The sequence below is a fragment of the Coccinella septempunctata genome, chromosome X (genome assembly GCF_907165205.1).
Source record: "Coccinella septempunctata chromosome X, icCocSept1.1, whole genome shotgun sequence".
NCBI lineage: Eukaryota > Metazoa > Arthropoda > Insecta > Coleoptera > Coccinellidae > Coccinella > Coccinella septempunctata.
In genome coordinates, this window is record NC_058198.1 from 23,262,944 (window position 1) to 23,335,032 (window position 72,089).

At 35.8% G+C, this 72,089-nt stretch overlaps 4 protein-coding genes and 2 long non-coding RNA genes across 7 annotated transcripts; 4 read left to right on the top strand and 2 right to left on the bottom strand.

The window, feature by feature from the left end:
• Window positions 1–2,126: 2,126 nt before the first annotated feature.
• LOC123322411 lies at window positions 2,127–3,981 on the top strand. Its single transcript, XM_044910358.1, has one exon. The coding sequence runs from the start codon at window positions 3,271–3,273 to the stop codon at window positions 3,979–3,981; it is 711 nt and encodes a 236-aa protein (XP_044766293.1). The 5' UTR covers window positions 2,127–3,270.
• Window positions 3,982–4,281: 300 nt separating this feature from the next.
• LOC123321636 (putative nuclease HARBI1) lies at window positions 4,282–6,389 on the bottom strand. 2 transcript variants are annotated; one of them, XM_044909351.1, is made up of 3 exons: window positions 5,748–6,389; window positions 5,261–5,669; window positions 4,282–4,822 (listed from the first exon to the last, which is right to left on the bottom strand). In XM_044909351.1, exons 2-3 carry the CDS (start codon window positions 5,438–5,440, stop codon window positions 4,487–4,489), a joined length of 516 nt encoding a protein of 171 aa, XP_044765286.1. In that variant the 5' UTR covers window positions 5,441–5,669; window positions 5,748–6,389; the 3' UTR covers window positions 4,282–4,486. The 2 variants fall into 2 exon arrangements, with proteins under 2 accessions (XP_044765286.1, XP_044765285.1); XM_044909350.1 differs by having other exon boundaries at window positions 5,261–5,772.
• A 26,754-nt stretch (window positions 6,390–33,143) lies between these two features.
• Window positions 33,144–34,287, bottom strand: LOC123322060. Its single transcript, XR_006539038.1, has 2 exons — window positions 34,107–34,287; window positions 33,144–33,471 (listed from the first exon to the last, which is right to left on the bottom strand). It is a non-coding gene; the product is annotated as an uncharacterized LOC123322060 (long non-coding RNA).
• Window positions 34,288–34,728: 441 nt separating this feature from the next.
• Window positions 34,729–36,016, top strand: LOC123322412 (protein lin-28 homolog). Its single transcript, XM_044910359.1, has 3 exons — window positions 34,729–34,741; window positions 35,319–35,517; window positions 35,696–36,016. Exons 1-3 carry the CDS (start codon window positions 34,729–34,731, stop codon window positions 35,919–35,921), a joined length of 438 nt encoding a protein of 145 aa, XP_044766294.1. The 3' UTR covers window positions 35,922–36,016.
• A 5,506-nt stretch (window positions 36,017–41,522) lies between these two features.
• On the top strand, window positions 41,523–44,074 carry LOC123321662. Its single transcript, XM_044909389.1, has 2 exons — window positions 41,523–43,205; window positions 43,707–44,074. Exons 1-2 carry the CDS (start codon window positions 43,176–43,178, stop codon window positions 44,046–44,048), a joined length of 372 nt encoding a protein of 123 aa, XP_044765324.1. The 5' UTR covers window positions 41,523–43,175; the 3' UTR covers window positions 44,049–44,074.
• Window positions 44,075–45,117: 1,043 nt separating this feature from the next.
• LOC123321663 lies at window positions 45,118–46,607 on the top strand. Its single transcript, XR_006538904.1, has 4 exons — window positions 45,118–45,262; window positions 45,452–45,596; window positions 45,786–46,264; window positions 46,454–46,607. It is a non-coding gene; the product is annotated as an uncharacterized LOC123321663 (long non-coding RNA).
• Window positions 46,608–72,089: the final 25,482 nt, after the last annotated feature.

Consider the following 72,089-nt stretch of genomic DNA (forward strand, 5'->3'; position numbering starts at 1 on the left):
AGAACTGACAAGGATAAAATTAGACAGACATTTTATGCCATCGAGAATGCACTCAAAAGAAGTTTTGGTGGTGCTCCTCTATAATTGCAAGGGGTGGAAAAAGCCACCCCTAAACCTTTATTCGCAAGAAGGTTTTTTTCATACTCAGATTTTACAATGAAAAAATTAACTTTTGTGTAGCTTGTTCGATTTTTGACAAACGAGTTCTCATGAAATTTCTTGCTGAAGTTCGCGGTTTCTGAGAAAAAAATAATTTATGAGGGGTGAATAATGTCTACAAAAAACAGTTCTTTTATTAATCTTAATTAAATCATTGGGACCGATTTCGGAATACATGATTCCATCTTCAGCCATAAACTACAAAATTTAGATAAAATCTCGGCACGTCAGAAACCTCACTAAAATATACAGGGTGAATCTTGTTGAAATGTACATACTTCACACATTGGCAGAGGACACTTAGCTGGTTCCAAAAATACCCCATATGCTAGGTCTTCAGCCATTCGTTTGGATTATACAGGGCGATTTCCAGTTTCGAGTCATATATTGAAAATGCTCTAGTGGACGAACGAATGATTACATACCCATCAAATTTGGTACATGGAAGGACTACACTTCCATCCCCATACAGCAGATGTAACAGTTTATCAGTTTCCAGAACCGGACTCTAGTTTTTTCATATCATCGGAAATCATATAGAAACCCACACAGCATGGAATATTGCAGTGAAAAATTTCAAAATATTTTCAAGAAAGATTTCATTGAAATATTTATGAAAGGTTTCGAGAATATTTACGCAGTTTTCGCAAGATTGGCAGAATATTTCCATGATATGTAATAAATGTTTCATGAAATATGACTTCATAAGATTCATTAACATTTCATGAAATATTCTACGAAATTTTTATGACAGATTTCGCAATATTTCAGGAAAATAAATATCCATAGGAATCAGAATATTTGTGAGAAATATTTCTTAAATTTTTCAAAAAATATTTGCAGGAATATAAACTGAATATTTCCAATTCGTCTACATAATACATTGAAAAAAACCTTAAAGTAATATTTCAGTGGAAGATTTTCGATGAAAAGCTGAAAGTGTAAAAATTATATCAATTTTCATTCCCGAAATCTTACTGAATGCTCTTTGAAAGATTGGCTGGCCAATAATTTGTATAAAGATCGCTAATATGTATGAAATATTTTGTCTTCCAAAGTACCTATAATGCAACTGAACATTTCATTAACGTTTCAAGTAATATATATATATATATATATTTATTTACAATAAATATTTCAGAAACGCTCCAGAATATTTCTTTGCAATATTTCTGAAAGATGAAGTGGAAACCCAAATGAATTGTTAATATTTCATGAAATATTTCAGGAAATGATATTTTGATTTCACTGAAACGTTTTCATATAAGAATTCATATATTTAAATAAATATATAAGAAATACTGCAGGAATATTTCAAGACATCTCCGGATTTTTGTGCGGAATATTTTGGGTTATATGTTATATCCGTGAAATATTCTACTGACTTTTTATTTAATGCTTTGTCGTTAGCATCCCTCTTGTCTGAAGTTACTGTCTTTTTAATGTGTGAATATGCTATTATTCTTTTCGTACTGGGTAGTCATTATAGTACGTCGAAAGAGCAAATAACAACAACAAAATATCTATCTGTATGAATATATTTGTTGTTATAGTCTATACCTTGTTTCTTCAACAATTTATAATTTCGACTGTAGATTTTCTATTGAAACTATATTGCATAGAGTAGCGTTAATTTATATTTCATTTTATCCCTTGAATTACTTCGGAGACACTCAATTACATTAACCTACTACCCCTTTATGTTTATTAAATTCATCTTTAAATTTTCATCGTATCCTAATTAACTTTTAAATAACGCGCTCTTCTCTCGACTAGACTAGTGTGCGTCGACGCGGCATTCCCAGTCCCCCCCGATAGAATCAGCAGCGATGCCAGGTTGGAGAAATTTTCCTAAGATTTATTTTCCGATGTCCGGAAATCTGTTCTATTTCATATATTACACTATCTGCAATTACTCTAAGCCACGTTTCCACATTCTACAGTTCAGGTTCAAACCGAGTTCAAAGTTGAATCCATTGTAATTTTGGACAGTTCAGTTCTATTTTGTCATTGTCAGGCAGTCAGTTGAATTGGGTTCAACGTTGGATTCAGCTTTTATCTGTAACTGTATAACCGGCATTCGATCATTATAAGTACCTAATAAATAATTTGTGAAGTAGATGAATTATTTTTAATCATATTGTCTTAGGAACTGACTTAAAATAAATAATTTTATTCCTTGGATACAAATGAACTTAACAAGTATACTTTCAGAAGTCGATATTCTCTATATCTTTATCCGTTCTTCTCAAGGCTTGATAAAAATGAAAATCAAGAATCTAGGTAATTCAACATAGTAAAGATTTACTCTACTCTGGATACCGTATACTGGGTAATAAAATTTCTGGACCCGGCAACGCTGATCACTAGCCACTCTAGCCACCTGCTTAGTGCAGAAACGAGAAACGGCAGTACGTGGGATTTGGGTTTCATTAGAAGAAGCCACAAGTCGTATTCGGGTTCGGATTTCGGACAGTTCAAGAATTGTTCTAGAACTGCGCAGAACTGTTGCGCAGTAGTTTCGAATCCTAGAACTGTCCGAGGATGGTTCTCATTTCATGAAAATCCGAACGCAAAAAAAACGTCATATCTCAGCTGTATTCGGGTTCGACTTTCGGACAGTCCGAGAATGGTTCTAGAACTGCGCAAAGGATTCGAAATTCGAACCCGAATAAAACCTATGGCGCGTAAAATATGAAAAAGATTTGAATCTCAAGTTCATCTATTATCTGTGGTTATTTTGTTCAAAATCCTCAAAGGTCTTTTGCCATCCATTGTTCGAAATATTTTGTGAAAACTCTCCATTCTTTTGTCCGAATTGTATTGTCGAAATTCTTTTGTTACCCTTTTGTTGAAATTATCTCGTTTAAGTTGTTTTGTTATATTCTTTTGTTGTGAATATCTTGCTTAAATTCTTTTGTATATATATTCGTTTTTTGAAATTATTTTATCGTTACCTTTTTAAAATTCAAATAAAAAATTTTTTTAAATTCTTTTTGTTCGAAGTCTTTTCTTGGAATCATTTCATGAATATGTCCGGCGAAGGTAAGTGCATATTAAAAAATTATATATTAATTAAATAACTAAATTTCTTATTATTCAGATTTCAGTATGAATCATTTCCTACTCCTCGATAGATCTGATGAAAAATATTTCAATAGAGAAAGGACCCTCAAACTACTTGAGCTCTATAAAATTTACAAAAAAAAAGTTGGTACCTATGAAGTGAAGTCGATGAAGAAGTTGTGGGAGTTGGTTGGCCAGGAAATGAGTAATCATTTCAAAATTACAATATCCGGCAGCAAGTGCGAAAACAGATTTAAAGTCCTGGAGAGGTGCTATAAGAAGGTTGTCGATAATAATAATGCAACAGGCAGGGGGAGAAGTAGGCCGTTTGAATTTGAGAATGAAATGGATGATATATTCCACAAAAAAAGGAATATGAGGCCAATCGTCCTACTTTCCAGTGAATCAATATTCACCGAACCACCTCCACAGTCTGGTGAACTTGATTCAGTCCCCTGCCTCTCAATTGAAGAAGACAGGGAAGTGGTTATCGATCAGCCTTCTACTTCCCAACCAACTGTCCCACAATCGGCTGAAACTTCAAGAAATAAGCGTGTTCCCAGCTGCTCCTACCAGAAAAGGAACGATATTCTGGTAGAGCTAAAAAACGATCTCAAGTCATTTTATAGCAGAAGAGAACAAAGGGAAGAGGAGAAATTGGAAATAGCTAGAAAAAAAATTGAACAAAAAGTGTTAAAAAATCAGCTACTCAGTGAGTATATAGAACTATTAAAAAAAAAAAGGATTAGTCGGTAATTTGTGTTTGTATATATGTATATATTTTTTATGTAAATTGTTTGTGTTCTTTATTTATTTTATTCATTTATTATTTTTGTCTGTGTTTATTAGTTGAATCTGATTTTGCCTTTTAGTTGAGTATTTGTTATTTATTTATATAAACAACAACATCTGTTATAAATATAATAAATTTTTTAAATAAATGTAGGTGAAAATGAAAATGCAGTTTTGTGTTCATATATATTTATATACGAATTTTCAACAGAAATTATGCAATAAAGGAAAATTTCAAGACAAACGTATTCAATATTACCATATCTGAACGATGTTTAAATATCCATCATAGCAGCGACATAATTCCTATAATTTAAGCCAACTTCATTCCTCTCATCATTTTCATTATCATCATCGGTTTCATTGCCAAGATGTTCTGCATTGCGGTACTGGTTGATGCAAAGGTTGAAGTTCTGATCATCCATGCACATATTATGCAAAACGCAGCATGCTCTAGCAAAATGGCAAATCAATGGCGATCAATGTTTCTGCTCTTCAGATGGTACAGTTGACGAAATCTTTGTGTGAGAAGCCCTATCGTGTGTTCAATGAAAACTCTACAGTGACTAAGTTTTTTGTTATATTTTTTTTTAACATTTGTCAAATTTCCATTATCTTTGTAAGGAGTCAATAAATTTCTCAGACAAGGGTAGGCACTATCACCTAAAAGAACATAATCCCTACATTTTTCTGATAAATTTTGACCGAGAGGGCTAGTCCTGAAAACTCTAGCATCGTGAACACTTCCTGGATACCCTATAAAAACATCTCTTATTTTCTTCGTATTGTCACAAACAGCTTGCACCTGAAAGAATGAATATACATACATTATTGATATATATGAAGTATATTATTTTGATTATATTTTGGCACATATTTGTAATTAATGTCAGATTGTACAGGTTCAATGTTGAAAACACTCAGACCTCGATGTACAGTTCAGGTAAAACGAGATTCCAACATCTAACCTGTTCTACCTGACAATTAATTATTAGAGAAATTTTAGGTTTAGAAAAATGTATTCTGTCAGTCCTGCCGATTTAGGCGGAGCCTCTCCTTGCTTAATCTAAGCTATAAACCTTCACTTTCAGCTACTGAAAATCTGCCAGTGTTTGTTTTCAAAGTATGAAAATGTCAAAATTTTTGGTAGGCACTAATGTTTGCAGCAATTGAATCTCTAATTGTTATTTCGTATCATTCCATTTTTCTTGATCATAGTGGAAAAGGCAAATAGAGTAATTACCTGAATAGAATAATATTTCTTCCTGTTCAAATATGATACAGCATCATCGAGGGGTGCATATATCCTTATATGTGTGCCATCTATGCAGCCAATGGCATTAGGAAAACCCATATCTGCAAATTCCTCTGAAATGCTTCTGAATTCTGTTGCTGACGGCCAAACAATTACATTGCCAGACATATCAGAAAGAAATGATGTCACATCTACTACGATCCTATGGAGCGTACTCACAGATAAATTGAATCTGTCAGCCACATCTCTAAATGAAGTAGATTCATTACTGGCAAACCATAAAAAGGCTAGAATACATTTCTCACTACCAATTCTTCGGAAGCCTGTTTCTTTTTTGGAGTAATATTTTGAAGCTTCGAACTGTTCTTTCAGTTTATGAACAATATCTCTGGAAACCCTAAAATAAAAATTTATCATACGTTACATGACCGTTAAAGGATAAATTATCGATACAAATATTAGACCGTATGCATACCATTATAACATATTATTAATGGGACGTATCATTCATTTCGAGTAGTGTCAACGATCATTGCGAGCAAATATGGATTAAGGTGAAGATGAACAATACCTCCTTCGCAATCGGCTGCGTCTATCGCCCCCCTAAGGGTAGTTTACCTTCTTTTATTGAAGCTCTTGACGATTCCTTATCCTCAATCGTTCCCACTGTTGATGAGCTAATTTTGCTCGGAGATGTGAACACCGACTTGCTTACGAACGGGACTTTGGTTAATTCCATGGATGCTTATGGTTTCACGCAATTGATAGATGAACCTACAAGAATATCTAGAGACTCTATGACATTGTTGGATCCAATTTTCGTTACCAGCCCAGGATGCGTTTCGAATTCTGGTGTCGTTAATGCGGATGTTGTGTCTGATCACAAAATGGTTTTCTGTGAGCTGAGCTTTGAATCGTCAGTGAGGAGGCCAAGAATGCACTATTACAGAGACTTCAAATTTTTCGATATAAACTTATTTCAGAGCGACTTGCTGAGGGAACCTTTTTACAATATTTTTACTATGGATGATATCGATGAGAAGGTGAAGTTTTTCTCCAGTCTGGTTCTGGGGGTGTTCAAGAAGCATGCTCCTTTATAGGACCGCTGCTTTTTGTTATTTATACGAGTGATATCCTTACTTCCATTAAATATTGTAGATATCAAGCCTTTGCTGATGATACTCAGATTTATTGTGACTTGAATGCGAACAACTTTGTTCAAGTTCAGGAAAATATTAACAGTGACCTTGAAACTGTGAGTAATTTGGCTGGGAGACACAATCTGAAGTTGAATGGGGGTAAGTGTAAAGTAATGTTGTTCCGGAATAGGAGATTGAGGGTGAGCCTGTCCCAGATGTTTCAGGTGCGAATTAATGATTTAGTCTTGCCCATTGTTGAGACCGTCAGTAACCTGGGGATAACATTCGATTCTGAACTCAAGTTCACTTTTCACGTAAACAACCTGCTCAAGACATCATTATGCATCTTGAAAGAAATGTATTCTCACAGACATTGTTTTAACCGTTCTATTCGTAAAATTCTCAGTGAATCCTTAGTTCTGTCCAGATTCTATTATGGAGATGTTGTCTATGGAAATTATTTGACGAAGTTCGAGCAGCACCGCATTCAGAAGGTACAGAATTTTTGTTGTCGTTTCGTGTTTTCACTGAGGAAATATGATCCTGTCTCTCATGAAATCAGAGAACTGGGTTGGCTTCCAATGTTTGTTCGAAGAAAATATAATTTTTGTGTTTTCTTATATAAAATAGTCAAATATAAAATTCCCGTCGAACTCTATAATAAACTTGTTCCTAGATCGGCTGTTCATTCAGTTGTGGTGAGGGGCAGAAGTCATCTTAGCATTCCTCGACACTCCAGTGCTGTGTTTCAGAAATCTTTCAGTTATCAGGCCGCCAAAGTGTACAATTCACTTCTCATTGATTACTTGCATGTTTCTGAGTTTCGGTTGAAACGTGTTCTGAAGGCCAGACTTCTCGACTTATTGTGTTAGTGTTAGAATAACGTTTTATTGTCCTGATGCTTTTTTCCTCTCATGGTGTGATTATTTGTGGTTTTTCTCTGTAACCTATTGGGTATTCTGTACACTCAGAAATGTATAATCATGATTCTTGAATGTAGATTGTAGAGCGCTGTAATATTTGTATGTTTGTATGACACAGGTTAAGTGTAAGAATAGCCTTAGGCTAAACTTCGCCTGTGTTATATTGAAAATGTGAATAAAAGGCGTTTATTATTATTATTATTATTATTACTACTATCAAATAAATGTATAAACTCCATAATTCGCGAATTTAATGATAACAGCATGATAAAAATAATTACAACACCCTTTTCGAATAAAATTTGGTTACCTTCAGATTTCAGATTACCGACCACCTGTTCAAAAATTAAGGTTAGGTTAGGTTGCTATCAACAAATTTCGACATGCGTCGAAAATATCCCAGATCAGTTCTCAGGTACTGAATTTGGATAGTTCTAGGATCGTCCAGGATGATTCTGACGAAACCCGAACACGAAGAAGTTAGTCCTAGAACAGTTCAAAAAAAACCCGAACAAGAACATTCTAATGCGCAAACTCCTGACAGTTCTAGAACGGTTCTAGTGCGAACCCGAATACAGCTACAGATGACTCTGTTCGGCGCAAGCCGAACAAGGAAGCATTCATTGGTGCCATTTTGATTTTGTCGTTTGCGCGTTGTCTCGATCGTTTTGTGTGTTTGTGTGAAACTAATGTGTGTATTGATATGGAACGATATAAATTCCAGTTTGATTACCACTTGATTCTTGGTAAGTAACTTATTTCCTCTTTAACGTTTTCAATCTACTTGCTTACTTACTACTTATTAAATCTATCCATTTGTGCCATAATGTCACCGAAATATTTGTATATGTTCATTTTTTATTATTTTTCATCACAATTCAACTGTTTCACCCTAGGTCTTACCTTACCACAACCAGGTTGAACGAGAGGTTGAATCTATTCAATGGAATTTTCGAATTAATCTTTATTCTTTTTATAATATCTATTTTAACATGTGATTGGGAGCTAATGAATTCCATGTTTTACGGATTTCTACTCGTATTTTTAATTTTTGTTTACCTATTTATGCAAATTATATCATTTGATTGAAGTTGGTATCATACTTCATACTTTGAATGTTTTGCAGTAGCTTTTGTTGTAAGGACAAAATATGAAGAAGCGACAGATGCCGAAATAATTCAGTGTTAACCATACGGATATGGTTGGATGACTTCAGATGGTGGACGGAATAAAAAGTGAGTTTTATAATTTTTCCATATCCTGGGATTTTTTGCTTTTCTTCAGTTCACCCTCAGAATAGGATGAATTTTGTGGTTCTTTTCACGACTACTTGCTGTGCGAGTTGCGTTCATATAGAATCTGCACTAAAATTGTTCTCGTGATGTGAATTTTTTTAGGGCTTTTATTGTTTTGTAAATAATGACTTCACTTTATAGAGTGTGAGAGTCTAACTTCAAACAAATTCTGTGAAAAAGGGCAGTTTTTCTGTTGTAAATATACTAGCACGCGTTGAATTAGTATTTTTAAATGGCGATTTCTTAAGTAAAGGAATATGATACTGTAATTTGATACATTATCGAAATTTTTTTGATTTTTTCCGAGGGGGTAACCACTTCCGAAATCGATGTACTTTTGAAGACCGAAATCATCATCCGAAATCCCGAAATCATCATTCGAAATCCCGAAATCATCGTCGAAATCATCTTGATTTCCGAAATCAATGTACATTTTTCACATAGTGGTTATCCTCTCGATTTTTTAAGTCCATTTCTGAATGTACCAAATATCAAAGTCTTATTTCTTGTCGTTGAAAAGATATTCAACAAACATCGACTAATTCGAAAACGAGGGAATCTGATTCAACTCGGAGAAATAACTCGGTTATTTCAAAAATTGAATGTCACGAGGTTCTTGATAATCATTTTCTGTCAAATAAAAAGTTTAATAAAACTGATTAATGAGAGTAGCAGCGAAGATTAACGAGGATATTCATTAGTTTGTCGTTCTGTGGGTCACAACGTTTGTTGAAAGATCGAACAAAAGAATATGAAATAAAAACTTAAATATTTGGGTGCGTATGTGTAACTTAAGAGTAGTCATAAAAAAATCACAATTGTGCGCAACTTAAACCTTCGATCGTTCTGTCCAGGCATATTTACGAAAAAAAAAACTGCCTTCGGCATACTGAATTTGTTCAAAGTTAGAGACTTGCACTATATAATCTTCTGTTACCATCTATTTGTTCTAATAGCAAAAATCACACCGATCAGGAATTTGACAAGTTGAAGAAAATATATTTCAGTAAAGTGTATCTTTTCAGTACTATAAATATTCCATACCACCAATGTAGTATCATCTTGTACTGACAGGTGCTTTATAAATAATTTTTACATCAGTTGGCGTCAATTTCGAAATTCTATGATGTTATTCAGTTCAAAACCCTCTAGTGAGGAGCATCATTCGAAGCCAAATGCCATGCAACAATCTTTAAGACCCCGTATTTACTGCTGCTGAATTAATTTTCTGAAAAGTACATATTAATTATTTTTCCTCCAATTTTGCGATAATTACCCCAATTCTTCATAGAAGAACTTTCATGACCCTAAATTGACAAAATATGAAACTTTCTGTTTCTGAAAAATCATAAAAATATATTTATTCCAGGAATGCCAGTACCCAACGACAATTTCCGTTTCAATTATCTGCAGATCCTGATGACGAAGATAAAGGTTTCATTGATACATATTTTAATGAAGTTAATGGAAAATGAATAAATTCTTTTAACTGATTTTGTTCTATTCAATACAAATATAACCTTGTTATACTATTTCAGGAAAACCTTATATATATATATATATATATATATACCTTATATATATATAATGTTCCTCAAAAAAATATCTTGCGAGATCTTTGAACAATATTTAACAAGGGACTTCATAAAATACAAATCCTCAAAAATTTGATATTACTTTGAAGATATGTGTTCAAAGTATTGCTCAGCTACCCTGGCGAAATGTTGTTCAGAGAATTTGCAAGATATTTTTTTGCATATTATTGCAGAAATGTAGATAACGCTTAATATAATTCAAAACATTCCCTAAATTTTTATGGAAATATTTCCTATTATTGCATATAAATCTTACAAAAATATTTCTAGAAAGATTCCAGCAACATCACACAAACATCGCAAAAATATATTTCGTAACATTTCAGAACCCCTCGTTGGAAGATTTCGAAAACCTCTTCTGAAGATTTCAGGAAACATTTTCTTCAATTAGAAGAAATCTTGCGTAAATATTCCATGTAATATTACTATAATCTTTAGAAGAGATTTCACATAATGTTGTAGAAAATATTTAAAAAATCTATATGAAATATTTCAATGTGAGAAAAAGTCGGACATAACCTTATTTAATGGATATTTTAACGAAAGATTTATTAAATATTCAAAACCTTGCGTACAAATATTTCATAAATATTTGACAAATATACCATGCTATGTGGGAAATCACCCTGTAGATGGAAAAGCTTATAAACCTGTTATGGCAATTCAAACTACTCTAAATACATTTTAAATATGATTCATAAAATCTCGTCGCACAACTACAGATTTAGAGAAAAAAAAATATTGAAATTGCGTACTCGGAGATAATTTTTTTGGACGGATTGATTTTCATGTAAAAACCATGTCGAGATGTATCAAAAAGTGGAAACAGAAGAATATTATCAGTTAAGATCCCCTCGATGTGCAAGTATTGCAATATTCAGGGACGGACTTTCATTTCAGATTGTGTTTTTCAATAGTGGATAGGTCAAAAAAATCACAATGTATATTGACTTCTAAAATAAATTATTACACAATTCTGAATATCGTCCACACATTTTTCATTCACAGGCGGCGCTCACTTTCATTTAGATCAAATAAATAAAAAAAAATGAAATAAAATTCATTTGAATAACTACTTCGTTCAAATCATTTTAGTTATTCGGCACGGAAAGCCTATTCCGAAATTATTGATATCGACAGTTAATATTTGTCAGTGCATCGGAATCTATTGAGTCAATTTCTATTGATAGAAGGAGGACTGTTTGATAACACTATTACAAAATGGAAAAATCAAATGTGAAAGATTTATGAAAGATGCTCGAAATGTCCTCCTTCCATCTCAATACATTTTCGAGCTCTGACATAAATATGATTGGTTGATTTCCTCATCACTACGGGATTACTCCTAATCTTGATACAAGCTGCTTCAATTATTTCTTTGAGTTGGTACTTGGAATCAATTTCAACGTTGCAAAAGAATTCCCGCTGTAACCCCATAAGAAATAATCTAGGGGCGAAAGGTCAGGCGATCTTGCTGGCCATGGAATAGTACTCCGTCGACATATAGCACGACCATTATAGCGGTTTTGCAAGAATTCAGGAAACTGCAGATTATAATGAGGCGGAGCCCTGGCTCTGTCGTGTTGGAAATAAATCTCGTTGGTTGTCATTTCCTAATAATTCAGGTAAACGATGATTTAAAAAATCTAAATAGATTTTGAAATCAACGTACTATCGAAACAATGTGGTCCAAGAAATTCATTATCCTTAAGACCAATATTCAATGAAATAAATTGGAAATGAAACTAGTGAAAATTTGGGAAATGAATGAAATGAAAAATTAATGCCTAGAAAATGAAATAATTGAATTCGAAAGCTTGGCGAAGAATGAAGAGTTTCACTTAAGATCCCTCCCAAAAAAACGAGTCGTTTTACCCTTAAAATTCTACATTTATAACCTTATAATATTCAACTTCTTATACATTCAGGTATAATTTTCGCATAAAACTTTGGCCGCTTAAAAAAAATTTACTATTGAAAAACCCATTCTGAAATGGGAGTCCGTCCCTGAATATTGCAATACTTGCACATCGAGTGGATCTAAACTGATAATATTCTCCTGTTTCCACTTTTCGATAAATCTTGGTATGGGTTTTCTATGAAAATCAAGCCGTCCAAAAAATTAATCTCCGAGTACGCAATTTAAATATTTTTTTTCTCGAAATCGGTAGGTGTGCCACGAGATTTTATGAATCTCATTTAACATGTATTTAGTGTAGTTTGAATTGCCATAACAAGTTCATAAGCTTTTCCATCTACAGGGTGATTTTCTATATGATTTCCGATAATATGAAAAAAATAGAGTCCAGTTCTGGAAACTGATAAACTGTTACATCTGAAGTATGGGGATTAGTGTAGTCCTCCCACAGAGCAAATTTGATTGGTTTGTGATCATTCGTTCGTACACTTCAAAATATGACCCAAAACAATAAAGCGCCCTGTATAAGTCAAACGAATGGTTGAAGACACAGCATGTGGGGTATTTTTGGAACCGGCTAAGTGTCCTATACCTTTGTGTGAAGTATGTACAGTTCAACAGGATTCAACCTGTATACTTATACGCAGAATACGCAAAGGGTAAAAAATTCTAGAAAGCCCATCTTGGAGATTACGTCCAGTTTTTCTCCCCGGTCGTTATCGAAGGAGGGTACGCACATTTTTGATTTTTTCTTATACACCCTCAATATCGCACAAAGGGATTAACTAATCCTGCGCAGTTGCAGAAATTGTTGGTTATTTGAACTAACTGTGACTCATTGGTGGAAACCCAAATAAAAATGAAGCGTTTGAAATGCAATAAATTACAGAGGAACACGACCTGAGGGTAAAAATGCTAGTGAAAACGCCAAGCAGAAGAAAATTCAGCAAGAAATGATATGTGCATTTTCGAGGTTTGATATTTTTTGCAAAAAAAAAGCTTCAATCCAATGAATCAACATGAACTAATAGATTAATATGAACTTCTTTTCTTTTCAACTATTTTTTTTTTTGGGATGATATACTGGGATCAAATATGTAGAAAGAAGGGATATATATTTTTTTTAATGCATAATATTTCATGCACGGCTGTAACGTAACAGTTTTCACTTAAAATCTCCATCCTAGGAATGTTTTTTCTGTATGATATTCTTTTGTTCTCTTTGACATGTAGCGGTTTTTAGTCTTTGAGGAAGAGAAGACCCTTCGAAACGTCTGCTCAGTTTGCAATTTCTTAAAAATAAATACGTCCAACTTCCTGTTATTCTTTTATTGATGATATAATGGATCCTACAACAGTTTACAATATATTTTTTTTAATAATATATGTACTACATGCTTCATTTATAATATGACCACTACAAGCACAATGGATTTAAATAACTGTTTATAAGCATTTGCCTTTCCATATAACTAGTCATAGTACACTCATTTCTTATATTTGGAACTAAAATTGTTAATTATATCAATTCCTCAACATCATCACAATTATCTATAGGTACACAAATTATGCAATATAGTACAAGATACAATAATGCCTTGATATGAACCAATTATATATTCACTTTTGTAATGACCGTCTGTTATTTAGATTTTTTATAATTTTAGGAGGAAAAGTTTTCGTTTCTGGACAAGAGTTTTATTTTTTGACAATCCATCTTTTTTTTAACATACACACTCGATTCTAACATGAATCATAGCAACAAATAACTTATTTACAATAAAATTGAAAGTTCGTAGTAACAACTTTCATTCCGAGAGAGAATACAGAGAAACGCCAAAAATAACCGAAATATGGGCAATCAAAACAAACAAGAAACTGCAACAATATCATAAAGGCAGGTAGAAAATAATTTCATAGAATAAATAAAGTTTAATCCCTTCTGGATGGTTTAAACCTACCCTCCCGAAGGTTTCAACCCTCATTTTTGGTTTACACTACCATCAACCTCACGGGCCTTAATGGAAAAATTCAAGGTTGAAAATAATTCTAGCTTTTAAGACACAGGCGTATCATTTCTTGATTGAATATTTTTTTCTGAAAAACCGTGAAGTTAAGCTACAAATTGCAGGAGACTTCATTTGTTAATGAAGGATCAAGCTATTCATAATAAATTTTTTTATTGTAAAATATGAATATATAACAAAGTTTCTTGCGAAACGAGGTCTAGGCTTCTTCTTTCCCTCTCAATCAAATAGGAACTCCAGCAAAAATTTGGAATATGCTTGATTTTACTCTAGTCAGTTTTCTGATTTTCGAGAAAATCTTACACCTGAGACCTAAGAAAGGAAGAAATCCAATTGGCTTTCTGCATAGACCCACGCTTTTATTATCGTTTTTGTCTCTAATCGTATAATGTCAATATTTTAGCAGATCATGTGAAATTCCCATAAAAAGTAGGTACCCACTCACCTGGATAGTAAAGTTATGGAAAAAAATAGAGGGAGTAATGGAGTTGAAAAATGAAGCGAGGTACTCATATTAATTTGAGATATAATGAACTTTTTCTTTCCATATTTGTTTTTTTGGAGATGTAAGAAATTCTTTTCACTTTCGGCCGTACCTAAATAGCAATGAAGGTTGTTATGAGTTCGAGGAACTGTTTCGATATTTGCGTGACCCCAGAGTCGCCCCTATTTATCGAAATTTACTCGTTGAAATTCGAATAAGCAGACAGTAGAGATGGAAGCAGCTTTTTCACTTTCCTCTAAATTAGTTGTTAACTCACTGAATGTTGTCAAGTTTTCTATACCAAGATTCATGTACGATCCAAGAGTAGGTATATTCAAATCGGAGAGAATAGCGAGATATTTTGTTCCTAAAAGAATAGTGAATTAAGGTGATAAATGTGTGAAATATATTGGAATTCTATCATCTTTACTGTCTCTTCTCGAACAAGTAAGTCCTTAAATTTCTTTTTCTTGAGTTTGAATAACACTTTCGAAGAGGAATGAAATTCTGGCTCCCAAAATCAAAAATTATTTATTTATAGGTAATATTCAGGTATATCGTAGATACTGTTAACTGGCACTAGATAACATTGAATTATATAAAATAACAACAATGTGTATGGTGAAAATTTAAGACCTGTCCTATACATCCCATGTCTGAATGGACCAGTAAAGATTTATTATTATTATTATATGTGATAGAAAAAGGGGTTCCTGTATAATTTTTAACGTAAATGTTCTAGCCTTGAAATATTAATAAATGATCTCCACATTATTTTATGTATGATTTCAAATTCGAGAGCTCGAACAACAAATTAGGGCAGTCAAAGAATCTTCTATTCAGAACGATGAGAAGTACACAAAGGCAAAGTTAGATAATGTTGATTTGAACGAGCAGATTATATGTTTGAAACAGCAGATAGAGGATATGGAATTGAAAAATGAAGAAAGATCACAGGTAAGTAGACAAATTATAGCCTTGAAATTCAACGTGTTTATACTGAGTGATTCAATGGTAAATGCGGGCGAAAGCTGAGGGTAGGTAGAGGACGCTAAGGTGAATCAGAATAGCCTATATTCAAAGAGGTTGTCTCTCTTTGTAATCAAGATACAGAGTGTTTTATTGATTTTGTCAATTTCTTCAATCACTCGTTACTTTGTAAGCTACCCATATATTTCGATGATATTTGGTAAGTTAATTCTCTGCAACAACTAGTTCGTACCGACACCTTTTTAAAAGTGATAAAAAACACATGAACTAGAATATCCCTGGCTCGCTGTCTCCTCAGGGAAACATCTTTTTCCGAAGAAAGTGGGTAGAGCTACTGCCTTTGCGGGACGTGAATATTTTTAGTTAGAGAAATTTCTATATAATGCCATCTAGCACATTTTACGTTTCGTGAGAAAGGGAACAACACCCTTATGTATCTCTGAAACTATTCGATATCCATATTTTGCCTAGTCTGAAAAAAAAGTCATCACTGCTTCATTGCCCATTTCGCGATAAACAAAATTGTCCATAATTTCTCCCAAAAATCATTAACTGTACCAAATTCTAGAATAATTAATGCAATTTCACATAAAATCAAAACTTCTATTACTATCTGATTTCATATTTGTGTTCCAGTTGAAGAAGATAATAATGCTAAAGCCAAGAGAATTGATGAAAAAATAACGGTCAGAGACAATTTCTGACCAATCTCCGAAATTAAGAGTGTTGTGAAAACATGAATTTTATTTTATTTGTTGAATTTCTACCGCAAATCCTGAATGAATTTATATAGGAATTATTTACAATCGACAAAAATAACACAGGTCTTGAAAACATACGTTCGGAGCGATAAGCAGAGGTTCTCGATTGCATATATTGTTTCATATGATAGAATTTTCATTCATTAAAGGGAACGTAGAAAAATCACTGTCTCATTGAATACTTTATAATTACGCTGAAATTTGTGAAAGTTGCTTTGGGAATAAAAATAGAAAGACATTGGTGCTCTTCATTTTGGTCTACCAAACAACTCTTTGGTTGAATTGCAAGAAGTAACCCATAAAATACCACTGAACAACCCAACATTGGTGCATCGGCCGGGAAACCAGTGTGTTGACCGAAAATAGGATATTCACCACCAACCCCATCGACTCATCGCAACAGGAGGGTACAACAAATTAATGGTAAACTACAGGCATTGAAAAACATCACTATCAAGGGACATTACCACCACATAAGGGAAGGCAACAACTATCCCTAAGAAAGGGCATCTTCTTCAAGGGGCGAATCACACTTCATTAGTCAAATTGGGCATCACTTTAGGCGACAACAGGGATACATTCGCAGACGAGTTTGCAGAGGGAATTACAGGTGACATTCTTCCATTCCTGCTCATGGGTCATGATTTAATGAAATTATTCAAAATCAGATTTTCGTAAGACTTCTCATAACTCATATACTTACTCAATTCACTATTTGATTATATTGGACAGTTAAAATATTATCATTTATAAAGGTATTTGATTATATACATAACATAACCTTAGACAAGGTATAATCACACAAATTCTCCTTTAATTCCACTGATTGGATTTTGATAGCACTATTTTCCTTAGGATAGTAATTTGTTTTGAATTCAAATTGTATAATTTTAATTTCGAAATTATCTTTTTCTCTTTTGAATTGAAATTGAATTTGAAATTATGGATATTGAAAAACTTGAAAGGAAACGCAGAAGTGTAAAAGGCACAATAACTAGGATAGAGAACTTTATAAAGGAAAATTTTGATTTGGATATTGATGTCAGTGAATATTTCACTCGAGAAGCTCTGCTTATACAAGCTTACGAAAAATATAGTGACATTCAGGAAGAAATAGAGGTAATTGATCCCGAAGACAAGGATAGAAATGAAACAGAAAGTAAATACGTTTCTCTTTTGGCAAGAATAAGAAAAATCACTGGTCAAATAAAAAAACGGGAAAGTGCAATTTTTCAAACCGCACTTCAAACTTCTGTGCATGAATCTTCTAGCTCAAAGGTCAATTTGCCAAACATTACCATTCCTTCATTCACCGGGAAATATTCTGAGTGGAGTTCATTCAAAAACCTTTTTGATGCTATCGTCCACGATAACGATAATCTTAGTGACGTTCAAAAATTCACTTACCTTAAATCTAGTTTAAAAAATGAACCGTTAACTTTGGTTCAAGATTTATTGTTAACTAATGAAAATTATGAAGTAGCACTTATTCTTTGCAAGCGGTATGACGACCAATTAATTACAATAAATATGCACTTGAGTGGTTTACTTGAAATGAACTCAATCACGAAGGGGGATTCTAGAAATTTAAGACAATTCATTACTAAGGTCAGGCAAAGTTTCAATTCACTACAAGCTCTAAAATTGCCAGTTCACAATTGGGATGTTGTTTTGGTTTTTCTTTTGAGTAAAAAATTGGTTTTTCAAACACAGAAGGCTTACGAGTTAGAAAGAAATTGTTCAGAATTACCCACTTTTCAAGGTTTCATGGACTTTGTGGAAAAAAGATGTCGTGCTCTGGAAAATATATCATCTTTGGATACGAGGGTTAACCAAAAAGTAGTTAACTTCTCGTCAAAGGATCATACTCAAAATTCACGTAAAGTTAGTGAAAAATCTCGTCAAAACTGTTTATTTTGTAAAATTGAAGGTCACTCAATCTATACTTGCGATAAATTCAAGAATATACCCATAGAGAAAAGAAGGGACTTCGTTCGGCTGAATCGAATGTGTTATAATTGTTTGGGTTCGAAACATACTGTCACAAATTGTGTATCGAGTGGTTGTCGTAAATGTCATAAGAGGCATAACACCCTTCTTTGTCAAGGTAATAGTTTTGCTCAAAAATCAACTGGGTTTTTGGATAAAACTGATAATGGTAGCCCTAGTACTAGTGATGCTCACCTTCAACCGTCCATTTCGGATAATTCAATGACTCCAGCTACTGTTGGTTCTAGCCATGTTGGTAATTTAACACCCGATCTTCAAAACGTTATATTATCTACTGCTATCATTAATATTTTTGATAAAAATGGAAAAAGGGTAGCGGCCCGAGCATTACTGGATTCCGGAAGTCAAATGTCGTTTTTGACTGACGATTTGGCCCAAAAAATAGGTCATAAGAGTTTTTATAAGGTTCACAATATCACTGGTATTTCTGGAACAGTAACGAAAGCTTCCAGAATGATTAAAATTCATATGGAATCGATGCATTTTCCTAAAAGGTTCCATTTGACCTGTACTATTTTGGAGAATATTACCACAAAACTGCCTCAGTTACCGATAGACAAAAGTATTTTCAATATTCCCGATCACATCAATCTCGCCGACAGTAGTTTTCATATTCCTGAAAAAATCGATTTGCTCATTGGAGCCGATTTGTACTTCGAACTTTTGATTCCTGAAATCATAAGATTAGGAAAGGGACACCCTGTATTACAGAATTCATATCTGGGTTGGTTAGTAGCAGGTCAAACGCCCTTAACTACAAATTATAGTTCGCATTTTGCATTTCTCAATGTGTGTAATACATTTTTGGACACTGAAGAAATTAGTTTGAATGACTTTATACCCAGGTTTTGGCAATTAGAGGAAATATCGAACGAACGTTCTTTATCAAGCGAAGACAGACTTTGTGAGGAGATTTTTCAAAATTCAGTTGTTAGAGTGGATAGTGGATCCTTTCAGGTTGATATTCCATTTTTGTCTCAGGAACATATACAGAAATTGGGTGATACATTTCAGTCAGCACGAAGTAGATTTTTCTCTTTGGAAAAGAAGTTTCAGCAGGATCCAGAGTATAGGAATAATTACATAACATTCATTAATGAATATATCCGTTTGGGACATGCTAAATATGTCGAATTTGATTCTGACAATCCTGAGACCTACAAGGGTAAAATTTTCTTGCCCCACCACGGTGTTGTTAAGGAAAACAGCACTTCTACGCCTCTGAGAGTGGTATTTGATGCTTCTATGAAGACAACATCCGGATTTTCATTGAACGACATAATGCTTAAAGGGTTTTCTACACAACCAGAATTGTTCGATATTCTGGTCCGATTTAGAATATTCAAGTATGTATTGACTACAGATGTTCAAAGAATGTTTAGGATGATCTGGATTTCTCCGAAACATAGAACATTTCAGAACATTTTATGGCGGGAGAGGCCCACAGATTCGCTAAAATGCCTTGAATTGGAAACTGTAACTTATGGTACCAGAAGCGCTCCCTTCTTGGCAACTCGTTGTCTTAAAAAAATAGCTCTAGATGAAAAGGTGAAATATCCATTAGCATCTTATTCGCTTTTAAATCAATGCTATATGGATGATATTTTGGCTGGTTCTGAAAATTTATCAGATTTACAAAATTTGAAGTCACAATTAATTGAACTTCTAAACTCATACGGATTCCAGTTGCATAAATGGCATTCTAATCATGCAGAATTTGACGAGACTACAGGCGATTCGTTGGTGCCAATTTCCGATGATAACTTTTCTAATAAAGTATTGGGTATTTCTTGGAAAACTTGTTCAGATGTTTTTCAAATTTCAACCCCGTCGAATTATTCCTCAGACTCTAAAACAAAAAGACAAGTGTTATCATCCATATCTCAAGTTTATGACCCTTTAGGATTAGTTGGACCCTGCGTAGTTATCGCAAAAATGATCATGCAGGAGATTTGGCTGGAAAAGCTTAGTTGGGACACAGAACTAAGTCCACCACTATTGGGAAAATGGAAAAGGTTCGCGAACAATTTGACCGATCTTTCAAAGATACCTATTTCACGATGTGTTTTTGAGAATAAGGAGATTTCGTCGGTACAACTTCATGGGTTTTCAGATGCATCCACCAAGGCATATGGTGCATGCGTATACGTACGAGCTCTATATAATGATGGCAATGTTTCCAGCAATTTGTTGTGCTCGAAATCTCGGGTAGCTCCACTGAAAACAATATCTTTGCCTAGACTTGAACTATGTGCTGCGGTTTTGCTGTCAAAACTCATTCATAAAATGAAAAAGGTTATCCAATGTCCAATTCAGAAGATATTCTTGTGGACTGACTCTAAAATTGTCTTATGCTGGCTACAATCATCACCAATGCGTTGGCAGACTTTTGTCGCAAATAGGGTGGCTGAGGTCCAAGAATTAACTGGTGATTGCATTTGGTCGCACGTTAACTCAGCTAACAATCCAGCAGATCTGTTATCACGAGGTGTATTCCCACAAGACTTGGTTAATTGTTCTAATTGGTGGACAGGTCCTACAATGTTGAAAGGTGAATTTTCAATAAATAGAAATTTTGACCCGATCTCAGAGTATGAAACTGCAGAAAATATCCCTGAACTTAAATAGGTTTCATTAACGACAACTGTCAGCATAGGTGCTGGACGTTTAGAGCAATTTCCGTTCAAGAGATTCTCTAAATATTACAGATTGGTAAGTTGCATATCATTCTGTCTGAGATTTTCTAAAAATTGCCGTGATAGATGTAACAAACAGTTGGGCCCTCTTTCGGTTTCAGAAATCAATAATGCGGAGATGATACTGATTAAAATAATTCAGAGAGAACATTTTGAAAATGAATTTGACAGTATTAAAAATCAGACAATGCCTAAGGGAAGCCTACTCTCGAATTTAAATCCTTATATTGATAATGATGGTTTAATAAGACTTAATACTAGACTTGCAAATGCGCCTATAAAGTTTGACCGTAGATTCCCAATCCTTTTACCTGCTAAGAATCATGTTGTCAGATTGTTGATTATTTCAGAGCATCTCAAATTGTTACATGCCGGCCCACAGACCGTTTTATCGAATTTACGACTCAAATATTGGATAATTCATGGAATTCGAGAAATAAAATCTGCACTTAAAGGGTGCGTCACATGTTTCAGATTTAAGGCTCAAACTCGTGAACAACTAATGGGAAATATTCCTTCAGATCGAGTTACCATTGCTAAACCCTTTCAGAGAGTTGGAATAGATTTCGCTGGTCCTTTATTAGTAAGAGAATCGCGGTTAAGACGGTCAGTTGTTTCGAAAGCATATATTGCACTCTTTATATGCATGGTGACAAAAGCCGTGCATATCGAGTTAGTTTCTAACCTAAGTACATCGGCATTTATACATACACTCAAACGATTTATCGCACGTCGGGGTTACCCTGAAACAATATGGAGCGATAACGGAAGCAATTTCCGGGGCGCCGCAATTGAATTGAAGGAAATCAGGAAATTCCTCAAGAGTGAAAATTTTTCCGAAATTTTCGATTTCTTAAGTATAAGAGAGATAGTTTGGAAATTCATACCTCCGAATAGTCCACACTGGGGTGGCCTATGGGAGGCTAATATTAAATCAATGAAAAATCATTTGAAAAGAGCATTCGGAGGAGCAGTTTTGTCGTTTGAAGAAGAGCTGACTTGCCTAGCTCAGATCGAAGCTGTCTTGAACTCTAGGCCATTGTGTGCAATTTCTAGCGATCCAAATGATATCAACTAAGACGTTTTCCTCTGCAGATTTTGCCAGAGGTAGCGATTAAATTATTCCCACGCTCTACGCATGAAGTCTATGTACACCGAGCAACTACCCCGAATTGTTGTTAAAACCAGCTCTCTCCTGTTGGAAGCTGTATTAACGCCCAAAGCTTCCAGAAGATCAGTGCTTTCCCTGCACCAGAGTCCTCGAGCTCCAATAATAAATGGGAGCACCTCAATGTGTTTTCCGGGGTGGGCTGATTTTATTGCATCCAGGAGTGCTGGCTGATCGTAGACCGCTCTCTTACAGTCGTATGTTTCCGTTAGAGTTCTTGGGGCCTCCCAGGTAACACCGACGTCAGCGATGATTATCCGGTCATCTTTGATGCACAGCATGTCTGGCTTGTTAAGCCTTCCAGTTGTGTCGCGGATGTGGGGCTCTTCGGTTATTTGCCAGCCCTTTTTCCGTGCCATTGCACATATTCGTCGGACAATGAAGTTGTGGCGGACGATTCTCTTGTCCTTTCCTATGTGGCATCGCTGTAGAACATGGCAGAGGGTTTCCAATCTACCACATCCTCCTCTGCACATCTTGCTTTCCCTTGGCCCATAAGGAAGAGCTTTTGTCGGGAGCGAGTTGGTGCGCAGTTGTATGGCGCGAACGTAGTCCTCGCCAGTCCACATGGGGGGGGGGCGACGTGATGTAAGCATTAGATGCAACATCATTTGAGGCTTGCCATATTCCATGGCCGTAGAAGGATTCCTCAAGCCTGGTCCCATTTGCGCGATCAACAGCGTCCTTGCTGCTGTATTGAGGCTTGACCATCCTGTCTATCTTACGTTGCCAGTAGTCAACCTCTTGAAGAAACCCGGCAAAGAGAGTAGATCTCTCCTTAGTTTTCTGAATCCTCCCCCTCATAATTAATGGGATTTTCCTTGTGAAGGAAAAAATTCCCAGTCCTCCAAGTTTGGTTGGTGTGTAGAGGGCCTCGTCGATGATGTGAGATGGGAGTTTCAGAATCTTCTTAATATAATATCTGCATAGTTGGTCTGCTTTGCTCAGGATCTTGAAGTTAATGGCAGGGGATTGCAGTGCAGATATATACCTCGGAATGAGATAAGTTCGTATTATCTCCATCTTTTGTTGGGGCTTCAGTGGCGCTCGTATAACTCTATCAAGTTGTTTGGATAGGTTATTTATGTTGGATTGGGTTGCTCCATTGCTTGAAAAGTAACAGCCAAGGTATTTAAAGGAATCGGCTACCTTCTTCATGGGAGGGATGGGCTCAGTTGACACATAGAATTTGGCTGTGGTATGAAGGAACAGCTTCTTCTTTGACGGCACCACCGCCATGGACAGAGAGCGGCACTTTGAGGGATTGAGGGACAGATGGCGAGCCTGGAGGAATTTGCAGACGAGACCCAGCAAAAATTGGGCATCTTTGGTGTTTTCAGCCAGGAGAAGGAGGTCGTCGGCATATCCCAATACCGAGATGTTCAGATTCCCTAGCTGTATTCCTCTCCTTATTCTCAGGCTGGCGATGAGCTCGTCCATGATCATGTTGAATATGATCGGAGCTAGGGGATCTCCCTGCTTAACGCCTCTCTTAAGGGACAGAGTGACGATTTCCTCACCATTGCAAGAAATCACGGTGGACTGGTCGAAATAGGTTGCCATGATGTATTCTGTAGTATTGGCGTCCACCCTGAATCTTCTGAGTGCCCTCCGGATCGTGTGGTGGGAGATCCGGTCAAAAGCCTTCTGAATGTCCAATGTCAGTATTGTGAACGGGCGGCCTTGTAGTCTCCTCTGCTTGATGATAGATTGCAGGGTAATATTGTTGGCGAAACATCCGTCCAAGCTGGTGAAGCCGCGCTGGCACTCGTCAAGTTTGATGGTACTTGATAGCCGTTTGGCAATAATGCCATTGAGCAGACGTATTAGTATAGAGGAGATGGTTATGGGTCTCCAGTTCCCTACCTCCTCTAAGTTCCCAGATGTTTTGGGAATGAGAATCGTCCTGCTCTTTCTCAATGGCCTGGGGATGTACTTGGAATACAGCATTAAATTGCATAGTATTTCAAGCTTGGAGGTTGGGATCGTTTTTAACCTAGTAGAATCAATCCCGTCAGGGCCACCAGATGTCTTTCCCATCTTACTTATTGCTTCCTCGATGTTGGCTTGGGTAATGGGGGAATATATTTCGCAAGGTGACTGCGCGAAATCATAGATGGGATTTTCGTCCTGTGGGGATTCTGCCGAGAATATTTCCTCGAAGTGCCTCTGGATGTCTTCAGGCTTTGGTTTGATTTCGGTGTTGGCAGCATCAATATCATCGAGGATTTCGTTGGCAAGATCTTTCCTGTTGGTGTTATATTTATGCTGCATATACTTATACAGTTGCGCTCTGAGTCGCCGCTTGCCTCCTGGGGTCAAAGTTGGTTTTTGTACCCTTTTCTGATGTCCGGTTTTTTTGGACTTCCCAAATTCGTGGCAGATTTGTTCCACCCAGCAGTCGAACTCCTGTTCGTACCCGTCACCTTTAGTGCATACTTTTTGGCAGATGGCAATTGCCTCAAGATCTTCCGAGTCAGTGCACAAGGTGAGGATGTGCTGCAGAACAGGATCTTGAAGAATCCTACTTTCCTCCTGGTTCAGCTCTTCGGAACCATCAGCGCCTTCATCATCAGCCGCGCCAAAAGTGCCGCCAATATCGCCTTCCGCCTCAGACTCTGAGTTTTCAGTGTCTGATGGAGACTCTGAGAAGAGGGTGACAATTTCCCCATCGTCATTAGTTCTTTGGAGACGTCCCAGGGTTTCCTGATATTGCTGGCCATATCTTTTCTTCCTAATCCCCTCCCTTGGTCTCCCAAGACGCTCGACCAAATGACCAAGCAGGTCGTCTCCTTCATACTCGATTTCGAGCCGTGCCATCTCCTCTAATTCACCCGCGGTCCATGGTATTCTCCTGGACTTTGATTCCACCTCGGTTGCCAGATCTACATTATAATCGTCCGGGTGCGCCTGGCGCATGTGTTGCCTCATTGATTGATAAGAGGAGTAGTCATTTCTGCACACCGGACAGACTCCTTCGTTGCCGGTAGGGGGTCCCCTACAAAACCTCCTTTGATGGTCTTTGAGGTTTCTTTGCGTGGTGTAAGACTTCCCGCAGACACATGGGAAAGGCATTATAATAACAAGTGTCGTCAGACGGAATAAAGAAACTCTCTCGTCTCGACTGAAAAAAAAATACAATTAAAAAACACACCTGTCGATTAGTGCCCGAAACACAGCCCTCCTTCTAATATGGGATGTCGAGGGTGGACCGCATACCGCCGCCAGTGATGTTTCTGCACCTGGATCTGCCCAAAAATACCGCTTTCTGCAACCATTTCCATTTTTGATGTGTAGACCCCGGCGCCTCCGCCAATTCACAAAACGGGCATCAGAAGGAATGAAAATGTGCCGGTGAAGTCCAAGGTCCAATGGTCATTTTGGTGCTGTATATTCAATTATGGGTCCTTTACGCAGAGTTTAGGCCCAAAACGCTCGCTTGAATTCCCATAGGTGGAGTGGAAATCAATGGAAACTGAAGTAATCCATGTTTGCCATTAAAAATGCGTCGGCGGTGTATACGCAGCCGGATCTTGGCAATGGCGTAGCGTTTATACGCAGTCAGGTGGTCGGACTGCGAGGTGCACGAAAAAGCTCCGGTCCCAAAGCTCGAAAGCTCAAAGCTCCCCCATTTCGCAAAAATGCAAAAGCTCAAAAAAGCTCAAAGCTCAAAAAGCTCAAAGCTCGAAAGCTCGTCTATCGAGGTGGTGTAAAAGCTCGAGGGAGCTTTTTGGGGGAGTTGGGCCTGGTGAGTAGTTGGTAAGCTCACCTGTCGGCAATTGCACCCCAGGCCATTTCCTAATAGGCCAACCGCTGATGGCATTGCCGGAAAGGGATATCACGGATATTCCTGATAATAGGTTGAAGTATTGGACATTGTGTCAGAAGATTTCTCAAAATTTTTGGAAAAGATGGTCAATTGAATATCTTCATCAGCTGCATACTAGATCAAAATGGCATCAGTCGGTAGCAGATGTAAGGGAGAACACGTTAGTACTCATCAAGGAAGAGAACCTACCACCGTTGAAATGGCCCCTTGCAAGGATTATCAAAGTGCTTCCGGGTTCCGATGGTCGAGTAAGAGTAGTAGAACTAAAAACACGAAGTGGAATTTTTGTACGCCCAATTACTAAACTTTGTCCCCTACCCATTAATTAATATCATTGAAGCAAATGCTTCAAGGGGGCAGAATGTTGTGAAAACATGAATTTTATTTTATTTGTTGAATTTCTACTGCAAATCCTGAATGAATTTATATAGGAATTATTTACAATCGACAAAAATAACACAGGTCTTGAAAACATACGTTCGGAGCGATAAGCAGAGGTTCTCGATTGCATATATTGTTTCATATGATAGAATTTTCATTCATTAAAGGGAACGTAGAAAAATCACTGTCTCATTGAATACTTTATAATTACGCTGAAATTTGTGAAAGTTGCTTTGGGAATAAAAATAGAAAGACATTGGTGCTCTTCATTTTGGTCTACCAAACAACTCTTTGGTTGAATTGCAAGAAGTAACCCATAAAATACCACTGAACAACCCAACAAAGAGAGGTAGAAAGAGAAAAACTTCTTAATAGAAGAATCTAATGATGATCTCAAATGTAGTCTTCTACTTGCTGAACATGGTCAGCCCTTGACATATATGAAGAGAGTTACTGCTGATCTAATTTCTATGACCAAGGATGAGGTTTGTACCTATTCTTTTTTTCACATTTCGGTGGATATCAATGTAGCGTAGAAAAATGTTTGTTGTTACTAAAACTCAGAATATGTACACATTCCACTAGAGCCAATTTCTTCTAGAATATTGGAAAAAGCAATGTATTTACAGATTGTTGGCTTCTTTGTGATTAATAATCTACTCACCAGCCGACAGTTTCGTTTTAGTAAGAACCAAAACTCGATTGAAACTATTATAGATTTTGTCAACTCTACTCTTGAGAGCTTCGAAAATAAGGAGTACCGTCTTGCTACCTTTGCTGATTTGACACAAGCGTTTGACTGTGTAGCCCACAATAAGGTTTTCTCCAAACTAAAAAAATATGGGTTTGATCAGGCTGCTTTGAGTATGGTCGAGTCCTTCTCGAGTGATAGGTGGTCTACACCGGTGATACGTACTCTAACACGACCCCTGTCACTATGGAAGTAGCTCGGGGATTTATTTTGGGGCCTGTTTCATTTATTATTTCTATAAGTTATTTATAAAATAATTTTCCGGAAATAACCTTGTTTGTTAACGGTAACGGTTAACGGTTTTTTTAAGGAACCGAAATTCAATATCGGAGTGAGTTCTGTGAGATTCGTTACATTGAAGATGGAAACATATTTAGTTTTATTTATCTATTTATCATTCATTTACATTCAACAGTCCAGAGGCCCAATTACAGGTGAACACAAAATTTCAGTGACAATATAAATGATTTTTTGAGTAGAAAATGAAGAAATTAACATAAATTCTGTAGTTCCCTAGATACAGATTCTCCAAACCTACTTAATGACAAAAAAAAATATAACGGAATTCCTAAGTCCATTGCAACTTCTGTACATTGATGTTAGCGGACAGTAAAAGTGGACCCGAGAATGAGGAACATGTGAAAAATTAAATGAAAAATTGATATAATACGGGGGACATAGAAGTCTACCAACGCCAGCAAGGTAGATGAATAATCAATCTGTCGATGAATAACTTTGTAAATAAAGGTGAGATCATTAATTTCTCGAATCTTCCTGAGTAAAAAATATTCAAATTCGTCTAAAGGCGCATTTATACCAAACGAGCATTATTCGCGAACACTGATTGCAAACAGTAGTACGGGCGGTGTAAACAGTCATCAGTGCCGAACAGAGTTCGCAAACCCTGTTTTCGAACGTTTCAGAGAGCTCGAGCTCATTTCGCCACATGCCGGTAAAGTAATGTTTCATTATAAGGCACTGTTTGCCAACAATGCACGCAATATGCTAGGCGGTGTAAACACTCATCGACGCCGAATAAAGTTTACGAAGCCTTTTTCAAAACGTTTTAAAAAGCTCGATTCAGTTCAGTTTCGTCCGCTCTCAAGTAATCTAGCAGCTAGAATTTGCCATAAATTCAAATAACTTTACCCCCTCATATTCGATGAATTGCAGACGATCCGTGGGATAAGACTCAAGAAGTGAAAGATGAACGCCCGAAATGCCAAAGCAGGAGAGCTTCTCCAGAAGTCTTCGGTGTAACACTCGATCGAAAGCCTTGCTGAAGTCTGCGTACATTTATGAGAAACCTTCCATACTTTCTGAAAAACACCAGAACTCAACATCAAATTATATATTATAGATAAAGGACGGGCAAATTTTAACCTTAACTGAAATACTATCCGGAACAACAGTCAATTCTTTCTTCAGTTTTTTCGACGCTTATATAATCAGGTCTTCAGTAATATTTTTCAAATGCAAAATTTGACTGGAATGTACAACCTGCCGAGATCTACTATTTGCATTGCAGTTCAAACTATTGTTAAAATACACATATTTAAAATTCAAAGCAAAAAAGAATCAACAATACCCTTAGGAGCCTTGAGGGTTTTTCTTCTAAAATACATTTCATCAGGTATTCGAGATACGCTTCTCTTTGAATTTATAAGAATTTCGAAGAACTACATGGATACCTTTTCATCATTTTCAGATTTCTGAAGAAACTCCTTATAAGAAGCCCGAGTACCACATGAATACCACACCACATGTCTTGAACATTTGAAGCGTTCAAGATGAAAATGTGACCTGTATTTTTTATACAATGTAAAGTAATGATCTTTAGTTTCAATTTCATTATTATTCATTATTACATTTGAACAATATCATTAAAAATATTAAAAGCATGATCCACATTTTTGACATTACCCAACTGTTGCTTCCAATCTACCTTATGTAAGAGTTGACAAAAGTCCTGCACATTCAACTTTTTAAAGTCATACCTTTTGGAATTAGAAGAGAAGTTTTTGACAATAAGTGGGCATAGCGGCAGCTTTACAACAAGTCCTGGGTGATGCGGATCAATTGGCACCAGTGGGTCTTCATCAAGTTGCACTTTACAATTTAATCCATCTGATGATAAAACTAAGTCAAGCAGTCTATTCCTATGGTTTATCACATTATTATATTGTCTCATTTAACAATATTCAAGAAAACTGAAGAAACGGTTCTTCAAACGAGTACGGAGATTACTTTGATACAGAGTCTGAAGATCTGGAATATAGAAGTCACCCACAATTTTCACCCTGTCCATCTCCAAATTATTGCCTCCTGCAGTTCCGAACCATTTCCATCACCATTAACTCCCAACAAGTTTTTCGAATGGCTTATCATATATTTTCAATTAATTTTCAATTCAAGTAATTGAAAATTCTAGAAGTAAAACACGTTGATGATCAAATGCCGATTGGCTCTAACGAGATTTTTTAGATGATTGTAGTGGAAGATGTTATTCTAAATGACTTAAGGATGTTATATTTTATAGAGGCTTGAAGGAGCAGTTGAAATAATACTGCGAAACGTCGCCGAATATAGAGTAAAAGAATCCAGTTGTGTTTTTGTCCTATATCCTACAACACACTCAGACTTAATATCATAAATTTTTTTTTATCGATGAGAATGACAAACTAATTATTATATAAGGTGTAATTCTGCAACTATATATTCTTTAAGCTTCCTATTAAAACGTTTTCGGCTACTATGGGGTAACCATCTTCAATACCAATGTCAATGAAGAGTATCTAAACTAGTGAAAATTAACATCGAGGTGGTAGAAGTTCATATTTTCTACCATCACTGCACAATTCAGATAATGGGCATATTTGTGGAATAAACTCATAGTAGCCGAAAACGTGAAAGCTTGAAGAATATATACTTGCAGAAATACACCCTAATGAATTTCATTTTAATCAGGAAAAAAAGAATGACCCGTTGACAAAAGGGTAACCATCTAGCTCACAAAGGGTAGGTTCTTCACCCTCGTAATATATTTTTATAAACATTTATGTCATGCGCCAAATCCCCACTAGAATCGTTATTAGTACAATTGTACTCAATATGAAAATCAGTGGTATTGTAGCAATCAAAGAGATTAAAAGTGATACGTCAAGTCAGATCGTTTTTTAATCATTTTATATCACCATACATTACAACCCTCAATTTAAAACCAATTTTCAATTGTAACTGAGGGGCGCCAGGTAATTTGAATGCCTGATGATTTAAGACAATATCGAAATAAAGGTGGGCTTCTTTCTTTTCTTTTGAAGGTCTGAACCAAGGAGGAAACAATTAAAAATAGAAGAATAAGCTAACCCTATACATATTAATAATTTTTATATTTACACCCACATATCCTTCTCCACATATCTACTAGATACTAGACTATCGTAATTTTTGTCTTTAAATACTCAGCCTAACTCTAAATCTCTATCTATCTAACAATGCTTCACACTTTATATAATATTTAAATCGAAAATTTTCGAGAAGTTATAAAAATTAATTCAACAATGACAACAAAATTGACTTAATGTAAAATATGTTCAATTATCAATGCGCATTAGGCAAGTTAAAAAGACAGAAAAGCAATGAAAGATTTACCTTGAAACATAAAAATGAAAATTCCAATTAAAGATTGGTTTGATCTATACTTGGGAATGGATTTTCGGTTCAATGAAAATAAGATTACTACAAAATTCAGTTGATCAAAACGTGTTTTTCACAATGTGGCTCCTCAATGAAGTGAAATCTAAATTTCAAATAAGTTTTCAACAAATATTGTAACCTGAAGAAGACTTCACATCGTTAGCAAAATGATCGTTGAATTCTTAAGATGTATTGTTAGCTCTCTATTGTTACCACTTTTATATAATATTTATGTACACGATATAAAGAAACAGAAGAACTGGAGAATTGCATCCTGAAATACGCTGATGATACAGCACTCATAACGCACAGCAGATTCTGAAATATACTATGGAGAACTTGAAAAACTTACTTAACAAAATCAGGACATGGACGAAAAAATGGAGAATACTACCGAAACCTGACCAATCTAAACTAATAATATTTTTTCACAAAATATCAGACGAATCATTCATCAGTCAAAATGCGAAAACACAATTTAATACCAGCCAACAAGCAAAATACTCAGGAATTACAGTATATAATGAGACATGAATCACGCTACAGCTTCAAGAATCTACCAAACCATATACTGACCGATATTAGAATATGGACATCGAATATATTCATCATTCATTGCTGTATCCCGTTACCGGGAATAAATCTACAAAAAGAAGAAGAAAAAAAAAAAATTCGAACAGACTTGTAACTTCTTAGTGCTAGTTGCGACTGTGTGCCCTCCTGTGACTAAAGAGACCCAACCGTGACCTGCAGATCCTTCCACACTCAGGGCATGGATAGTCTCCAACCAGATCTGGCCGCCGCTGTATCCTTCTCGATTCTCCACTATAACTGTGGACCAAAGACCTCCACTGTGACCTGTCTAACGCTAGTTGTTCCCAGTTATGATTAGCATTAACTGATTTTGGGGATTGATGTAGTGTATCCTCAAACCGCTTATACTGGCCTCCTGGTTTCTGGGCTCCCTCAGTAAGTTCGCCGTATAGAGCTATTTTGGGGAGTCTTGTGTCTTGCATCCTCAGAATGTGGCCGCTCCATCTGAGTCGGGCCCTCGTTACTTGAGTCTCAACTGTTGTACAACTCGCGCGCTGCAAGACTTCTGCATTCGAAACTTTGTGGAACCATCTGATGTGCATTATCTGTCTTAGATGACGTTGTTGCGTTTGTTCAAGCTGTTTAATATGTCGCCTGTAGGGAGTCCAGCTTTCGCTTCCGTAAAGAAGCGTTGGGAGGACCACTGCTCTGTAAACAGCTGTCTTGGTCTTCAGATTGAGGTCGTGATTTTGGAACACTCTGTCCTTCAGCTTCCAGAATGCCCGTGATGCCGAATTGATACGGTTGTGTATTTCCGTGTCAAGGTTAGCCCTAGTATTTATGAAGCTTCCCAAGTATTTGAACTGCTCGACCTGTTCTAGAGTTTCATAATATTCGAATATATTATAAAAACAGTAGAAGACCCACTTCTAAAAATATCGAAGTACGAGAACGTAGTAGCATGATAACACTGAGTTAAATACGCCATCCAACGAATCCACTATATGAACTGCTCTAAGAAAATATGAGGATAGATCCAAGCCTAGGTAGATTTCAAACCTCAAGAAAGACACTTGTGAGCAGACCAAGCAACTTACAAATCCCTCAACCCGCAGTTCTTCATGATCCGATCCATCAAAAACAAAAGAAGAAAAAATACCCCATTCAACTACTAATGGATGCATAAAGGGTTATGTCTACATAAAATGTAGATCGCGGAAAGACGCAAGTGATTAGACATTTGCTGCAGCAATGAATATATTTTCTTCTTATTCTTCTTCCAGTATTAATTATTATCAATTTTTTTTTATTTTTTATTTCCATTCGATGTAATATTTTCTCGCCCTCGATTCGTATCAATCTCTGAGCGACTGACTTTGTTGTAACTTTGACTTCACTATGGAATTATAACCTTGAATCAATGGTAGTAATACAACATTTTCCAGAAATATCTATGGAACTGTTTGAATACAAAAATCTGAACATCTGAACATTTGAGATTGTAGGCAGAGAAATAAGGAGAATTATTGAGAATCCGATAATCGAATAGAAATTAGTAGGAAACCCCTCATATTTCGAAAAGTTCACCTCTGAATAAGATATGAAAAGAAAGATTTCAACTCTTACTAACAAATCTGAAGGAGAGTGCCGATGAGACGTGTGTCGAAATGACGCAATTGAGAAATAACCCAAGGTAAGATATATTCATGATTGTTGTTAACATCATGGATATTGTTACTTGAAATCGATGGTAATTATTGTTAGAGAGAAATACCTACAAGAAGTGAGAGGTGAGCTTGAAACATTTGTTAAATGCAACATAAAATTTCAACAATACCTTTGAGCATTAATACTCAATGACAATACGAAATATTGAAAAACCACAAGGAGATCCATGTAAATATCAACGAGAAACGGGAGAACCTCAAAATATTGTATAAAAAAAATGTGCCAGATGATGTAAAAGACCATTGCTCCATGATCGACGAGAAACGGAGAACACCTCAAAACCTTATAGACGAAAAAAAAGGCCGGAGGATGTAAGAGAGCAGGATAACTTTTCAAAGAAGAAGAATATAAATATGAAGAGAAATATCTACAAGAAGTAAGAGGAAGGGTCGATTGAACATTTGTTATAAATGCAACATAAAATTTCAACAATACCTTTGAGCATTAATACTCAATGACAATACGAAATATTGAAAAACCACAAGGAGATCCATGTAAATATCAACGAGAAACGGGAGAACCTCAAAATATTGTATAAAAAAAAATGTGCCAGATGATGTAAAAGACCATTTCTCCATGATCGACGAGAAATGGAGAACACCTCAAAACCTTATAGACGAAAAAAAAGGCCGGAGGATGTAAGAGAGCAGGATAACTTTTCAAAGAAGAAGAATATAAATATGAAGAGAAATATCTACAAGAAGTAAGAGGAAGGGTCGATTGAACATTTGTTATAAATGCAACATAAAATTTCAACAATACCTTTGAGCATTAATACTCAATGACAATACGAAATATTGAAAAACCACAAGGAGATCCAAGTAATATCAACGAGAAACGGGAGAACCTCAAAATATTATATAAAAAAAAATGTGCCAGATGATGTAAAAGACGAGAAACGGAGAACACCTCAAAACCTTATAGACGAAAAAAAAGGCCGGAGGATGTAAGAGAGCAGGATAACTTTTCAAAGAAGAAGAATATAAATATGAAGAGAAATATCTACAAGAAGTAAGAGGAAGGGTCGATTGAACATTTGTTATAAATGCAACATAAAATTTCAACAATACCATTGTGTATTAATACTCAATGACAATACTCAATTGAAAGAAAACAAGGAGAACCATGTTAACATCAAAGAGAAACGAAGAAAACCTCAAAATATTGTATAAAAAAATGTACCAGATGATGTGAAACAGGTTGAGTTTACGATGTTAGCTTGAAACGGCCCATCTCACACCCTTGTCAGGTAGGTTCCGCCGCGAGTGTGCGGGAGTGTACGATGTTAGCTTCAAACGGCCCATCCTACACACCACCCGGGTATTTTCCTTTGTTACCCCTTTTTTACCCTGCCTTTCCTAAACCGTACCGCCCGAGTTCTTGGAGATTATGCATTAGCTTCAAACGGTCCGCATCTCTCCTGGAATTCCTCAGTGAAAAATTCTTGAAAATTATTCGCGTTTCTAATCACGTGATATACTACCGTTTCAACGTGGAGCCAGCCGTACGCTATCAAAATATTCTTGAATAAATGGCGTCAAAGGGTTGAAATGAAAAAAATATAAAACTCCAACCATTTATTGGTAGGCATTATATTTGTGCCGTGATACATAAACGAATTCATATATGCTGATCCTTGCATAGCGATCTAAAGCACGCCACTGCCATAGTCACCCAACCGGGAAGTATTATAGCAAAAAATACCAAAACTACCCTCGCAAGCCGTAACCCTTATTTCGTATCCTCAAACAGGCCATTGTCACCGGTGAAAACGTATTATCGCTCTTCTATTTCATATAGAGGTTTTTTACCTGGCCTTGTTAACTTGGACTAGATTCACGAAGAACACAAGTAGGCCACTAACGACTCTGAAATAGACCAATTATGAAAAAATGTTATAGAGGTTTTCCTTCCATGGGATCGAAAATTTCAGAAAAATGGTTGATATAAACGCTTCAGAGCATTTAATTTCGCAAGACTAGATGACAGACTAGATGCAAATATTTCGGACTACCAGTTTTCCTCAAACAAGACCTTGAAGTGTGACCAATATTGAAATTAGCTGCTTCAGCCACTGGAAAAACATCTAGTCAACAAATCAAGATTTTAATTCTCTTCTAGGTTCTGAAGGTGGAAATGCAAGCCAGGGTGGTTCCGAGACTAGTTTTGGGAGAAGGCGAGGAAAGTGCAAATGGTTAAATGTTGCCAAAGGATTGGGTTTCATCACTCCCAACGATGGTGGCCAGGATATGTTTGTGCATCAGGTAAAAAAAGTGAAACTTTTATACATATATCTATACACAACTGATGAGTTGAAAAAGTAAAATTATTATTATATATAATTATTATATTATTATAATATATATATATATTATAATATATATAATTATATATTATTATTATATAAAAAGGAGTTTTGAAGGAGATTTTGAATATACCAAATAAACGTTTTCTTCCTTTGAGTTTGAATCATGAATAAATGAAGAAATGTTTTCAAGGTGTTACAACTGTGGCCAATTCGCCAACCACATCGCAGCAAAATGCTCCCTTGGGCCTCAGCCCAAAAGATGCCACAACTGCAGCAGCGAGGATCATCTGATAGCCGACTGTCCTTCAAAAACCGAACAAAAGACTGATTCGATTGATTCGACCAAAAACGGAGATACTCCTAAAAAGGAAGACGGAACAACCGTACCCTCCGCTCCAGAAAAAACGGAGGATTAGATTCCTAATCTCCGCTCATTTTGAAGAGAATCGAAGAATCAATTCAATGCCTGATGAGAAAATGTCATGGAGAGATTTCATCAGAAAATTCTTCAAATCTTTCATGCTACGGTTCCAATGTGGAGCCAGCCGTACGCTATCAAAATATTCTTAAATAAATGGTTTAACAATGAAACCAACTAGGGGTGGAGGCGGACTCCTGGCAGCTCATAATAGACTGAATGCAGTTCGGGTTGATTTTCCGAATTTACGAAGTGTTATTCCCTCGATTGACATGGTATGTTGTAGGGTTAAATTGAAGTCAACTCATTTATTTGTAGTTGTAGTTTATATACCGCCAAGTACTGATACTAGTGATTATGAAGTTTTTCTTGATATATTGTCTTCGCAGAATGTTCTATTGGACAAGCATTTGCTCATTGTTGGTGACTTTAATGCCCCATTGTATGTTGAAGATTCTCTTGATGATTGTAGAAGTAGAGCTTTAAAGATGTTCTCGCAAATGTTAGATCTCAAACAGGTAAACCACATTTTAAATTGTAATGGTAGATTGCTGGATCTTGTTTTTTCTGATGCTCACTGTATTCTTGCTGATGATGCCTTCTCTCTCGTTAACGTTGATCCTTATCATCCACCTATTCATTTCAACTACAAGGCTTAGATCATGCGTGGTCGAAGTTTTGGTGTAAGTAATAATAATTCCCCTTAAGAATTTAACTTTAGGAAAGCTAATTTTGTTACAATGTATGAGATGATGTTCAATGCTGAATGGTGCGATGTTTTATCAGTTGGAGATGTCCCAGATGTGAAAGTGTTTGGTAAACTGCATAGCTACAGTGCATTTCCATTTGAAAATTTTATGCAAGTTCTAAAAGACATGGTGAAAAACCCAGCCGAAATCATGAAAAGATTGTATGAAATGATGAAAATTCCACTTGCAAAAAAAAAGGAGGTATGAAGTGTGAACGTTCTCGTAATGATGGCCCTACTATAGAAGAATACTCTATCCAATGTGAGTGAGGTCAGATTTGACTTTTTTACTATCAATATGAAAAAGTCAGGGGATTCATTTCGTTCACTGAAAAATGGAAACATAATGAAAGTTATCAATTTACTTTCAAAGAAGTATCTTTGTATCAAAAAGTATTTAGAGAAACTTCTGATTATTTTGCTCGTCCATATAGTTCGTGGGATTCATCAGACATTCAAGTTTATTTTGTGAGAAAAGAAAGCCCATTACAAGTGAGAACTTTGGACAATATTTCAAGAAAAATGGTCGCTTTTCAACGTGATGATGATTATATCGAAGAGTATGAACTCTTTGGTTATATCGTATTCCTCTTTCTGCATGATTAATATTCAAAACATTATTTTTTTATTGAATCAATGGGACTGGCAGAATTTTTATAATTCATTCTATAGGGCATTTCGGATCAGCCGACTTTGATAGGACCGCTGAGGGGTACATAAGTGTTGGTTAGGTTCATAATGTGATTTCGAGTGGTTTTTTAATATAAATCCTTATCAATTTTCTCAGAAAATTGATAAGGTTCAAACTTAAGGGAGAGGTAGCCGAGGATTCATTTCTTTCTTTCTCTTATAGAATGCCTAAATTTCATGGTCTCAAATACCATCAAATTAGAAATGAGCAAATTATCAAATTAAACAAATAACTCAATGTACAAGTGTCTACAGATGCTGAGACTACATCTAACAAATGGATTGTAAATTCTTCTGATCTGTCCATACCGAAAAATGTTCAGTGATCTCTCAACATGGGTCATCAGTTCAAACTTCCTTATACCAACTCAATACCGTTAATGAAAATACTTGACGGTAAGGCCCATCAGCCCACTACCACCAACGCCTCCACCACGGCAGGATGCTGTCCGAGCTACCTTCACGAAAACGAAATGAATGATATTTTTTCCTTTTTTTTTTTCTCCTCTTTTATATTTATTTACTCTGTTGTCTGCATTATAGCAACGTCTAGCAGTTCTGGTTCTTTTCTAAGTCCCTTACTCAACCGATTTCAGGAGAAATGAGAAACGGGATCCTGCTGCTCCACAAGGAGGAGAATTCGAAGTAGGAGGAAAAAGCTCCGCCAAAACCGAGGAAAGATACCCGCTTTGTTGGAGGTGTGGCTATCTCGGCCATGACCGCCGCACATCCCCAAGAACCACAGTAAGCTTCAGTTCTCGGTGTGGACTGGTTGGAATCCTTTCCAGGAGATGTGGGTGTCCAAATCCTATGAACCTGACCGGAAAGGAGGAGGAGACTTCAAGGCAACGCACCACATCCCAGGGTGTCCAGTGCGACTTAATCAGAATGACGGCGTCAGGATCCACGATGTGGAATGTAGAATAAATTTTGTTAATGAATAATTCTTCCATTCCTGTTTGTTTTCAGAACTAACGAAAAGAGAAAACTCGTTTTATCGTTTCTAGCCGAAGAAGGAGGGGGATGTAACGAAACTATAAATGTGTTCGTTTCTGTTTATTCAAGAGTGCATTGTTTTAATGCTTCCGCTGAGTGAAATGCCGGACTGGGCATCGGCACGTTGAGGAGATCGAACGTCTATGGTTCGTTCTCTTCAATTTGGTTACATCGCCTACCATCCTTTCCTGATGTACATCAGTTAATAAGGGTGTTCACACATATCCACTTTGCATAATCAGCTTGCCCATGTTACCCCATGTCACTATTTATAAGTATTGTATATTTCCGCTTTCACTCTTGCTTCATCCGAACCGCCGCTTTCCGCATGCAGCTTTGGTTGCTTTCACATTTTCGCACATTTGTCAGATCTTATTGATCTTTTGGATCCCACACAGGTTCTGTTTCAAAGCATGTTACATCCCACTTCTGCTTCCGCACCGCTTGCTCACCCTATTCCCTACATAATACATCTTTGTGTATAGAAAATACTGAATAGAATTATTAATATTATTGTGTGTTTCATATCATCTGACACAGTTGATTTTTATTTAGGAGGCTTATATCATTATTATATGAATCGCAATATTTATTGATTCTCAATTGAATACATTATTATTATTAATTATTAAACTTAGATAGAAAAATTAATCATTAATTGAAACGCGTTCACTTTGCGTGAACAGGTCTCTTCAGCTTCTTCGCGGATTCTCAGATGTGGCCGTTATTATCATCGATCTATTGGAGATGATTTTGGAATTTTGAATTGAAATGTTCATGAAGTATTTTACGCAGTTTTCTGGTGAGTCGATTGAATATCGTCTTGTCAATGGGATAACGTCATCTATTTCTCGGTCAATATTTCTCTGATTTGCAGAGGTACTTCTGTTTCGAAATTATTTTTTCTTGTTGTGGGGAAAGCACTCCGATTTCCCAAGCTGCTTTTTGGATCATTTCTGTTATACAGGGTGGCCATTTGAAAACGAAACAGACGAGATTACAGACGAAATAAATTTTTTCGATAGAAATGCTTGGACAGGTCGATTTCTGTTTCGAGGGGGACAACTTAAGATGTAGGTTACGGATGCATTGCGCTTCAACCCTTGCTACTACAACCCTCACCCCCAATTTTTGAATAGGGAAGATGGGGTGAGTGATACCTCATTTGAAAGGTATTTTTATACTGATTTCAGCATAGTAATTGTTTTTTCATTTTATGCATTAGTTCTCGAAATATTCTTAACTAAGTATTTGAAAATGAAGTGGTGCTTTCATGGCACTTGTAGTGTTTTTTTGTGAAAAATCGACGTTTTGAGCTTCAAAACAACCATTACTGCGGCTTCCTTCCTCCAATCCACTGACATAGAAATCTTTGATCAAGATGTCGAACAAACAAAACGTATTGCGAAGGAGCTCAATTTTGCTGAAACTCAATCTAAATTATCTTCGATATAATTTGCAGTATTTCCAATAACATGCGGTAACACTTGATCGATAGAAATCTCCAAAAAGTCCATATACGTACATATCTCTAATCAGATTACCAGGTAAGAAAATCAAATCATTAATGATGCCACAGAAATATTCCAGTCCCAATTCGTGAAAAAATTTTCGACTTAATTATGAAGTGTTTTCTCAGTTGGCTTCAATAATGTTTTCATTTTGTTGATTATTGAATTCATATCTTTCTCAAAAAAATGTGAATCGATAATTTTTTATTTATTACGAACAGATCATTGAGTTGGCTTACTGGTTCTTTGACATGTGAATTATTCTTAGTTTTGAATCTAGACTTGTATGTGTTCTAATTCATTGTTCGACATGGTTTATTCAATTGCAGAGCGGGTGGAAATAATTTCACTTTTTTTTGCAAACAATCAATGTGCGAATAGAACCGCAGAATTCTTCAATCAACGACATTTAGATAAACATGTTAATAGGAAGTATGTTTTGGAATTAGTGTCAAAGTTTCAAGAAACCGGGTAATAAAAAACGAAACATGGAAAGAAATGAAGCAGCTGAAGTAGCTGTTCTTGGACAGATTGCTCTGAATCCAATGACGAGTACGAGGCAGCTAGCACATAAATCTGGTTTTACACGAACTCGAATTGCAAATATTTTGAAGCATCATAAATTCCATCCTTACAAAATCCATCTTTCACACGCACTAAACGAAGATGATTTTGACCGTCGTATTGAATTTTGTGATACAATGAGTGAACGAGTAACTGCTAATCCCAATTATCTGTACAATGTTTGTTTCTCCGATGAGTGTTCGTTCTTTCTAAACGGCACAGTAAATCGACACAATTGTCGTTATTGGGCCGATGCTAATCCGAGATTGTTCCACGAAGTTTATACTCAACAACCACAAAAACTCAATGTTTGGGCTGGAATATTTGGTGACAACATTGTCGGCCCGTTCTTTTTACCTGGTAGTCTTACTGCAGATATGTATTTGGACTTATTGGAAAATCACATTGATTCAATTTTGATGGAAATTATTGAAAACAATGCTGGAAATTATGTGGAAGATCAGATTGTGGAGCTCCTCCACACTACGCCTTACCAGTTCGAGAATATCTGGATCAAAGATTTCCAAATCGGTGGATTGGAAGAAGGGGTCCCACTGAATGGCCAGCCAGATCGCCAGATCTGTCACCACTAGATTTCTTTCTTTGGGGCCACTTGAAGAGTAAAATTTACTCTACACAGTTCGATGCCATAGAAGATTTAAGAAGACGTATAGTGAATGAATGTCGTCATATCACTCCAGAAATGCTGTAAAATGTGCGCCATCGTTTCGAACAAAACTTATTTCATTGTATGGAAGCTAATGGTGAACAATTTGAATATTTAATTAATTGATGTGAGGTTTTGATAAATTATTTACTTTACTTTGAAAAGTCTTATTTCTTAGATCAATACTTCGAATCGTTCTGATACCGTAAAGTTGGAACTGTGTCAAAAGCCTTGCGGTAATCAATACAGGCAACAGAAATATTTCTGAGCTTCCTTCTAGCTTGTTTTGTCAGGATGTAATCGACAACCAGCAAATCTTTTGATGATCTTGCGCCTCTTCGGAATCCTCTTTGCTCAGCCGCCATCAAGTTGTTTTCCCCTAGGTGTTTACTCATTACCCCAGTGAACAGTTTGTACATAGATGGGAGGTCGGGGTCAGTTTTATTGCCCTCCTTCGGTATAAGGTACGTAATACGTATGCTCAGTTTCGGTGGAGAGTGCGTGTTCTTCGGCGGGAAGGGAGACGCTGTCGCCATCGCTGCTTCCGTCGTCGCCGTTCGAGGATAAGGAGAAAGAAAAAATGACGATGTAGGAAATACAAATAAAATGGAAAAAAAATACTTTGTGTTTAATTCTATCCTGCTTCGGGAAGCGGTTAACGAGTATCTTGTCGTCGTCGTTATAGTTCTTCTATTAAAACGTTATCCTAAATGAAGAGTAGAAAGTATACGTATATGTTATTCAAGGATCTACAATAATAATTGCAACAATAACAAGAAGTTAGTTTGTCTATGTATTATCGTCAGTTCCGTTGTAGTTAAAGGCGAAAATGTTGGATGCGCTTATTGTTAAATTGGAAATGGGGTTGTTTCGTGATGAGAGTCGGAGGCGGCGGATCGTTCAGAGACCGTTCGCTTGCCGTTCGAACGTTTATAAATAATAAGTTGCGTTTGAATAATGTAATCTTTTACATTATGGAATAAAAAATTGTTCTGTGCGTTAGAAACGTTTTGATTGTTTTTACGAAGAAGAAGAAGAAGATTATTACGTTTTATGCGTCACAACGAAAACACGGTATAATTCGCGAAAAGTAGATCTATTAATTTTATGGTTTTCCGTTGGAAATTTCACGACAGTTTATATGTAAATATGAAATTATCGAATTGCTATAGAAATGTTGAGTAATAAGAAATAATAATATGAATTTCAATGATGAAATAATATTACATACTTATGCGTATTCGAATTGGAAGGCGCCGAGTTCCGTTATCACGAATAAAGAATATTCGATTGGTCGCGCATATAGGCAGATGTGATATTCCTACGCCAGGTTTTTTTTAAAGGAAAAAACGTTTAACGTATGATAGTTTTTAGCATTCATTCCATAACGTTTTTGAGATTGGTAAGAGTACCATTTTCGATTTTCACTTATTATCGATATTTTCGTGGTACATTGTATAAATTAGATATCGATAGCATTGGATATTATGGTATTTCGAATGATTTGTTAATTTGCGAAAAAGATCATATCTATATATTTTATGTTATATGTAATTGAATGTTGATTCAGGATCTATAAGAATTTATTCGTGGGTAAAGTAAAAATGTATATCTAAATGCAATCGAGTCGATGTTATTATAACGTTAAGTTTGGTATAAAGTTATTAAGTTTTTCACATATGGAATGTTCTGTTACAGAGTTGGTAATCGAAAACAAAGGAATATGGAGAGAGTAAGTAATATAAAAGTTTCGTATTATTAACGTAATAGTTCTTTATTTGTATTCGTACGAGTATTAATATAAATCGATTTTGTGGACGGACGAATCGATAAATTCGAAAAGTATTTGAAATGAATCCTTCATGTATTGTGAAAGAAATTTGGCGTATGGTCTCTATCTATTTATCTATCTCTGATTGAAAGTTTTTTTCTTTTTCTATTTTTTCTGAGTTATTATTTTTCGATACATGATCGATTATTGTGTCGTTGGATATTATGTAATGCGATACACAAATAGTAGTGTTCGTTTATTTATTACAGAGGCAGCTAGAGGATCACTCGAGACTGTTGCGTATCATGGAGGCGGTGGTGGCGGTGACCCCCTACGTAAGTATATAGGGTCACTTATTGGTTTATTTCGTTATTTAGTATTTTGTCGTGCGCAAGTTTATTAATGGAATATTATAATATAATATAATGTTTGTGTTGTTTATCTGTTGTATCATCGGCAGTTGCAGTCTGTGATACAATTCTATTTTATATAAGCGATTGGTAGTGTTTCGAATACATATTAGTCTTTTATTGCGAATCAAGTAATGAATTGCGTATTAACGAAAAAAGATATCGATTGAAGTGGATGCTACAAGAAGAGTTGGCATTTCCGGATGCGTCTTAGGGTTTTCATTTCCAATCTGTGGAGAAATAATAGTTAATAAGTATTTATATAAACGATTTAGTTCTGCGTAATTTGTGGTATGTGCTGTGTTCCACAGATTGGGAGTGCGTACACCGTTTAGAACGTTTCAGAAAATAAAGAATAACAGTTTTTCTACTAACTATACGTTGCATAATTTGTACGTGTGTTATTTATCATTGTTCATTTTGCAGTATCCACGGGGTCACCGCCGCGGACAACGCCGCGGCTGGAGTCGCGGCTACGGCCGGGGTCGGGCGGGCCGCGGCTCCATCAGGAGATATAGGTGGCGGAGCAGGAGGAGGGAGGCGAGGGCGGTGGAGGCCGGTCTCTCCACCGTAGAGGCGCCACGGGAGGAGAGGGCGGTGGAGGCCGGCCACTCCTCCGTAGCGGCGCCACCGCCAACGCCGGTTGGGGAGGCGGCGGCGCCGCCGATGGAAGAGGCGACGGCGGACGTGGAGATGGGGTCGGTGGCCGAGGAGGTGGGGACGGCGGCTGTGGAGGTGGAGACGGCCGCCGTGCAGCAAATGGTGTAAAAAAAATAATAAAATTATTAAAAAGATATTGTTTTTTGATTAATGGTATCGTTGTACGAGAGAAAACGGTCGATTGTACAATCCTTTTTCCTATATCCTTGAGTCGAGAAAGCGTTCACGTACGTTGACATAAGGACGATGCAAATAATCAGTTCAATATCGCGTTATGTTCTATTGAAGTATTATACATATATTGGTAGGTAAGTATGTCGATAAGTAATTAAGTGGAGGAACTGGGGACATGTCAATTTTATGTCTGATATATATATATATATATATAGTAATAGGCAATTGATGGATTATTACGTTTGTGTGTATAGACAGAAATGGTGGATGCGCTTATTGTCGATTGGGAGATTGTGGTGTTCCATTGTAATTGTTACATATGGAAAAAGCAGCCGATTAGGAGTAGGGTGGAATTGGTGTATGGAATAATGCTTCAATGAGGAAATATGCCTAGGTGTTCTGTATGTTATAGTCCCTTCGGTTGCGATAAGAAGTAGGGTTTCAACCAGAGACATAAAATGTATATCCTGGTTTCAACTAATCGGGGGCTGTGGGCAGTATATACATTTGGGTTACGTCTGGTTAGTAAGTGAGTGGCACAGATCACTAATATCAAAGAGGAACCTCTTTGCTAATATACGGTGGGCGGTCCGTATATGTCGAATTACTGACAATGTGGTCAATATCAGTCACCAGAGTAACCGCTCTGGTAACTTTCGGTTACCAAATGTGTATCAGTGAACTAAAGAAAGTTTATTGATAGGTATATACGGACCATACGCTGGGTTTCTGCAGAGACTCCTTTTCTTTATGCGTTTCTGTGTTTACGATGTGGACCTCTGTGAGTGTCCATACAGTTCCATATTAAACCGAGGAAATGAGGCTATTTGCATAAAGTTCTGTGGTGATTTGTTGATGTCCTTTCGCATTTGTGGAAATTTAGTGTAACACGTGCTGAAGGATCATTTAGGGAGGTATCTATTGAACATTTCTTGTAGATCACGGTCGATTTGTCTGTATGTTTTGTGTTTTAAGGATATATAAGAGTGGTGTGTATTTTCAGATGGAGGAAATGTACGTTACGTTTTAAGATCGCACCTTCCAATAGACTGGTATGGAATGAAGCGATGGGAGCAGTTGATAGATGAAGATTCGAACATCTATATACATTGTTGTTGGCTTATGTAATCATAGGATGCCATTTTAGGGTGAGTTTGTGTCTGTACTTTTCCAATTAGGTTATTCTTTGATGTCGTTCTAAACTGGTGGATATGCAGTGTAACAGTGGATGAAGGATCATTTATGGAGTAACCAATTGAACATTTCTTGTAGATCACGGTCGATTTGTCTGTATTTTTTGTGTTTTAAGGATATATAAGAGTGGTGTTTATTTTCAGATGGAGGAAATGTACGTTATGTTTTAAGATCCCACATTCCAATAGACTGGCATGGAAGGAAACAATGGGAGCAGTTGATAGATGAAGATTCTAACATCTATATACATTGTTGTTGGCTTATGTAATCATAGGATGCCATTTTAGGGTGAGTTTGTGTCTTTATCTTTCCAAATAGGGTATTCTTTGATGTCTTTCTAAACTGGTGGATATTCAGTGTAACAGTGGATGAAGGATTATTTATGAAGTAACCTATTGAACATTTCTTGTAGATCACGGTCGATTTGTCTGTAGTTTTTGTGTTTTAAGGATATATAAGAGTGGTGTTTATTTTCAGATGGAGGAAATGTACGTTACGTTTTAAGATCGCACATTCCAATAGACTGGCATGGAATGAAAGGATGGGAGCAGTTGATAGATGAAGATTCTAACATCTATATACATGGTTGTTGGCTTATGTAATCATAGGATTCCATTTTAGGGTGAGTTTGTGTCTGTACTTGTCCAATTAGGTTATTCTTTGATGTCTTTCTAAACTGGTGGATATGCAGTGTAACAGTGGATGAAGGATCATTTATGGAGTAACCAATTGAACATTTCTTGTAGATCACGGTCGATTTGTCTGTATTTTTTGTGTTTTAAGGATATATAAGAGTGGTGTTTATTTTCAGATGGAGGAAATGTACGTTATGTTTTAAGATCCCACATTCCAATAGATTGGCATGGAAGGAAACAATGGGAGCAGTTGATAGATGAAGATTCTAACATCTATATACATTGTTGTTGGCTTATGTAATCATAGGATGCCATTTTAGGGTGAGTTTGTGTCTGTACTTGTCCAATTAGGTTATTCTTTGATGTCTTTCTAAACTGGTGGATATGCAGTGTAACAGTGGATGAAGGATCATTTATGGAGTAACCAATTGAACATTTCTTGTAGATCACGGTCGATTTGTCTGTATTTTTTGTGTTTTAAGGATATATAAGAGTGGTGTTTATTTTCAGATGGAGGAAATGTACGTTATGTTTTAAGATCGCACATTCCAATAGACTGGAATGGGATGAAACGATGGAAGCAGTTGATAGATGAAGATTCTAACATCTATATACATGGTTGTTGGCTTATGTAATCATAGGATGCCATTTTAGGGTGAGTTTGTGTCTTTATCTTTCCAATTAGGTTATTCTTGGATGTCTTTCTAAACTGGTGGATATTCAGTGTAACAGTGGATGAAGGATTATTTATGAAGTAACCTATTGAACATTTCTTGTAGATCACGGTCGATTTGTCTGTATTTTTTGTGTTTTAAGGATATATAAGAGTGGTGTTTATTTTCAGATGGAGGAAATGTACGTTACGTTTCAAGATACCACATTCCAATAGACTTGAATGGAATGAAACGATGGGAGCAGTTGATGGATGAAGATTCTAATATCTATATGCAGTTGTAATTACATTCTGTTCAATGCTCGGTGTTGGTGAAGAGTGCGTGTTCTTTGGCGGGAAGGGAGACGCTGTTGCTATCGCAGTTTTCGTCGTCGGCGTTCGAGGACAAGGAAAACGAAAAAATGATAATGTAGGAAATACAAATAAAATGAAAAAAAGATACTTTGCGTTTAATTCTATCCTGCTTCGGGAAGCGATTAACGATTATCTCATCGTCTTCGTTATAGTTCTACTATTAAAACGTTATCCTAAATGAAGAGTAGAAAGTTTACGTATATTATATTCAAGGATCTATAATAATAATGGAAACAATAACAACAAGTTAGTTTGTCTATTTATTATCGTCAGTTGCGTTGTAGTTAAAGGCGAAAATGTTGGATGCGCTTATTGTTAAATTGGAAATGGGGTTGTTTTGTGATGAGAGTCGGAGGCGGTGTCCCGTTCGGATCGTTCAGAGACCGTTCGTTTGCCGTTCGAACATTTATAAATAATAAGTTGCGTTTGAATAATGGAATCTTTTACATTATGGAATAAAAAATTGTTCTGTGCGTTAGAAACGTTTGGATTGTTGTTACGAAGAAGAAGAAGATTATTACGTTTTATGCGTCACAACGAAAACACGGTATAATTCGCGAAAAGTAGATCTATTAATTTTATGGTTTTCCGTTGGAAATTTCACGACAGTTTATATGTAAATATGAAATTATCGAATTGCTATAGAAATGTTGAGTAATAAGAAATAATAATATGAATTTCAATGATGAAATAATATTACATACTTATGCGTATTCGAAGTGGAAGGCGCCGAGTTCCGTTATCACGAATAAAGAATATTCGATTGGTTGCGCATATAGGCAGATGTGATATTCCTACGCCAGGTTTTTTTAAAGGAAAAAAACGTTCAACATATGATAGTTTTTAGTATTCATTCCATAACGTTTTTGAGATTGGTAAGAGTAACATTTTCGATTTTCACTTATTATCGATATTTTCGTGGTACATTGTATAAATTAGATATCGATAGCATTGGATATTATGGTATTTCGAATGATTTGTTAATTTGCGAAAAAGATCATATCTATATATTTTATGTTATATGTAATTGAATGTTGATTCAGGATCTATAAGAATTTATTCGTGGGTAAAGTAAAAATGTATATCTAAATGCAATCGAGTCGATGTTATTATAACGTTAAGTTTGGTATAAAGTTATTAAGTTTTTCACATATGGAATGTTCTGTTACAGAGTTGGTAATCGAAAACAAAGGAATATGGAGAGAGTAAGTAATATAAAAGTTTCGTATTATTAACGTAATAGTTCTTTATTTGTATTCGTACGAGTATTAATATAAATCGATTTTTTGGACGGACGAATCGATAAATTCGAAAAGTATTTGAAATGAATCCTTCATGTATTGTGAAAGAAATTTGGCGTATGGTCTCTATCTATTTATCTATCTCTGATTGAAAGTTTTTTTCTTTTTCTATTTTTTCTGAGTTATTATTTTTCGATACATGATCGATTATTGTGTCGTTGGATATTATGTAATGCGATACACAAATAGTAGTGTTCGTTTATTTATTACAGAGGCAGCTAGAGGATCACTCGAGACTGTTGCGTATCATGGAGGCGGTGGTGGCGGTGACCCCCTACGTAAGTATATAGGGTCACTTATTGGTTTATTTCGTTATTTAGTATTTTGTCGTGCGCAAGTTTATTAATGGAATATTATAATATAATATAATGTTTGTGTTGTTTATCTGTTGTATCATCGGCAGTTGCAGTCTGTGATACAATTCTATGTTATATAAGCGATTGGTAGTGTTTCGAATACATATTAGTCTTTTATTGCGAATCAAGTAATGAATTGCGTATTAAAGAAAAAAGATATCGATGGAAATGGATGCTGAGAAGAGTTGGAATTTCCTGATGCGTCTTAACGTTTTCATTTCCAACCTTTGGAGAAATAACAGTTAACAAGTATTTATAGAAACGATTTATTCCTGCGTCATTTGTGGTATGTGCTGTGTTCCAGAGATTGGGAGTGTACACCGTTTAGAACGTTTCAGAAAATAAAGAATAACAGTTTTTCTACTAACTATACGTTGCATAATTTGTACGTGTGTTATTTATCATTGTTCATTTTGCAGTATCCACGGGGTCACCGCCGCGGACAAGGCCGCGGCCGGAGTCGTGGCTACGGCCGGGGTCGGGCGGGCCGCGGCTCCATTAGACGATACCGATGGCGGAGCGGGAGGAGAGCGGCGAGGGCGGTGGAGGCCGGTCCCTCCTCCAGCGAGGCGCCACCACCAACGCCGGTGGGGGAGGCGGCGGCGGCGGCGGCGGCGGCCGTGGAGGCGCCCACGCCGCCGATGGAAGAATCGGCGGCGGTCGTGGAGGTGGCCGTGGAGGTGGGGACCGCGGCCGTGGAGGTGGGGACGCAAGAAAGTGAGCCCATGGATTAAAAAAATAAAAATATTAAAAAGATATTGGTGTTTGATTAATGGTATTGTTGTACGAGAGAAAACGGTCGATTGTACAATCCTTTTTCCTATATCCTTGCGTCGAGAAAGCGTTCACGTACGTTGACATAAGGACGATGCAAATAATCAGTTCAAGATCGCGTTATGTTCTATTGAAGTATTATACATATATTGGTAGGTAAGTATGTCGATAAGTAATTAAGTGGAGGAACTGGGGACATGTCAATTTTATCTCTGCTATATATATATATATATATATAGTAATAGGCAATTGATGGATTATTACGTTTGTGTGTATAGACAGAAATGGTGGATGCGCTTATTGTCGATTGGGAAATTGTGGTGTTCCATTGTAATTGTTACTTATGGAAAAAGCAGCAGATTAGGAGTAGGGTGGAATTGGTGTATGGAATAATTCTTCAATGAGGAAATATGCCTAGTTGTTCTGTATGTTATAGTCCCTTCGGTTGCGATAAGAATTAGGGTTTTAACCAGAGATATAAAATGTATATCTCTGGTTTCAACTAATCGGGGGCTGTGGTCAGTATATACATTTTGGTTACGTCTGGTTAGTTAGTAAGTGGGTGGCACAGATCACCACAGAACTTGACTTACTTTATGCAGATCACTAATATCAAAGAGGAACCTCTTTGCTAATATACGGTGGGCGGTCCGTATATGTCGAATTACTGACAATTGGGTTCAATATCTGTCACCAGAGTAATCGCTCTGGAAACTTTCGGTTACCAAATGTGTATCATTGAAGAGTAACAACTCTTTGTACGGACCATACGCTGGGTTTCTGCGTTTCTGTGTTTTCGATATGGACCTCTGTGGGTGTCCATAGAGTTCCATATACTACCGAGGAAATGAGGTTATTTGTTGATGTCCTTTCCCACTTGTGGAAATTTAGTGTAACACTTGATGAAGGATCATTTATGGAGTTCCCTTTGGAACATTTTTAGTAGATTACGGTCGATGTGGCGTTCTGTTTGGTGGTATCATGATGTATAAGATCATAAGGTGTTTATTTTCAGTTGGAGGAAATGTACGTTACGTTTTAAGATCGCAAATTCCAATAGACTGACATGGAATGAAAGGATGGGAGTAGTTGATAGATGAAGATTCTAACATCTATATACATTGTTGTTGGCGTATGTAATCATAGGATTCCATTTTAGGGTGAGTTTGTGTCTTTACCTTTCAAATTAGGTTATTCTTGGATGTCTTTGTAAACTGGTTGATATTCAGGGTAACAGTGGATGTAGGATCATTTAGGGAGTTACCTATTGAACATTTCTTGTAGATCACGGTCGATTTGTTTGTATTTTTTGTGTTTTAAGGATATATAAGAGTGGTGTTGATTTGTAGATGGAGGAAATGTACGTTACGTTTTAAGATCGCACATTCCAATAGACTGGAATGGACTGAAACGATGGGAGCAGTTGATAGATGAAGATTCTAACATCTATATACATTGTTGTTGGCTTATGTAATCATAGGATTCCATTTTAGGGTGAGTTTGTGTCTTTATCTTTCAAATTAGGGTATTCTTTGATGTCTTTCTAAACTGGTGGATATTCAGTGTAACAGTGGATGAAGGATCATTTATGGAGTTATCTATTGAACATTTCTTGTAGATCACGGTCGATTTGTCTGTATTTTTTGTGTTTTAAGGATATATAAGAGTGGTGTTGATTTTCAGATGGAGGAAATGTACGTTACCTTTTGAAGATGGCACATTCCAATAGACTGGAATGGAATGAAAGGATGGGAGCAGTTGATAGATGAAGATTCTAACATCTATATATATTGTTGTTGGCTTATGTAATCAGAGGATTCCATTTTAGGGTGAGTTTGTGTCTTTATCTTTCAAATTAGGGTATTCTTTGATGTCTTTCTAAACTGGTGGATATTCAGTGTAACAGTGGATGAAGGATCATTTATGGAGTTATCTATTGAACATTTCTTGTAGATCACGGTCGATTTGTCTGTATTTTTTGTGTTTTAAGGATATATAAGAGTGGTGTTGATTCTCAGATGGAGGAAATGTACGTTACCTTTTGAAGATGGCACATTCCAATAGACTGGAATGGAATGAAAGGATGGGAGCAGTTGATAGATGAAGATTCTAACATCTATATACATTGTTGTTGGCTTATGTAATCAGAGGATTCCATTTTAGGGTGAGTTTGTGTCTTTATCTTTCAAATTAGGGTATTCTTTGATGTCTTTCTAAACTGGTGGATATTCAGTGTAACAGTGGATGAAGGATCATTTATGGAGTTATCTATTGAACATTTCTTGTAGATCACGGTCGATTTGTCTGTATTTTTTGTGTTTTAAGGATATATAAGAGTGGTGTTGATTTTCAGATGGAGGAAATGTACGTTACCTTTTGAAGATGGCACATTCCAATAGACTGGAATGGAATGAAAGGATGGGAGCAGTTGATAGATGAAGATTCTAACATCTATATATATTGTTGTTGGCTTATGTAATCAGAGGATTCCATTTTAGGGTGAGTTTGTGTCTTTATCTTTCAAATTAGGGTATTCTTTGATGTCTTTCTAAACTGGTGGATATTCAGTGTAACAGTGGATGAAGGATCATTTATGGAGTTATCTATTGAACATTTCTTGTAGATCACGGTCGATTTGTCTGTATTTTTTGTGTTTTAAGGATATATAAGAGTGGTGTTGATTCTCAGATGGAGGAAATGTACGTTACCTTTTGAAGATGGCACATTCCAATAGACTGGAATGGAATGAAAGGATGGGAGCAGTTGATAGATGAAGATTCTAACATCTATATACATTGTTGTTGGCTTATGTAATCAGAGGATTCCATTTTAGGGTGAGTTTGTGTCTTTATCTTTCAAATTAGGGTATTCTTTGATGTCTTTCTAAACTGGTGGATATTCAGTGTAACAGTGGATGAAGGATCATTTATGGAGTTATCTATTGAACATTTCTTGTAGATCACGGTCGATTTGTCTGTATTTTTTGTGTTTTAAGGATATATAAGAGTGGTGTTGATTTTCAGATGGAGGAAATGTACGTTACCTTTTGAAGATGGCACATTCCAATAGACTGGAATGGAATGAAAGGATGGGAGCAGTTGATAGATGAAGATTCTAACATCTATATATATTGTTGTTGGCTTATGTAATCAGAGGATTCCATTTTAGGGTGAGTTTGTGTCTTTATCTTTCAAATTAGGGTATTCTTTGATGTCTTTCTAAACTGGTGGATATTCAGTGTAACAGTGGATGAAGGATCATTTATGGAGTTATCTATTGAACATTTCTTGTAGATCACGGTCGATTTGTCTGTATTTTTTGTGTTTTAAGGATATATAAGAGTGGTGTTGATTCTCAGATGGAGGAAATGTACGTTACCTTTTGAAGATGGCACATTCCAATAGACTGGAATGGAATGAAAGGATGGGAGCAGTTGATAGATGAAGATTCTAACATCTATATATATTGTTGTTGGCTTATGTAATCAGAGGATTCCATTTTAGGGTGAGTTTGTGTCTTTATCTTTCAAATTAGGGTATTCTTTGATGTCTTTCTAAACTGGTGGATATTCAGTGTAACAGTGGATGAAGGATCATTTATGGAGTTATCTATTGAACATTTCTTGTAGATCACGGTCGATTTGTCTGTATTTTTTGTGTTTTAAGGATATATAAGAGTGGTGTTGATTCTCAGATGGAGGAAATGTACGTTACCTTTTGAAGATGGCACATTCCAATAGACTGGAATGGAATGAAAGGATGGGAGCAGTTGATAGATGAAGATTCTAACATCTATATACATTGTTGTTGGCTTATGTAATCAGAGGATTCCATTTTAGGGTGAGTTTGTGTCTTTATCTTTCAAATTAGGGTATTCTTTGATGTCTTTCTAAACTGGTGGATATTCAGTGTAACAGTGGATGAAGGATCATTTATGGAGTTATCTATTGAACATTTCTTGTAGATCACGGTCGATTTGTCTGTATTTTTTGTGTTTTAAGGATATATAAGAGTGGTGTTGATTCTCAGATGGAGGAAATGTACGTTACCTTTTGAAGATGGCACATTCCAATAGACTGGAATGGAATGAAAGGATGGGAGCAGTTGATAGATGAAGATTCTAACATCTATATACATTGTTGTTGGCTTATGTAATCAGAGGATTCCATTTTAGGGTGAGTTTGTCTTTATCTTTCAAATTAGGGTATTCTTTGATGTCTTTCTAAACTGGTGGATATTCAGTGTAACAGTGGATGAAGGATCATTTATGGAGTTATCTATTGAACATTTCTTGTAGATCACGGTCGATTTGTCTGTATTTTTTGTGTTTTAAGGATATATAAGAGTGGTGTTGATTCTCAGATGGAGGAAATGTACGTTACCTTTTGAAGATGGCACATTCCAATAGACTGGAATGGAATGAAAGGATGGGAGCAGTTGATAGATGAAGATTCTAACATCTATATATATTGTTGTTGGCTTATGTAATCAGAGGATTCCATTTTAGGGTGTGTTTGTGTCTTTATCTTTCAAATTAGGGTATTCTTTGATGTCTTTCTAAACTGGTGGATATTCAGTGTAACAGTGGATGAAGGATCATTTATGGAGTTATCTATTGAACATTTCTTGTAGATCACGGTCGATTTGTCTGTATTTTTTGTGTTTTAAGGATATATAAGAGTGGTGTTGATTCTCAGATGGAGGAAATGTACGTTACCTTTTGAAGATGGCACATTCCAATAGACTGGAATGGAATGAAAGGATGGGAGCAGTTGATAGATGAAGATTCTAACATCTATATATATTGTTGTTGGCTTATGTAATCAGAGGATTCCATTTTAGGGTGAGTTTGTGTCTTTATCTTTCAAATTAGGGTATTCTTTGATGTCTTTCTAAACTGGTGGATATTCAGTGTAACAGTGGATGAAGGATCATTTATGGAGTTATCTATTGAACATTTCTTGTAGATCACGGTCGATTTGTCTGTATTTTTTGTGTTTTAAGGATATATAAGAGTGGTGTTGATTCTCAGATGGAGGAAATGTACGTTACCTTTTGAAGATGGCACATTCCAATAGACTGGAATGGAATGAAAGGATGGGAGCAGTTGATAGATGAAGATTCTAACATCTATATACATTGTTGTTGGCTTATGTAATCAGAGGATTCCATTTTAGGGTGAGTTTGTGTCTTTATCTTTCAAATTAGGGTATTCTTTGATGTCTTTCTAAACTGGTGGATATTCAGTGTAACAGTGGATGAAGGATCATTTATGGAGTTATCTATTGAACATTTCTTGTAGATCACGGTCGATTTGTCTGTATTTTTTGTGTTTTAAGGATATATAAGAGTGGTGTTGATTTTCAGATGGAGGAAATGTACGTTACCTTTTGAAGATGGCACATTCCAATAGACTGGAATGGAATGAAAGGATGGGAGCAGTTGATAGATGAAGATTCTAACATCTATATACATGGTTGTTGGCTTATGTAATCAGAGGATTCCATTTTAGGGTGAGTTTGTGTCTTTATCTTTCAAATTAGGGTATTCTTTGATGTCTTTCTAAACTGGTGGATATTCAGTGTAACAGTGGATGAAGGATCATTTATGGAGTTATCTATTGAACATTTCTTGTAGATCACGGTCGATTTGTCTGTATTTTTTGTGTTTTAAGGATATATAAGAGTGGTGTTGATTTTCAGATGGAGGAAATGTACGTTACCTTTTGAAGATGGCACATTCCAATAGACTGGAATGGAATGAAAGGATGGGAGCAGTTGATAGATGAAGATTCTAACATCTATATATATTGTTGTTGGCTTATGTAATCAGAGGATTCCATTTTAGGGTGAGTTTGTGTCTTTATCTTTCAAATTAGGGTATTCTTTGATGTCTTTCTAAACTGGTGGATATTCAGTGTAACAGTGGATGAAGGATCATTTATGGAGTTATCTATTGAACATTTCTTGTAGATCACGGTCGATTTGTCTGTATTTTTTGTGTTTTAAGGATATATAAGAGTGGTGTTGATTCTCAGATGGAGGAAATGTACGTTACCTTTTGAAGATGGCACATTCCAATAGACTGGAATGGAATGAAAGGATGGGAGCAGTTGATAGATGAAGATTCTAACATCTATATACATTGTTGTTGGCTTATGTAATCAGAGGATTCCATTTTAGGGTGAGTTTGTGTCTTTATCTTTCAAATTAGGGTATTCTTTGATGTCTTTCTAAACTGGTGGATATTCAGTGTAACAGTGGATGAAGGATCATTTATGGAGTTACCTATTGAACATTTCTTGTAGATCACGGTCGATTTGTCTGTATTTTTTGTGTTTTAAGGATATATAAGAGTGGTGTTGATTTTCAGATGGAGGAAATGTACGTTACGTTTTAAGATCGCACATTCCAATAGACTGGCATGGAATGAAACGATGGGAGCAGTTGATAGATGAAGATTCTAACATGTATATGCATTGTTGGTCGCTTATGTAACCAGAGGATTCCATTTTAGGGTGAGTTGGTGTCTTTACCGTTCAAGTGAGGTTATTCGTTGATGTCCTTCCACACTTGTGGAAATTGAGTGTAACAGTTGATGAATTGTCATTTAAAGTCCCCTTTTCGGCATTTCCAGTAGATTACTGTTCATTTGTCGTTATATGTTGTGTTATATTGAGATATGAGAGTGGTGTTTATTTTTAGATGGAGGAAATTTACATGAGGAGGGGGCAGGCAGATCGGCGGGAGGCGTCCCGTCGTCAAGAAAGTACGACGCGAGCGACTTCTACCGAGGGACGCCTGGTACCGACGCGACGGCGGAGAGGTCAGATCATGGAATAAATTATCATTGATGTAAATAAAATGGAATATAGAAATTTTCGTGTTTATTTCTATCCTGCTTACGTATATGCTATTCAACGGTCTCGCACGATGATAAGTAAAATAATAACAACAACAGCAACGACGACAACAACAACAACAATAACTTAGTTAGTCTAGGTATCATCGTTATTTGCACGTGTGCGAAATTGTTATTAAAAACGGAAATGGTTGATGCGTTTATTTTCAATTTGGAAATGGGGTATAGATTGCCATCTATGGGGTAGTACGACGAAAGTAAACTATCCTCTTCCGTTATTTGCGTTCCTTCAATAAAAAAAGGCTATGTATTAGCGCCTTTACTGTTCAATATTTTCGCCATAGCTGTATCGATAATCGCTGCCAAGAGTATGCCTGTAAGAGGTGTTGGGATAGGATTCAGATTTGATGGAGGCCTGTTTAACCTGAAATGCCTCAGATCAAAAACCCGTACCAAGTTTATCACTGAACTTCAATATGCAGACGACAGTTCACTTATCGCTAGCAGCTCAGAGCATCAACAGATAATGTTGGACACCTATAAACATATATACGAAGCTTCAGGCCTTAGACTCAATATCGACAAAACCAAAACCCTGGTAAGTTCGCCAGAAAGCCTTCAAACACATATCAGCCTGGAGAATGAAACTCTAGAATAGGTCGAGCAGTTCAAATACTTGGGAAGCTTCATAAATACTAGGGCTAACCTAGACACGGAAATAAAGGATAGAGTGTTTCAAAATCACGACCTCAATCTGAAGACCAAGACAGATGTTCACAAGTGAAAGCTGGACGCCCTACAGGCGGCCACATTCTGAGGATGCAGGACACAAGACTGCCCAAAATAGCTCTATATGGCGAATTCAGTGAGGGAGTCCGGAAACCAGGAGGCCAGTATAAGCGGTTTAAGGATACACCACATCAATCCCTAAAATCAGTTAATGCCAATCATAACTGGGAACAACTAGCGTTAGACAGGTCACAGTGGAGGTCTTTGGTACACAGTTATAATGGAGAGTCGAGAAGGATACAGCGGCGGCCAGATCTAGTTGGTAGTAGTAGGATCTGTGGGTCTCTACAGATACAGGAGAGCACACAGTCGCAATTAGCCCTGAAAAATTATTAGTCTGTTCGCACTTTTTTTTCTTATCTTTTTCTTTTTGTTCTTTCCCTTTTTTGTTCTTTTCGTAGATTCATTCCCGGCAACGGGATATAGCAATGAATGAATGAATGAATTCCCCCAATCATTGAATTCTACGGGAACATAGAGTTCAATGCCTTCAATAAGGTTATAATAATAATAACATCAGAATAATAATAAAGAATGATCACGCTTAAACAGGAAGCCAATGGATACAATAATAAGGATAAATTCAGATGCATACCACCCGCTGAAATGAATATCAATAATTGTTACGATTTGAATTGAACTAGCCAATTTGGCATCAGGCCCCAAATGGAGTACGTCCCATTGAAGAAAAGCAGATGCTGACCATGGTTTCGGTCTCATTTGATCTCATCAGAGCAACAAAGCTTTTTTTTTTCAGATGGAGAACGTTTGGAATTGATGGACTCTTATTCAATACTGGCAAGCGCTACTGAGTACTATCCAGTAACACAGCGACTACTGAGTATTATACACAGAGCGCAACCCAGTATGAAACGGTATCCGATTCAATCCCCTCCAAATAGAAACCCTGACGAAGACAATATTTTTTTATTTCTCTAATTCAGTATGCCGATTCGCTTTGCGAACAACAGGCGTGTAACGAATTGAGAAGTCCGGGTACAATAATAAAGAATGATCACGCCTAAACGGGGAGGCAATGAATACAACAATTAGGATAAATTCAGATGCATACCACCCGTCGATATGAATATCAACAAGGAAAAAAAAAGCTTTGTTGCTCTGATGCAGTCAAATGAGACCGAAATCATGGTCAGCATCTGCTTTTCTTCGATGGGACGTACTCCATTTGGGGCCTGATGATGGCATATTGGCTACTTCGATTCAGATCGTAACACTTGTTGATAGTCATATCAGCCGGTGGTATGCATCTGAATTTATTCTTATTCATAAATTCATTAGAAAAAAGGATAGGTGAAAGCGGGGGACCTTATGAACACTTACTTCAATTTTCTTATTTGGTTTTTTTGTTGAGTTAATATCTTCATCATTACTCTATACCTGCATCGGTTACTACTTCATAATTTTCATATCAAAATACTGCGAAAACGCTACCTACACAGAATCGAGATTTACCAAGAGTCTCTTTTTGAAGTAAAATTAATAATAATGTTTAAGTTCACTTGAAATTTTGATTGATAAATCTAAACTCGAAAAGCTGTTGTTCAATTCTACTTTGTACAAAGCAGGTAACAAGCTCATTCAATGCAAATCAGATATAAAAACAAATTAATGAGATTTATCAATTTATTATTGCAACATATTCGTACCTATAAAAAACCCCAATTATTTATCAATTTTCTACTTATCCTATAGAAGGGGTCATCTTTTTTATACCTAAACACCCTTCATTATCAAATCAAATCATTTATTGGTCCCTCAGGACATGGAAAATGTATGAGACGAGTCAGGAAAGATATTGAGCTTGAAGTCTTGAAGGTACATAGTATCCTCAAAAATATCATTTAAAAATTCATAAACAGCATAATAGCACTTTTTAAAAAACAGAGTTTTTACACTCCCCTTGAATTCTCTGATATTCTGAGATCGAACATCGGAACGTAAATGATTGAATAATTTTATGACCTGATACATGGGCGACATCTCAAATTTTTTAGATTTATGTTTAGGTATAAACATTACTGTTCCACTTCTCGTATTGTAGTTGTGAAAGCTAGATAATTTAGGAAGGCTTTTCTCTTTCTCCTGGATATTAAATGAAAATAGAAGATAAAATGAGTAGGTACACTATTTTGTACAAAAACTGGTCTGTAGGACGACCTTGGACTTATATTATAGATAGAATAAGTTTCCGTATAATAAGAAATGGATCACGCCTTCATAGTGAGGCAGGTAAATAATAAACAAATTAATTCAGATGCATAACATCCGCAGATGAAGAAATCAACGAATGTTACGATCTAAATCGAACTAACAAATGGGATTAAAGCATGTGGATGCATACTGCTATCTTCGCTCTGAGAGTTCGTCTGAGATGTCGGTACGATGTATTTATAATTCATACCTGCTAATGAAATGGAATGAAAGGAGCCGGCAATTCATAGCATTCCGTTGACAAATGAGTTTTGTTGCTCTGACGAGGTCAAATAAGACCGAAACCATGGTCAGCATCTACTCTTTGTTGACGAAATGGAATTTCTGGTAATACTTCGAGCGATGGTAGTTTGTTAGTTCGATTTAGATCGTAACATTCGTTGATTCCATTATCTGCTTTCTGTATAATGAAAACCCTACCAGCATCTGCAGAATTTCCCCACAGAAGTACGTTGTAAGAAAACCGAGCTGTAGTAGATATTGATTTGAGATTAAATAGGTAGCAGGTGTCTTACTCTTTTTATAGCAAAATAAGAGCTATTCAATTTACTGCAAACCGAATCAATGTGATCGAACTATCTCAGATTTTTATCCAAAAAAAATTTTCGAAAAAGAGTTCAGAAGAGAAATTGGTCTGTAATTGGTAATATCACGAATGATATTTTTTTTTAAATACTGGATTGACCGTAGCCTTTTTTAACAATGAGGGGAAAATGCCTTGGTTTACAGACAAATCGATACAGTGTGCAAAATGCTGACATATCGGGCTTATGGTTTTCAGAATTCTGGCAGAGACAGAATTCGGACCAGAAATTTTATTATTTGATAAGTAAATGATAAATGGATTGGCCACACTTATACTGCCCCGCCAGAAGCTCATAAACGATTAACCATTTTTTTTTCTCGAAGGGGTCTTCTTAATTCTTCAGATGTAGTGAGTATATAAAATTTTACATTTCGCAGAAAAGTATATTCGTCTGCTGTTAGAAAGTCGAAACGTTTTGCAAAGCAAAATAAATTTAGAACGGAAGATTACAGACACTGTTATCAATCAGTTTGTTTCCAATACAAATCTTTTCAGAGTTAAGCACCTTGGGACTCAAAGGTATGTTGCGGGAGAACGTCACGAAATGCAAATCATACGGAAAATTACCAATATCTATTATTTGTGCCAAATAACCCCCGATACCAAACGCTCAAATTTGGAGTTGCATAGAACGAAGGCCACAGCCCACAATACGACAAAAAATTATTATATTTTATTTAGGAACTGTTGAATTTGGTCAATGTACATATTGTTATTTTCATGTAAATTTTATTGCTTTTTTATTTACACTCTTTTGTTTGTAAGAGTGTTATTATTCCTACAATCAACACAACGAAGTTGCCGGATATCTTTTTAGAGCAGGTCTCAAATCAGATGTATTATTGATGATATTTATAATCATCACAGTTGATAAGCTCATTTATTATTGATGAAAGAAATGTGTATATAGTTCCGTCCTTGTTTCATCATACCAGAAGAATTCGAAACATGCTACAAAAACATGATTTGACTAAAATAAAGAAACTAAATTGCATGATTACCACACCAAGTTAAGCTTACACAATAGCTCCTTCACAAAGTTGAAGGTAGGTGAAATTAATTAAACTTGGTTGAACTATGACTCTATTGGAATAGCGAAACAATTGTAGTGGTGGTAAAAACTTGATGGAAATAATGTAACTCAGCTTCTTCAGTTTTATTGTTTTGTATCAAGTACCCCCATATCAATTCGATATGTTTTTATTCAATATGAAAGAAAATTTTTCAGGTTCAACTGAAAATAAAATTGGTAAAATAAAGAAAGAATAAATCGAAGTAGGATTAGACTGCTTGAAATTGGTTCCGTAGGTTCTAAATTTGATCGGCTTCACATTTTTACCAACAGCTGATGGATATCATGATGAGTATTTTCAATGGCTTATGAACCATTCAGGGAATACCATGATTTCTCTAAAAAAATGGGCGATTTTGAAAACTATTAGAAAGTTCCAATCCATCTGTGGAAGCTATGTATTTCATTAAGAAAAGGTTGAGGCGAACCATACAGGATACTTTCGTGGTCTTCATCCAGAGAATGTCCCCTGGGTAATATTTATTCGGTATTGATCCACCACTTCAACATATTGATGCTCCTTTCACTATTACTTCCGATGAAGTTCATTGACCAATAAAAATCTGCTCTTTTCTCACAGGAATATCGGACCATCATTGTAAGTTTAGTAGGTAGCAGCAATCTACACCTGGCGAAGAACACCTAGGCAGACTCTCCGTAGATATGATCAGTGAGTGAACCATAACACCGTTTATTTAGGAACTACTGAATGTACATTGACCTCAAGCAACCTGTAAGGCACCGAAAAATAGACTATGAGACAAATCGCACTGTTTCCTATTACTTGCCATTTATTTATTAGGCTGAAGAATGTGGACAGATTTACATAATATGATTTTTATTTTCATCAAAGATACCTTGTTTGGTCATGGAAACCTCACAAATCAAATTTGGATCTACAGTACCGATTACAAACCTAACAATAGGTGAAAGAAGAAAAGAGATATCTCAAATTCCAATAATGATCCAATAAGTTTTTGCACATTATGCATGTTCAAACTTCAATCTATCTGATAACAAGGAACTGGAGAACAGTAATTCATACGAGACAACAAGTGAGTTACATTAATTTCTTCAAATTAATCTACATTTAAAACTCACGTGTTGTATGCAAAATTTTATTCCATTTTGATTGGGATTCAAATGATAACACTTCCCAGAAAATTATGTAATTTGCTAGCGCGTTATTCAATGCATAGCAATAAGATCAAGATGACGTTTATCCACTATTACTTGACTTTTCATTGAACTTGTGAATTAAAAATAAATAATCCACAGAGTGGATAAACGTGAACTTACCGTAGTTGCTTAGGGTGGAATAATGTCGTCTCAAAATGTCAAAACGTCAAAACATCAAAATTATCTTCTAAGCGCATTATATTCATTAAAACGAAAGATATATGAGACAATGACAAATCTGATTTCAGCCCTTCAAAAAAGAGAACTTTTAAAAATATTTTCGAAATTATGATCATTACCTAGATTCAACAGTCCCTATCGTGTATCATAAGGAATAGATGTAATTAAATGTTTAATAGCCCTAGAAAGTATGAGGCTAATATATAACTCAAGCATAAATTTTTCATATCCCGATAAAAATAGATTAGACTCTCGTCAGTCTCGTTAAAATTAGTTTAATCATCGTTTTAAGTTTTAGTTTCTTTTTGTTGCAATTCAGTATATTGAAATGCCGTAAGAAAGAACAATTTTTTGGATATAATTCAGGAAGATGATGGCCTAAATGCAGCGGACTTGATTGTTTATGGCATTCCCAGGAGAAAAAGGAGAATATGATACAGGCTCGGGTATATTATACACATTATTCGCATATTCTTCATAGTTTATGTCCAATTATCTTCATAGCTTTTATGACAAATTCTTCTACAAATTAATCTGCGTCAGTGAGGATGAACAGAGTGTGTAGTAGCACGTTGGCGCGGGTCAATGTTTTACATCCAAACAAGGCGATTTTACGTAGGGCTATTCGGATAAATCTCATCTTGTCTCATTTGCACAAGCAGCGATTTGAAGGAAGTTCTTTGAATAAGTGAAACAGTCATGTACTTTTTCTCCTTGTGAGTAAGCAAAAGCCGAAGATTTTGAAGATTTATGATTCTAATCCTAACCTAGAAGTTTCTGGAACTCTTGTCCGATGGATTAATTGCTTATAATATATAGCAGTTGAAAACATTGGATACTAGATATTTTACAGGTTGCAATTAATTACTTGGATGATTATTATATGTTGGGTTCCTCGCTGATAACAGTATAGTATCATTATTATCTGGATGGGAAAAAAAGTTGAAAAAGTTTCGAAAATTGATCGGTTGCTGAAGTTTTTAATGAAAATACGACAAAATTACTCCCATGAATACTTGGCCCAAAGTTTCACAAGCTACTGTAAAGATGCATACAAGTTACATCAAAAAGTACTATCCCACCAACCCTCTGATGTTGAATTATCTTGATGCAGTAACAAGTGTAACAAAAAACCGTTGCTCTGGGTTTTTTAATGGAAATGGGTTATTACCAACATGCTGAACACGACATATAGGGTGAAATATTTCGTTCATCAAAAACTACCCCCCTAACAACCCTATGAAGTTGAACTATCTTGATACAGTAAAAAGTGTAAAAAATAACCTTTGCTCGGGGTTTTTTTATGGTAGTTGTTACCAACATACCGAACAGGATATATAGGGTGAAATAATTTATGTATCAAAAACTACCCACCCCCACCAATAGGAATCTAGATTGATATTGGATATGGAATGACCATATAGACGATGTTTGTAAAAAAAAAACTCCTCCTATTCTGCTGTTGGTAGAATCAAAAAACTGTTTCCTCTCGAATCTCTTCTTCAGGTGTATTACTGTATGTGTTACCCTCATATGACTAACAATTTCAGGGACACTTACAGGTTTCTTAATTCTGAGAGTTAGCGAAGAGGAAATGATTGTGTGGTGTTTTTTCTGTGTTGCATTGTTGATTCACCTTGATATTTGTCATTTTTGGGTATTGTAGACTTCGATAATTAAAAATAATATATGAAACACTTCTCTGTGGTTTTTGTTGTGTTGAGTTGACGTTGACATTTGTCGCGTTTGACTTTCTGGAAATTTCTTTCAAGAACTGACGGATTATCCTGACTTGAATATTAAATGCTTGAACGTTTGGCTAATTTAGATGAGTTTACTTTCATTGGCTGATTCTTTACAAATATATTGACACAACACTTTTTTGTGTTGGTCATATGATTTCATGGAACCAATTTGTAAGTCCTGTTTTTTAAATGAGTTTAAACATCTTATTATCCAGGCAACTTACAGTTATTTCTTTTTGTAGATCTTCATGGTTTTTTGAAAATGGCTGATGCCGAAACATGTTAAACCTAGATAAATAAAAAAAAGGTCCACATCTTCGAGGAGTTTTAAGACTTTATTCCCCTTCTATTATTCTCATTTGGTGCGGTACGTTCCACTTACTAGGGTTCTCATTTGCCAGAAAAAAATTATTAGGCTGATATTCAGCTTACATCCGCGAACGTTCTGTCGACCTTATTTTTCTGAAAAATGATATGAACTTGAGAAAACTATCAAGTCACTATTCTTACTCGACTAGAAACAGTGACGTCTTAGTTCTTATCGGGCACAGGACGTCGAAGTTCGCACCTACCTATCAAAGAATTATTATGTTCAATCATTTACCAATCTCTATAAAAAGTGAGAATATCAGCCAATTCAAGAAAATAACAAAAAACGTTTTATCGTATAAAAGTTACCATTCCGTAAGTGAATATTTGGAGGATGAAGAGTTAGAATTATAATTCAAAATTATTTCTATTTTCTGTTATTTTGTTTTGTTTTTGCTTTGAATAAGAACTATTATTAGTTTGCTTTTTTGTCTTCTTAACTATGACCTGTCCCATACATGTTTGTCTGAAAGGATCAATAAATGGTATTATTATTATCTACAAGGAAATGCCGCAGATTGGCTAGCATTAGTTGAAATAAACAAATTAATTCAGATGCATAACATCCGCAGATAATGAAATCAACGAATGTTTCGATCTAAATCGAACTAACAAACTACTACTGCTCGAAGTATTACCAGAAATTTCATTTCGTCGACAAAGAGTAGATGCTGACCATGGTTTCGGTCTTATTTGACCTCGTCAGAGCAACAAAACTCATTCGTCAACGAAGTGCTATAAATTGCCGGCTCCTTTTATTCCATGTCAGTAGCGGGTATGATGTATAAATACATCGTACCGACATGTGACAGAGAAACGGAAACCAACCGAATTCACCTAACTCTAGTTTGTTAGTTCGATTAAGATCGTAACATTCGTTGATTCATTATCTGCGGATGTATGCATCTGAATTAATTTGTTTATTATCTACCTGCCTCACTATGAAGGCGTGATCCATTTCTTATTAGTTGAAATGCCAATTCCAAAAAGGAATCATATCACTAGCAGTGGATGTGATGAATATTTTCTAATAAATGAGCTCGCAAAAAGGTTTCTGTTCTCTTTTACCACTGAATAAAGAATAGCTTTATGTTTCAAAAATTGCTCTTCTAAACCCTCGTTTGAACCCAAGATATTTCAAGAAAATCTATATTTTCTTTCGCGGGAATCAGTTGTGGATGCAAACTCTGGGTTTGAAATAATTTGTTGTTAGAAGGCCTCAACAACCATTTCAATTTTACAGAAACTCAACCGAAATGCTAAACCCATGGCTTGGGTAATCCCTTCTGAACATTGATCTTCATGATCTTTCACTTCTTGAATTTGGGAATAAATAGGTGTAGTTGATGAAGACGAGATGGAAGCCGCTAATATTTCATCGCAGAAGCCTAAATCTGGTGAAATAATCGAATTTTGGAGTTGATTGTCCGGTGCTTGATGGCAACTATGTCCATTAAACATACCATCTTCTTTTTTCTGCTTCCCAAAAAACCAATTCCAATCTGTCATTTTCTGATCGATTTATCTGCGTGGTCGATTCGGCGGAGACATTTGATTCTCCGAGGCCCAAAATCCTTTCAAATTTCTCATCGCTGAGTTGACCATGACGATCGAAAATCATTCCTAAGTTGTTAGATATGGAAGAACCAGGTTGATTGATATTATTCGATTCAGCAAAGATTTTGGCTTCTTTCAGACGCTAAATCTTTTCGAATTCCTCTTTGCTGAGTTGTTGTGGTGATGGCTGAGGTTCTGAAGTTATTTCGAAGATGTCAGACACTCAATAATCAGAGACTCTGGCTTTTTCCACACACAAAATCCTTTCGAATTCATCATCGCTGAGTTGGGGAGCTGATTGCTGTGATCCGAAACTCATTCCGAAGGTGTTTTAGGGACATTTTGGATTATTACTCTAGTTTAATTGAAGGTTCGAAGAACCCGAAGAACTGACCTGTTTACTTGCATACCTATTCTATTGTTATTCATTTCGGATTATTTCATAAATAATAACTGTTGCAATATTACTGACTAGATAGGGTCATCAGTGTGATAGAGTGTTACTCGTGGAGATTATCGATCAATTCGTTAAAAAATATCAGTATAATACGCATCTTCATTCTCATAAACCTGAAACCCATTACATGGCGATCCTGCAGGCCTGATGTCCTAGCAAAGATGAACCGCACAGTGTCGTATATCAAGTAATATTCCACCGGTAGAACTGTCTGTCAGTTATGAGTTTTAAAAAGAAGAAACATGGGAAGTAGTCATTCCAAGGACACCACCCAAGAGGTAAACAAAAATGGAGCGGAAAATTCGAACTTTATGTGCAAGAGAGTGAGTAGAATATCTCAAAGGACATGAAAATTGTGCTTTATCTCATTTTGGTTTTGTCAATTTTGGCTGCTCAATATGTTGTTCAAACTCTACAAGACACATAAGAAAACTATGATGAGGAGAGTAAGACGGGAGGCTGCCACATCGATGTCATCAATATCAGCAGAGTAGTGATCCTCGATTAAAACAATCCGCGCAGTAGTGGAGCGCCGTAACTACATTTACGAAAAGGGTGAGCAAATTGAAGAACATGCATATTGTTTTTTGTATTATATATTGAACGAAAAACAGTGAATCAAACTGTACGCTCTTGTACAAATAGTTTTATAAGAAATCTGTGTACGAAAATACTTCGTCCCGGAAAGAATCCGTGTTGACGACTTCAGATTATGAAACAGACCGTTCAAAACAATACTATAAATATTTCGCTGAATACCGATATCTTGCTGACTCCCTGATAGTTTTCAACAAAGTTCCTATCACCAGAATTCTTTAAATTGGTATCAATAATGTAGTTTTCCATGCATTGGGAAATTCCCCAGATCTGATGGACTCATTGAATAATTTTGTAAGAGGATAACATAAGGTCTCACAACAGTTTTTGACGACATATCAACCATCAAACCAGCTCCTTAGTTTTTAATATATTTCCAAAAGCTCTTAGAACTAGTTTTCACTTCATCTTGAATAGTATTCAAATACATCTATGTTCTTTCCTTATTAGGTCTTCGCTTTTTTTTCGAAGAAATCTGAATTTATCAAAATGATATTTATGTCCAAATATTTTCCATTTTTTATGCATCTTTTTTTTTTGCTTTATATAATTAACAGTTGAGACAGACAAAAATGAGGGAAATTTTCTATTTCTTAATGAAACATTCGGAATATACAAACTCGCACCCTCCGACAAAACCACATAAAAATTATCAGTAGCTTCATCCATTGTTAAATGATCATGAAGGATATCTTGATTCAGATATGCAAGATAAAAATGCAATCTACTATGTGAGTGGATACATGGTGAAAAATTTCTCAAGATCCATAACTGCGAAAGTAATAGGGATATACTTTTGGATAAAGAGAAAGTGTTGATAGGTGAGCATCAAATGTTCACCTATATGAAGCAGAACGAGTCAATTACGCATGACCAAGGATTGCTATATACTTCTGAAAGCCTATACGATTATGTTCAGAAGCTCGACGTTATTCATAATGAATATTTTAAAGAGCTCCTGCATAGTCGAAGTATTGTCAAAGACTTAATTCATGTGGTGCGGAAAACTCATGAAATTTATTTTAATCTTTGTTCTCCTGAGGCAAGCCATGAATTTTCATTTATGTTTATTGGATGCCATTGGAAAGTTCGCTTCGAAAACCAAGGGAAGCAGAAAAGTGCTATAAAAAAGCGAAAACTAAAAAATATTGCACATGAATAAAAATCCTGTATATTATTATGTATTTATATCATTATTTGAGTAAAAAAATAACAAAAACAGAGAAGCCCAACACTTCGGGACTCCCAGGGAGACCACCAAAACGCTGGTATGAGAGCTGGACTTCGGCATCCCAAGATGGAAACACAGGACTGAGTCCTAAACGAGGAGAAAGAAGAAGAAGGAAAGTATAGTCAACGATTCATTTCAATTCATCTTTTTTTTTAATGAAGTGCAATTCCTTCTTATGTATGAATGAAAGTATTATACTCTACTAAACTGAAAGGCATTGAAAAAGTGAAGAAAGACAACGATTAGCAGGTCTTATTCGATTACTGTATCAAAAAAATTGTGTTGAAAGGTTTATTTAACGGCAGTTCAATCATGATCACATGGTATAATTAATCGGTTGAGAAACTGTTAATTTTATTTTGTATGAGAATTTTGTGCTTCTTCGAAAGGAAAAATGACTATTATGTTTATCCGTTAGTATGTTTAATATTTCATTCTTTTTATTATGTATTCAACAAGTTCTGCGTAACAATTATTTCAAGTCCTTAATGTTAGAAATCATCAACCGTCAATTTGCCAGGAATTGAGAAGGTTTTTCATCATTCCCTATTTTTTTTCTCTTTTATTTCCAATTACTGAAGGTATAATGGAATCAGATGCGAAATCTAAAAACAAAATTCTAGAGCTAGCTGAAATCAAGTGCACTGATAGACAAATCAAGCCAATACGTGAGATTTGCGAATAATTATAAGGATCTGAAAGAATACAATGTTGAAACAGAGGAAGAATCGAGCGATTCGGAGTGGGAGAATTACGAGGAATAGAGGAAAGAGCAGATGTATCTTTCACTCATATCGGATATCCAAGATGTTAATCATCTGATATACGTATCGACTAATTGGAAATAAACTCAAAAATAAATACATATATAATTACATAATCCTTACCATAATTAGGTCAAATTGGACTTTTGTTTGTTCCCTATTTGAATATACAATAGTCATGCAGATCATAATATTGCGCAATAGTGCGGCCAGTGCGAGTGCATTTTTATCTTTTATATAACTCTATGTTTATATCTATTTATTTATAGAGAAATGTTACTACTTTATTCAAGACTATCTGAATGAAGATGGACTGCATTAATGTTTGTATTACTGTCACTGTATAATTTGTTATTTTTTTTTCTTTTTTTTCTTGCTACCAATGACCTGTCCCATATTGTATTTTCAATCGAGAGGATCAATAAATGTTATTATTATTATATTATTATTATTATGTTTTAAATATCCATTCATTCGGGATGCAGTTCAGAATTAATTCAGTAGCCATTGAGTTAAGTTGCTTAGCTCTCATTATACAGAGTACTCTCCAGTCACCGTTGTACATTTCCAAAAATAGAGTTTGTTTAAAAACAGAGTTCTCATAATAAAAAGTAAAATGATATAAATAAAAACCGGTAACGAATATACTGCCCAACTATGGTAAAAAGCAGTAACTAAAAAAATGAACTGAGTTTTTGGTGCTTTTGCATTCTCACACTGTTACACCTATTACAACATATAAAAGCAGTAACATCGTCCATAATTCTTTAGAAAAATCAGAAAACAGTTGCTGCTTTCAAATTAAATTCGACCAAATACAACACAAAAAGCAGTATTCTCTGTCAAAGCAAGTTCAAAAAGCAATAAATTTCAGAGCAAAAAAGCAGCAACTTGTAGGTGTTGCCCTTTTAATGTTGCTTCATTGAAATCATTAGGTTGTAATTTTAATAATTTTAATTAATAATTTACATACTCGGATTGTTTCAAAGGATTCATTTCTTTTCTAACAGAATTCTGCAAATGGTTCCCATAAATAAATTCGATCATGGAGTTTGAGGGAAACAGCCAATCAAAGCATAAAAAATATTAGGAAGGGCACAAAAAATCTTGTCTCCTGGCCCATATTTTGAATTGCGCCACTGCGTCTCTTTATATAGTCCAAATCAATAGTTAATCCGCAGCTAGGGAAGATGAAGAAAGTTTCAAGAATCATTTGGATTCCATAAATGCTGAATGCTCACTATTACTTACATTTTCATAATGAAATAATAAATTTTTAACTTGAGACCACCTACTACTGAAAATGAGATCGCCGGGAAGAATCCATTTTAAATTTTTTGGAGAGATCTCAACGTCTTTACTGAATGATGATAATTGAAGATTCTTCTATGGATTTGAATCGAAACATCCACAGATAATGATTTTTCCAAGGAGATATAGGAAAGGAGGCGCAAGTGCAGATCGGAAATACTCGGCTGCGTCCAATGACGTCACACTAGCGCGCATTGGCGTAGATTAGAAATTTCACTGAACTGAGGTGTAAACAAACAAACGAGGTTAGATGTACATTTTTAAGCAGAATGATATGTCCCGCAGGGAAAACGTTGGTTTGTAACAAATTGGATCAAAAACTTCTACATCCAGAGTGATGAAATCGAATTTATCACAATAATATGAATGATATACGAGAACAGTTAGTGCAGACGTTTGGAATTTGAAGTACACCAACAGCAATATAGTTCTGAAGTTCAGTACTGAAGGCATATGAGCTAAATGAAAAGAAGAAAAAATGTCGCTATATGATTATCTGACCTAAATATACCTGTGGAAATGAATGCAGTAGGACAACGGAAACTGCCTGATAATATAAAAGTTTACTTGAGTATCATGATTCGGGAAAGACAATGAGTAAAGATGAATTTTTAGGAAATATATGAGAAAACCGTATAAGTATAAACAATGTCTAATTGATGAACAAGTACGATAGTGGAAAGCAATTCAGTTTTTCGAGATACATTTAGGAAGAATGATATTTAAAAAAGTACCTTGAAACTTGTCAGAAATGTGCTGAAAACCAATCTATTATTTCAATTTTCAACTCAGAAAGGCTGGGTATATAAAATAATTTTCCAATACCTTCATGTACTTTGTAAAATAAGGAGACTATAGGAAAGGAGACAATTCTAGTATGCAAGGTTCATCAACATAAGTCCAGTTTTTCAAGGATGTTTTCTCATTGTTAAAATAACTCAGTCATATTGGTCCTTGTTCTTCTTATGCCCAACAAATGAGTAGATAATTTCTTCCAATTAATTTTTGTTTTTAGGTATTTTGTTTTCGGATAAGGGGTTTAATTCCAGGTACTGCAGGAAAACACTATCCTATAATGGCTAACTGTTAGTGGAACTTCCAAAAGAAGTGTCTCGACTAGAAGTTTAGTAGGAAAGTACCATTAATGAACTTGGTGAAAGAAATAAAATAGTGCAGTCATTATTTGAATCAATATGGATATGTTGAGTTGGAAAAAATTATCATATGGCTCAGGGACAAACTTTCACAGTTCTATAAGTTGGTCTGAACGAGTGAAACCAATGTCCTAATGAACACCTAAAGAAAAAAACTGTAGTAGCTTAGATAATCATTTCTGACAACACAGAAGCTTATCATTAAATGGGTTAATTAAGAAAGATAACAGAAATGAATGTGAACCAATGTAACCATACTATCCCAATTGTAGCTTCTCATTAATGATCTATAAGTGTATCTTTTCATACATGTTATATAAGTAATCAGCAGTCCCGTGTTTCAATGTTGCCTTAAAATGTGCTGTCATAATATAGGCCAAAATATATAAAATGTAGTGTTATTTTTTGGTATATTCCTTAAACTAATATATAAAATATTCTCTCCACTGATATATCTTGTACCGAGGTGAATGAGAAATACTCAACAATCATCCCATATCATTCAAATAGGAATTATTAGCTCACTAATCAAAAATGTATTGATATAATGAAATTGAATTTTGGAATGTATAGCCTAAGCGCCCAAAGCAGATAGGACAAACTTC

Bases quoted from the DNA above. Each gene is read 5' to 3' on its own strand.
- LOC123321636 (XM_044909350.1), bottom strand. From the start codon at position 5,689: ATGATAAATTTTTATTTTAGGGTTTCCAGAGATATTGTTCATAAACTG. The intron at 4,823-5,260 runs GTAATTACTCTA...TCATTCTTTCAG, and splicing joins AGAAATATTATTCTATTCAG to GTGCAAGCTGTTTGTGACAA.
- LOC123322411 (XM_044910358.1), top strand. From the start codon at position 3,271: ATGAATCATTTCCTACTCCTCGATAGATCTGATGAAAAATATTTCAAT.
- LOC123321662 (XM_044909389.1), top strand. From the start codon at position 43,176: ATGGAGGCGGTGGTGGCGGTGACCCCCTAC. The intron at 43,206-43,706 runs GTAAGTATATAG...TTCATTTTGCAG, and splicing joins TGGTGGCGGTGACCCCCTAC to TATCCACGGGGTCACCGCCG.
- LOC123322412 (XM_044910359.1), top strand. The intron at 35,518-35,695 runs GTAAAATTATTA...AATGTTTTCAAG, and splicing joins ACAACTGATGAGTTGAAAAA to GTGTTACAACTGTGGCCAAT.